This window comes from Triturus cristatus, chromosome 10, assembly GCF_964204655.1.
Source record: "Triturus cristatus chromosome 10, aTriCri1.1, whole genome shotgun sequence".
NCBI classification, from domain to species: Eukaryota; Metazoa; Chordata; class Amphibia; order Caudata; family Salamandridae; genus Triturus; species Triturus cristatus.
Window position 1 is genome coordinate 823,482,592 of NC_140593.1, and position 72,089 is coordinate 823,554,680.

Sequence of the window (72,089 nt, forward strand, 5' to 3'; positions counted from 1 at the left end):
CGGAAGTTACGGAAGTGGTAGACGCCCTCGGGGTAGTTACTCGTCCCAGAGTGGAGGCGCGTTTCCAGGAACAATGGGTGTATACCCCCTCTAAACGAAGTGAGGTGTTGTCACTAAAAAGTCAGTTACCAGATCCCAGGAAGAATCCTACCGCGTATTACAAAGAGCTTACTGAAGCGGCTTCCTCCGCAGTAATGACGTTGGCGGACATTGAACTATTCTTTGCTTTATTAGTACCGGTGGACATTTGGCACCAGGTACACGATCAGGACCATGCAACCGAATTTGGGGGAACTTGGGAACAGCTACGGGAATGGGATAGAGATCGTAAACCAGGGAATAAGCCCCGGGCGGAAATATTGGCCCTTCCTGATAGGATAATAATTTATATGCATTCGCTGATCCCTCCCCGGAAGGTGGATTGGGATAAGTTGACGGCCTGCAAGCAGAAGAAGGATGAGAGTGTGTCAGATTTCTTTACGAGATTTGAGGGAGTTTTCATTGATTTCAGTGGACAGGACCTGGCCACTGAAGGAGGGGTACGTTTGTTCGTGAATCGATTCGTGACCAATCTACTGCCGGAGGTATCGGCTCGATTGTAGGCTGCTGAAAGCACCTGGACAACTACTACCCCTTCGACGATATTGAGTATGGCTCAATATTATGAACATCGTGAGAATGAAAGCAAGGACAGGACAGAGAAGAAGTTGAAGGACTTGAAGACTCGAGTATTGTTACAGCAAGTAGAGAGAGGACGGGGGAGAGAGCGAGGATCGCAGAATTTTGCTCCAAGAGGGGCGGGTCCAGCACAGACGACAGGACGGACAGACTTGGGCATAAATCAATGTGCCTTCTGCAAGCAGGAGGGGCATTGGCGAGCCCAGTGTCCGTTATTATATGAACAGAACCGTGTTCCGAGAGGTTGAGGAAGGGGACGGTCTGGTGGACAGCGAGGGGGATCTACGAGACAAGAGCATTCGGCTCACGGTGAGACTGGTCAGAATTGCTTTGATCACAGTCAGGGGAAGCAGTATTACAATGATGGTTATATGACAGGCGAGGGATCAGGTTATTCTCAAGAATAGGACAGCCAAAGACAGAGTGAGGGGCAGGTTTCGATTCCAATTGATCAAGCTGGACCTTATGTCCATGCACGATTATTGAACGCATCAGGTAAGTTCCTAGTTGACACAGGGGCCATGAACAGTTCTGTTTCACGTGCCCTAGTCCCGGGGGCTGCTCTGTCTGGGCAGAATAATGTGTCCGTGGGGTTTTCTGGAACTCCGGTGGTAAGCCCCATCTCTCAACCGCTTCCCCTTACCCTGGGGCCGGTATCAATAGATTCACCTTTCCTTTTGACCTCCCAGTGTGGAGAAAACCTTTTAGGCATGGACATATTGAAAAGATTACATGCTCGTATCTATTGATCCCCGGATGGGGTTTACTTGACCATCAAGGATCCTTCACCCCTCTCCGCGCAATGCTTGTCTAAGACGGATCCTTTACCACCAGAACTGGCGTGCATCCCGAAAAATCTCTGGGCGACTGGAGACACCGATGTGGGCCATTTACAAATTCCCCCAGTATCGATCACCTTAAAACAGAATGCCCAGTTGCCGAAAATTCCCCAGTATAAAATTGCCCCAGCCGGGGAACGAGCTCTATGATTTGATTAGAACCGGAGTAGTGGAAGAAACAGCCTCCAACATGTGTAATAGTCCTATTCTTCCGATTCTTAAACGAGCCCCAGTACAACAGACTCCTGATTATGCTTATACCTATCGATTTGTGATTGACCTACGAGAGATCAATAAGATTGTGGTACCCCAGTACCCTGTGGTACCTGATATTAATTCTATTTTGACGATGATTCCTCCAACGGCACAATTTTTCTCGGTGATAGATTTAAAGAATGCTTTCTTTAGTATCCCTATTCATCCAGACAGCCGTTATCTTTTCGGCTTCTCATGGGGGGGCCGCAGCTTCAGATTCTGTCACGCCCCTCAGGGGTATACGGAAAGCCCCAGTATTTATAGTCAGGCACTGAAAAAGATACTAGACACGTTATGCTTGCCACCAGGTAATGTATTGCTCCAGTATGTTGATGATCTCCTGGTGGCCTCTGATACCGAGGAGGGCTGCCGGACGGCGACGGTGGATTTGCTGCAGCATCTGGCGAAACATGGTAACAAGGTGTCACTGTCAAAATTCCAATATTGTCGACCGGAGGTGACCTACCTTGGTCATCTACTGTCGAAGGAGGGACGACGGTTGACCTCAGAGCGTATTGCATTCATTACTAACATGTCTGTTCCTCACACGCAACGTGATGTCCGTGCTTTGCTTGGTATAACCTCTTACTGTCGCCAATGGATAAACCCTTCCTGCATCTAACCACTAAGAATGTGCATGAACCTCTACCCTGGACTGATGATGAGTGTCAAATGGCTTTTATTTCCTTAAAGACTGCTTTATGTTCTGCTCCTGTGCTTGGCATCCCAGACTACCGGAAGCCTTTTGTGCTCTACGTGCATGAGGTGGACGGTTGTTCGCTTTCAGTGTTAACACAGGACTTTGGTGGTAAGCAAAGACCCTGTGCATATTTTTCGGCGGTTTTGGACAATGTCGCCAGAGCGCTTCCCAGCTGCCTGAGAGCCACGGCCGCTGTAGCAGTGGCGATCAGGCAATCGGAAGGGCTGGTCCTAAATACGGATCTCACAGTGATGGTGCCACATGCTGTGTACGTATTATTAAACAGGACACAGACGCAGCACTTAACCAGTGCGCGTCTTACGGGGTACGAATTGACCCTGTTCGCACCTCACATAACGATCAAGAGATGTGTCACTTTGAATCCTGCCACGCTGCTACCCCTCCCCTCCGGGGAGAGTGGCCAGGACATACATGATTGCATATTTCGGACTGAAGAAGAAACAAAGGGCCGGATAGATCTAACAGACATCCCTTTATCTGAACCCCAAGGGGAACTGTATGTTGACGGTTCATGTTTTAGATTGCCCAATGGTACTACGGTTGCGGCTTATGCAATCACCACCTTGCAGACCGTGGTTGAAACGGCCAAAGTACCATATCATTCAGCCCAGGCTGCTGAATTGATTGCACTACTGAGGGCGTGTGAATTAGGTGAGGGATTGAGGTTAAACGTCTACACCGATAGCCAATACGCTTTCGGTGTAGCCCATAGTTTTGGGAGGTTGTGGGCAGAGCGAGGGTTTTTTACATCCCATGGCGAAAAGATAAAAAATGGACAGTTGGTTGAGCGATTGCTGGCTGCATTGACTTTGCCAAAAACCCTTGCCATTGTAAAATGTAGTGCACATAAAGCTGTAACTGATGATGTAGGAAGGGGAAATGCCTTGGCAGATAGAATTGCCAAAGAAACTGCCCAGTCCGACACCCCCTCCATGTTTGTGGTTAGCCAGTGTGGAAGGATGGTAGAGGCAGACATTTTTCGTAACACCATAGATAGTGTGAGAGAATTGCAGCAGAAGGTCACCCCGGAGGAACTGAAGTATTGGCAGGAGCAGGTTGGGCGGTTAGACGAGAATGGGTGTTGGACGGATCTGTCAGAGAAATGCAGATGGCTACTGCCGAATGCATTTGTGAATGCGGTAGTAGCCATGGCACATGGTCCCGCCCATGTAGGGATTCAAGGCATTTGCGCGATATTGGACCCTGTATGGTACAATACCAATATCCACAAAACAGCCAAGAATCTGGTCCAACATTGTATGGTCTGCCTACAACATAACCCAGGGGGTAGTATTCCTGTTTTGTCAGGTAGCTTTGCCCCACCCACCTTGCCTTTCGAGGTACTCCAAATGGACTATATACAGCTGGAACGGGTTAACAACCTCAAATATGTTTTGGTGGTGGTCTGCACCTTCAGTAAATGGGTGGAAGCGTACCCCACTAGAGAAAACACAGCCATAGCAACTGCGAGGGCTTTAATAAAGGAGTTCTCTCCCCGATATAGGTTACCACGAGTAATCTGGAGTGATAATGGGACACATTTTAATGCTAATTTAGTTCAACATGTATGTAAGGGTTTGTCCATACGACAGAAATTACACGCCGCACGACACCCTCAATCGGCAGGCCTAGTTGAAAAGTATAATGGGATCCTGAAGTTAAAATTAGCCAAACTGCAGGACACGACCGGCTTAAAATGGCCCGATCTTCTACCATTGGCCCTGTTGTCTGTAAGAACAACCCCTCAATCTCGGAGTGGGATTTCCCCTTATGAGGTAGTTTTCGGAAGGCCTGCCAATGTATGGGGAGTGCCCCGGCCCAAATCATTCAGGGACATTGAATATCCTATGTTAGCCGACTACCTTTATGCGTTGACTAAAGATCTCCGTTCTATCCACCAACAGATTTCAGCAGTACTGCAGCCTCTGCCGGAGGGTCCTGGACACAGCATTGAGCCGGGCCAGTGGGTCCTAATCCAGAACTATCAGCGGAAATCAAGCTTGGACCCATGCTGGACCCGGCCGCATCAAATGCTTCTGGCTACAAGGACGGCGGTAAAGGTCGAAGGGAAACAGCATTGGATTCATGTTTCACATCTGAAGCGTGTTCCTCTTCCCTTGCTTGAGGATTATCAGGACCAGGAGGAAAGCGTACGGCACAGAGGCGAGCACGATACCGAAGAGTCACCCTCTCCCGAAGCCCACAGAGAAGTTGAAGGGCAGGGGGAGAGTGCCACAAGTTCGGAGTCAGCTGTGGTGAATGAGGCCCTTCCTGGGGACCAAACACGTGACCAGGAGGGCCGCGCGCCCTGTTCCTTATCTGATCCCACTGTGCCAATCTTGTTTGTGAATCCTGAGACCCCTGGTCACATTCGATACCACTTGCAGCCCCGAAAAAGGAATGAGATCCCAAGTTCAGCCTAGAATGAAAAACGAGGTCTGAGTTAAGGAACCTGGGGATCATATAAACACTGGTCTGAACTCGTGGAGGGCTCGGAACTTTGAGTGATAGCCCTGTTCAGAAAGAAGGTAGAGACATTGATCGATAAAAAGGGCCCAGGTGACTTTCCCTTTCGGCAAGAGTTGCGTCAAGTGCAGCTCCAACGCGAGAAGTTTTTGTACCCTTAATTTTTCATTTTTTGTTTGAAACACTAGGAGTCTAGGAGTCTGCCTGTGAGGCTCTGACACGGACACAGGAAAGAAGCACCCTCCGGCAGGTTGGACTGCTTATAAGCCCCCCTTTGTTTTTCTCCAAGCTTAGGTCTGGACTTTTAGTGAGAATGTATCCCATTGCTCGTTTTGTCCCTGAAGAAGAACATCCCATAATCCCTCGCCCTAGGTATCCATATTTACCAATGTTTTCGACATGGAGTTTGCGTGTTAAGATTGTGTTAATTTCTATAATAGCTGTGTCATTTATATTATGCTTAGGATTGTTCATTTATCTAGAGTTTCGCCACCCAGTCCATACCCTAGTGATGTCTACCCCCGCTCCTAAGGAGCACCACTTTCAGACCTCTGCCCCTCATAAAGAGAGACATCGCCAGACTTATGTAAATAATGCTTTCATAGAAATGTTGCATCAAACCCACAGTTCCACGAATGTTACCGATTGTTGGGTATGTGGCCTCCTCCCTTCAGTAATGCACAAGCATGATTTGTTTATTTCAATGCCTTTATCACATTTAGGGAGCTGTGAAGCTTGGTTTAAACTGTTGTCTATGATATATGAGCATTTCACTGTAGACGCACACAGATTTTCGGAGAAAGATTATGACCTAATATTGGCCTATATAGCGAGGCATCAGGGGTTCACTCCCTTTTTTTATTTATTTTATTTTTTTGAGTTTACAGATGTTATACAAAGGAAATCCACAAAACAGTAAAAAAAAACGTATTTGTCCCTCACATGCCTTAAAGAACCTTTACAGAAAGGAGAGAAAATAGAAAAAGAAAGAGAGAAATAATCCAATATTTTGCTGCTAGAGATCTCTCCAGCTAGTTACTGGAGCCCAAATAGCTCTCCCCTCATCCCTTACTTTGATGCTTTTTGATTCAAACAAACATGATTCTATATTGTGTATCCCAAGCAACCGTGCCAGCCACATTTGGAATGTGGGGGGAGAAGGCTCCTTCCAGCCTGCGGATATAATGATGCGAAGCACAGCTGTACAAATAAAAACCAAAGCTTCCGCGGTGCTACCTAATTTCATGTTCCTATCCACTCCCATTAACATCAGTGTAGGAGAGAAATCAATTCTGCATTTTAAGAGCCCCTCCAAAAAGACTGAAATTTCTTTCAAAATAATAGACAGCTTTTCACACTGATAAAACATGTGTATTAGATCCGCTGGGCTTTTATCACATCTAGGACAATTATCCTTCGACACCAAACCCCAAGCCGCAAGCTTTGCCGGCGTAAAATATAGATTAAAAAGGGTTTTATAATGCTGGGCCCTCAGATTAGATGAGCGGAGTAATTTCTTATTTAACAATAAAGCAAGATCTAAGTCCACATCAGGATCAACTGTTTTAACTGCTAATGAAGACTCTACTTTCTCCAAATCATCCTGTATTCCCTCCAGCAGATGACTATATATAATTTTTATTTTCGTACCCCCATTCCCTACATAATCTATCACAGGAAGCCTTGTAGATAACCGAATTCTCGGTCTAAATGCCTTCAAAGTCTCTACTACCTGTCCATACAAAAACCAATAATTGGTAGAAATCCCAAATTTAGACTGGAATGCTCCAAAACTTAAAAATTCCTCCCCCTCAAAAAAATCGCCTACAGACCTAATTCCAATTTCACTCCACAGAGGATTAATCATATTCTTGCCCAAAAACGGAAATAGGCTAGAGTTCCAAAGAAGGAGGTACATGTTATACTTGGGGATTTCCAATAGCTTTTGGACTGCTTTCCAAGTCCCCCATATCCCATTCAGTATCTTCAGTCTAGGCTTCCTGTAAAATCTCCTATCAACCTCCCTTAGGAGCAGCCCTATAGCATTTTTCCCAAGAAGAAGCTCAAAAATGGAGGGAGGGGCCTGCATACTTCCCTGAATCATTACCAGGCTGGAATCGCGATGGAAGAGAATTGACATATGTGCTAATAAACAAGAAAAATGATATAGCCGGAGATTTGGGAGAGCCATACCACCCATGTCATACGGGAGTGACATAAGATTCAAAGATCATCTGGTTTTCCCGTATTGCCATATGAACCTGTTAAAAAGACTTTCCAGATTTTGTAAAAAATTTTCCTCCAGTAATTAAGGGATAGCTCGAAACAAATAAAGAATCTTGGGAAAAAATGTCATCTTAAGTACGTTTATCCTTCCGACCAGGGAGAGGTGTAGAACATCCAGCCTTTTTAACTCTGCTTCCATCGCCACCATAAGGGGGCTGTAATTTTCCATAATAAGACTATAAGGGACTTGCATTGGCTCAAGATTCGAAACAGGATCAAGTTTAAAGCGCTGTGCATACTCTATAAAGCATTGCACAACTGTGGTCCACATTTCCTGAAATCCCATCTCAGATACCAGTCCTCCATAAGATCGCTCCGATCTAACAACCTTAAAATCCTTCAAATACCACGAACAAAAACAGTTAACTGGGGCGATAGACGCTTCCTTGTGGCAGCTCCCAGGTTATGGAACTCCCTGCCAGCATCCATCAAAGACAGCCCATCCCTGATGCATTTCCGTAGAAATATAAAGACCTGGCTGTTTGATCAAGAATAGTTACCGGCTTAACCTCGGGAATACATTAAAGTTTCTAGCGCCGAGACGCCTACGGGCAATTGTTTGCGCTGTATAAATCTCAAAAATAAATAAATAAATAAATCTTTCATGGGGATGTGTGAATTTTATTCCCATTTTATTCCTGATTATGCTTCTCACATTTTACAGTTAATTACACTTTTGAAGAAAGATACCCAGATAGTTGGGATAGTTCATGCCAAGAATAGTTTGAATGGATAAAGAAACAATTGCCAAGTTCTAAACATTTTAAACTTTTTGATCCCAACCTAGCATGTTGCATTACTATAGATGCTTCTAATTATGGTTTGGGTGCCATTTTGATCCAGGAGAATGGGTAAGTAGATAACACCATTAATTATGCATCCCGGTTGTTGAGGGGGCAGAAACTCATTATTCAACCATAGAAAAGGATTTGCTGGCTTGTTCAATTCAAACCATATGTCTAGATTATTAAATTTACTGTAAAAACAGATCATAAACCCATGGTTGCTATTTTCTCTAGGGAGGAAATTGAAGAACAAACACCCAGAATGTCAAGACTGTTGTCCAAACTGTTACAATTTCACTTTGATATTGTGCATATCAAGGGGGCAAGAATGGGCAGACAGATTTTTTGTCTCAGTTTGCTATTCAGGAAGATGGTGTGGAACATGTAGAGGCAATGGAGGAAAGTTGTTTTATTGCTTTATTGGATCTGGAGGGAATGTGTGCAGTTAAAGAGCATGAATAGTAGAAGGGATGGCTTCGGATGAAGTGATGGAAGTTGTGTTTGGGTGTGTTGCTAGGGGGTGGCCTAGTAAAAGGTTGCTTTCTAATTCGTGTCAGCCGTTATGGAAAGCTACTGATGAACTTTCTGTGGATGATGGCTTCCTTCTAGGAGATGATAAGTTGGTACCGTCTATGGGGTTAAGGTTGAGGTTCATTAAGATTGCTCATGAAGGACACTTGGGAGCCACATTCACACAAAAAAGGTGAGGCCCCCTTTATGATGGACTTCTATAGCTAGAAAGGTTGAGTCATTGGTGGGCGAACGTGCAGTATGTCTTTCTTTAGAGAATGGGTTGAATATGAGGAAACATCCCCTGCAGCCAATTGAATTTTCTGCGAGAGCCTGGGAAAAATTTGCTGTTGACTTGGTTGGTCTGTTTATTAAGTTACCAGGGCAGAATCATTTTGCACTGGTTGTGGTTGATTTATTTTTGAAGTGGCCAGAGGTTAGGTTTGTGCCTGAACCCAATGTCAGTGCTGTCATTGACTTCCTCAGTAAAATTTTTCACAGGGAAGGTTATCCTCGGTTCTTGATTTCAGACAATGGGGTTCAAGTTGTTAATGAGGAGGTTGAGAGGATTCTCAAGGCTGGTGATGTCAATCATTTGAGGATGTCTTTATATCATCCTCAAATCAATGGCCAGGTAGACCGCATAAACCAAGTATTAGTCCATTGTGTTCAGTGGGCAGTTGACAACAGGTGTGTAGTGGTTAATGCAGTTAGGTCGAAGTTGTGGTTTTACCAGACCACTCCTCATTCTACTACCCAAGTAGCACCTTTTGAAATTCTGAGTGGCAGGAAGCCTGCTACCAAGGTATGCCTGAGTTGGATGAGCAAGTGCGTAAAGTTTGGCCTGGATGTTGGTGTTTGGGACGCAAGGACAAGGACGAAGATGGAAGAAGCTAAGTTAAGACAAAAAGAGAATTTTTACTGTCACAATTGGGTCAAAATGGTCAAGGTGTGTATTGGTGATAGCAAACCCATTAAGGAGGTTATGTAACGAAGGTTGGCATGAAGTTTGATGGGACTTTTGTGGATGATAAGGTTTGTGGGGGTGCGGTGAGAATTTCTAGTACCAATTGGTGTGAAGGGATCAAATCAATATATATGATTAGCATAGCGTATCTAAGGTTAGCCTATTCAATTCACTCCCGTAATAAGCCCGCTTTTCGGCAACTTAGTCTGATGCGACGGAAAGGGCCGAAAAGCAGGACCGCGGCCATCTTGGATTCTGACTCTCTCTCTCTCTGTAGGAACTATGATCACGTGGTTCCCTGAGCCCACCATTTCTTTCTTTAGCACACACCAGTTTAGAAGACAGGCCGAATTGTATTTACGACCAAAAAGCAAGGTCACATCTGCTAAAGGGAGTATCAAGCAAATTCCTGTAGAACCTGGGGCGAGAAGGGAGTCACCCCGTCGACCTTCTCTCCTTAAAGATAGTAACCCTTTTTGTATCACTGAAACTAGATATAGGCTATGAGCTCATTAGGAGCGCCTGAACTGGCTGGTAATTTTCCACTTGTAAGGCTTTGTATGTTGCGCTGATAATGTATAAAAGTGTGATTTTGTCAAGGAGCCAGCAGTCTTCCTCGGCGCACCTCATGGGTGAGGATCGATGAGGCTCCTCTATGTAGAGTGTTGTTCGTGGTCAATAAACGCTTGAACCTTCTACGTTGCCAACTGCTCATTATTTGACTTACATTGCGGGCCACCGGTAAGTGTGGCCCTTGGGACACGATTTTGATTACTCAGGTGGAATGTGGTATGTGCGGCCAAATTCCCACATGGTTTGGGTTTGGAGAATTTAAAGGAGAAGCAAAAGGTTACCGAGGCACCTGAGGAACGTGAGTTGGAGGAGGCAGTAGTAGAACCTGGTGTGTGTAGAAGCAACCATTCAATATTCATTCCTTTGAGGTTCAGGAAATAAACCTGGGATCATGATCTGCTTCTTATTGATTTTGCAAGTATGTAACTGCCTTTGTTTTTTCCTGGTAATTAGGTGGAAGAAGAAATGTGCATTATTTTAGGTGTTTACGTTTTTAATGTTTTTTTTGTATTATTGTAATTACTTCTTTTGTTTGTGTTTTTAGTAGAATTTTGTTAGATGGTTTTATGTATTGGGGAACATTTTGGACTGTCTAAAGCTTTCTGTTACCTTTAAGGAGAAAAGTAAAATGTAGTGTCCTAGACAATTGTTTCTGATTATGGCAAAAAACATTTGCCAGGACCAGAGTTTGTAGGAATGTAGAGCTTTGTGTGCTATTCTATGTCTGAGGGTCTGATGTCAGTTGCTGAAGACGCGGTGATTGTGTGTCAGGTGTCGCGGGCAGCTCTGTATGAAATAAAACTTCCCATTGGATACTCACCTGCTGTGAATGGATTTCTTGCAGAACGCTACAATCTTGTACTACTGCAAGATTATCTCATGATGATTTCAGGATTAGGCTGGAACACTCTATGGTGAGCCTATGAGTATGGCAGGATGGGGCTGTATTATTGCAGAATAATCTTGTGATTAATTCCAGAATGAGGCTGCATTATTCAAGGATGACCCCAAGATAACTTTAGAATGGGACTTTATTAAGAAGCAAGCTGCTTTTTGGTGGTTCATGAAAGTCAAAACAATAAATAAAGATGCCTTTAAATTCAGTGTTCAACTTGTAATATTTGCCAGTGAATCTTTACTTTTGTTCCTCTAACTGCAAAGTGAGAAGGTTTTTTTAAAAGTGAATTATGTGACAATGTTGGAGGTTAATTTTTACAATTCACAATAAAATGTGAATAACTGAAAGCAAACAATATGCATCCAGCAGTTAGGAAACCAAAAATAAATATAACTATGCAATCCTGGTCTTCTGTCCCCACCCTTTCTTCTTGAATCACCAACAGTGTCTGTTTGTCCTCATCTACAGCATCCAGGAGCTGAACATTATACTTTGGTGATATTAACAAGGTAGTATTTATGTCCGTGGCAAGGGCCTTATCTGTCCCAATAGCCATCTCAGCATGGCTGTCCTGTAAACACCATGGGAGTGTGCCCTGATTATTCTCAAAATCGAACTCCCCAGTATTTAAAACAGCTTTCATTACCTGGGGTGCAGTTTCACTTTTCCTCTCACTTTCACCGTTGTTTTTGCTGTCATTTACAGCTATGTCAGCAACAATGCTGCCAATTTCCTTTTTCTTTATGTTAAGTGTGGCTTCAAGCAGGGTGCATATACTGCTTCTGCCAGCCGGAACACAAGAATTGCCTCTCTTCCTGTTATGTTGTTGCAGAATGCTCTGTTTTCAGTCTCATTCACCTGCATGCTGGCTCTCTGCTTCTTATGTGCACCAGCAACTACAGCTGTGGCTGCCATAGTTGTAGCATTCCTGGAGGGCTTGTGATTGCCTATCAGTAATGTGCCTGAACAGTCAGAGATGGCTCCTGACCTACTGACACCTCCCCTCAACTTCCAACTGGTCTTCGCCCTTCACTGGACCTGGTTGCAGTGTGTCCACGGCCATTCAACATAAGACCATGGCTGTAGTGGCTGCTATAACAGATGCTATGGCAACAAATAAAAAGGCACACAGATGTAGAAGCAATTGAGAGGTCTACCACATCAAGTTTATCTGTGCTGTAGGTGCCCACTGTCACTATCATACTGATACAAGTGATGTAAAAAAAACTAAGGGCTCCCTGCAATGTACATCGAGGCCACCCCCCCACCAAGATAGGAGCTCTCAGGCAAGGGGACAACTACCTGTCCACAGTGCTGGAGGGGGCCCTCTTGAGCTTGGATGCACCCTGCACTGCAGGGGCTGAGCGGGCTAATGTTACCCCACTGACTGTACTGAATATAACCAATTTGGATCAACCGGTAATAATTTCATCGGTCCCTGCTTCCACTCTTAACAGCTATCATCTTTACCCAAACTCCGAGAGCGTTCTTAGTTCAAAACAAATTTTTCAAAACAAACAAATGATCATGAAGCAAACATTTTAGGTTTCACCTGTGAAGCGCTTGAAATATCTATTATATTGAATATATCTTTAATGGGGCTTTGATCCCACCTTTTTTCTTAGTTGTCGTGTGCTTGTCAGTTTACTTTTCCTCCATTTCTATTGGTTGTAGCATTCTCCCTTGTGTGTTTCTCTTATAAGTATTCCATGGACAAGTACTCATTCTCGTCCGCTTTGGTGGGTGGAACTTCTTTTTACTATGTTAAGGCAGCACAGCATTGAGCTGCTTAACTTTCTTTATCTTCCCGGGCTGCACGTGCTTCAATATCTTGCTGCAGGCATTTACAGCATGCTTTTAAATGTAATCTTGTCCTGTCCGCACCCTTTTTAGGTCTCACCTGACCCAGCGCATGCGCTGGTCTGGCGAGACTTTTTGTGAGGGCTCAAAAAATGCTACTATGGCCAACCTAGAGCTACAGTGCATGTGCGTGGGCGCGCGCTTAGGAGCAGAGGCTGGCAAACCTCATCATGCTCACTAAGCACCCGCAATCACTATCACTTTCGCCCGCGATCACTTTTGCGGCGCCCCTTTGATGTTCTCGTTCAAAGAACATCAAACATCAAAGAACATGTTGTTGTGTTAATGCTTTTCTGCGCCCGTTTGACTTACAATGTGCTTTCTCTTTCCACAAACTCGATGTTTGTGTTCCTTTATTTTGAGATTCTTTTAGTATTACTGTTTTGTGACTTAACATTAAGGAAATGTAACTGTGAAACTGGACAACGTTCACAGTGTTTATTTCTGATCGCAGTGGCTGCTTCATGTCCGTTGCACCATTCAGGGAGTCCTTTTGTTGGCGCTTTCATGAGGACATGATGAGGAAGCTGGAAACTTTTGGCTCATTCTCTTTAAAAGCACAGCATGTTGGCGACTTGTTAATCGATTAGACCTATATAACACTTTAGATCTCAAAGCGCTATGGTGAGGGCAGCAGTTACAACTCATGAAATATAGGGTGCAACTCACAAGGAGGGGGCAGGTTTGAGTGCACATTCGCAGCAATCGACCTCTTAAGATGATGGGCTGTGTGTATCCATCATCAGCACTCACTCTTCGCTAAGTGATCTTGTTTGTTTTGTTGGTGTGTTAATGCTTTGCTGCGCCCGTTGGACTTACAACGTGCTTTCTCTTTCCACAAACTCGATGGTCGTGTTCCTTTATTTTGAGATGCTTTTAGTATTACTGTTTTGTGACTTAAAGAACATTAAGGAAATGTAACTGTGAAACTGTACAACGTTCACAGTGTTTATTTCTGATCGCAGTGGCTGCTTCATGTCCGTTGCACCATTCAGGGATTCCTTTTGTTGGTGCTTTCATGAGGACATGATGAGGAAGCTGGAAACTTTTGGCACATTCTCTTTAAAAGCACAGCATGTTGGCGACTTGTTAATCGATTAGACCTATGTAACGCTTTAGATCTCAAAGCGCTATGGTGAGTGCAGCAGTTACAACTCATGAAATATGGGGTGCAACTCACAAGGAGGGGGCAGGTTGGAGTGGACATTGGCAGCAATCGAACTCTTAAGATGATGGGCTGTGTGTATCCATCATCAGCACTCACTCTTCGCTAAGTGATCTTGTTTGTTTTGTTGGTGTGTTAATGCTTTGCTGCACCCGTTGGACTTACAACGTGCTTTCTCTTTCCACAAACTAGATGTTTGTGTTCATTTATTTTGAGATGCTTTTAGTATTACTGTCACACACACAACCACAGACACAACCACACACACAACCACAACCACACACACAACCACAACCACACGCACAACCACACAACCACAAACACACACACACAACCACACATATACAACCACACACACAACCACAACCACACACTCAACCACACACAACTACATGCATAACCATACAACCACACCCACACAACCACACCCAACCACCGAACCACACCCAACAACACAACCACACACACAACCTCACACACACAACCACACACACACAACCACACACACACAACCACACATGCAACCACACACACAACCACACACAACCATCCACAACCACATACAAACACACACAACCACACACACAACCACACCCACAACCACACAAACAACCACACCCACACACCCACACACACACCACCACAGACACATAACCACAACCACACACACAACCACACACACACAACCACACACACACAACCACACACAACCACACACTCAACCGCACCCAACCAGACCCAACCACACATCCACACACACACACCCACAAACCACACCCACAACTGTACCCACATACAACCACAACCACACACACAACCACACACACAACTACACACACACAACCACTCACAACTGCACACACACAACCACACACAACCACATACACACACAACCACACACACAACCACACACAACCACACACACAACCACACACACACAACCACACACACACACACAACCACATACACACAACCACACACAACCACACACAACTACACACACAACCACACACAACCACACACACACAACCACACACACACACACAACCACACACACAACCACACCAAGCATTGGCATAGCCAATAGGTCTTGCCTTTGGGACCTTATAAGTGTTTAGCCACGCAACAGTTGATGTGGTTGCACCAAGGATATTGTGCTGCATAACTAAATACTTAGAAGGTCCCAAAAGCGAGACCTATTGGCTATGCCAATGCCTGTTTTACTATTGCTGTAAGCTGTCTGTTTTTTTGTTCTTTTGGCTCCAACGTCTTTGAACAAATTGTCTCCTGCCACCAAGACTCAAACCCTGTTCCGCCAGCTTCAAAGACAAACGCTCCAGCTTTTACAATCCTTTACCCCTTGTCCCCATGCTCCTTACCAGTGCATGTGTTTAAACTCAGTCGACAGTTTACTATCTCTGCCTAAAGCAAACTTGGTACAGCGTATTTCCCCCTTGTTACCACAGCAGCCCCCACCTCCATCTACTCTGGCCAGGTCTGGTGGCTCAGTGGATTAATGTTCCACTGCAGGAGCTTGTGTCTAACCTCATGGTCACAGGTTCAAACCCCGGCAGGGTCTGCTTGCCTTTTATCCTTATGAGGTCGATAAAATGAATACCGTTGGGTAACAACAGACACCTCTTATTCAGTGCTAAGATACCTTCTGGGTGAACGCGAGCTTTATAAATACATTTTATGTTCTCTAGCCTCTGGTATGGTTTTAATGCAGAGGCTGTGCTAGGGCACGTTTACTGTTCCTACTTTTGTTTTGTAATCAGCATGATTTAAATATAAAATCATAACAACAATAGATCGCTGCCTGATTTAAAAATGTTTTTACTTTTTCATAAAGATCATTTTACTCAATAAACATGACCTCTGATTCTTTTTTCACATGCCTGCGTAACTTTTCAAGCTTTATTATCATTTCAAAGAAGAGAGTGATACCTACTATCAATTTTTGGATCACAGGAAGCGTCTACGCTCTATAAGGCCCTATAAAGTCCTCCTGGGTGTAGTTTACTATGAGTTAAATGTCTGAGTGAGGAAACCCTTTCATTTTATATTTGGCCACATTCTTTTGTTAGGGATTCTTATTTGTAAATTAATCACGCAGGTTGCATATTATAAGGTGTTATCGTTCTATTTGCAATACATCATAAGGTCTTACTGTTATAAACAGTATATTGATGATTGTTATCTGCCTGACATTTTAGGTTTTGCCTGCACAGTGCTTGCACTGTGCTAGTTTGGTTTGTTCTCCGCCTTTACCTAATATCCCTACGGCTGCGCACATTTCAAACGTGCTTGTCGGCTGTATGTTTTCTTTTGTCCTCCACCCTTTACCTAATATCCCCATTTTATATTACCACCAGTTTAATTTTTACCATCCTAGTCATTTGTCAGGCAGTGAGAGTTACAGTCGTAAATGTGACTAGATTTGATGTCATTAAGAGGTCATTGCAACTCACTCATATATCAGAATACTTGGTGACACTTCTTTTAATAGTATGGCTTGACAGCGCAGCTAATGCCAAACAATTATGTGAGAATCACTAGGATAGGGTTTTGGCTCCCTCCACATGTTAGGAGCCAGGAGTACGTGTTTTAATTGGGCAGAAATTGTGTGCTTCAACAAAAAAGTTCTTGCCTTTCACAAATCTATGATCATTTTGTTTATTTATCAAGCTACCTGAGGTTGAATCTTTAGGAACACTCAACATTGTAATGCTAATAAAGTGTCTTAGACAATTAGATAACTAATAGTGTTTTTCTCTGGCTACACAACAGCCGGAAGGAGGATAGGCATTACCCTTTGTCATTCTTTTAAAGCCAGACCTATTGCATTGCCAATGCTTGTTGATAACACGTGGTCTAAACAATTTTCTTTGTTCCAGTTAGAGAGATGGACAAAGACATAACCTGAGAGTTAATGTTTCATGCTTAAAACCACAAATACAGTAGGGAGCATTTGAAACAATGTTTTTATGCTGGCTTTAAATGTCTAAATGCCATTAAAGGACTACACAAAAAAAGAATATAGACAAATGATGTCCTTGTTCCTTTTAACAAAGGGTATGAGAGGTAGTTTGACAATTTCTTTTTAGAAAAGCTCCCCACAATGTTTTCTGAGTGGTTTTTAGTATTCAATGTGTCATTACCCCTTATAAAAAACATAGCTTGGGTCTGTTTTTAGCTACAAGTTTGAAGTGCCACTGAGAAGTTAAAGGGTTCCATAAAGCTTGTAGCTGTAATGTGTACATTGTATTCTTTACATAAATACTATTTACATAATTGGTACAGGGAAACCTAAAGTGGCTTTTTGAAAAGTTCTTGCCCAACAGTTTAGCTAATGGGGTTATCATTGGTAAAATGCATTGCATAGTACCTGACCAAAAAAAGAGCATTCATATTAGTGAGGTTTGCTGCAAATTCAAGTCTTGTCTAATTTCCAGGTGGGCGGAAGAATTCAGGAGATGGAAGATTTGCCTAAATAAATTACACTATGTTCTAGAAAGAACACAGTGTAATTTATTGAGGCCACATTTTCCCTGGGAAGGCAGCCAAGCCACAATAAACAAGTGGAAGTACTTTAGCATTTATTACTGATGTAGAGGTTTTATTGAACCGGATTCCCGATTTTTATAGAGGTGACAGATGGCGTAAAACAGAAAAACAGATTTCATTTTTAATGTTCATTCAGAGATTCTTAATTATTCGATAAACCTTGATCATCCATCTATATTCTTAAATTACAGAATTTCTTATGTTTCTCTACTCCAGCATCTCCACCAAACCATTTGTTCATTTTGCACACTTAATTACTAAACATCAAGACTACAGAATACTTCATGTTGAATATTATTGTATTATTGATGTAATGATTATTATGGGCAGCTATGGGTTTCTACAGGGCCTATGCTCTATTTTCTAAAATAATTTTGTCAGTTGAATAATGCAGGGATTAGAGACAAAGAGTGTCTAATTTTGATGAGTGAGAATCCTGCACTTTGATGACACCGGGAAGGTCTGCTATTCACAGATTGAAAAGCAGCAGACCCAGCACACAGCCTTTCTTTAACGCTCTGTTGATTATTATTTTTCTTGAAAAGTCACTGTTTTGTACTAATTTAATCTGAACCCAAGTGTTACAATACAGTGACTGGATGCCCTACAGTAAAGGGGGAGGAATTCCCCATCTAGGCATCTTTCACCATACCATGAAACAATTTACTCAATTGAAGGCCATCGGGTGATCAACAAGCAAACTAAACTTTTGGACTTTCACTAACTCATGGATTAGCATAGACAGAGCAAGTATATTGGAAATATGTTGCTGCTTCCTCTGAAGAATGTGTCAAAGGAATTACATACTTTGATTGAGCTCAAAATTCCAGGTTCTTTAGTCAAATTTGGCATATTGCTTGGCTTCCACATAAAGCAATGCAATCATTCAGTAATCTGATGCTTGGATAGTATCAACTTTTTTAGGTCTCAGCTAGACAGCGCATGGACTGTCTTGAAGAGACGTGTAGTTTTCAATCCGTGGGCTTTCCATTTGCTTGCTCCATCATCACATTCTTTTTGTCCCCATTTGTCCATGCCATAAATATGTCAATAACCAAACAAGAGCCCATCCAAGGAGTGTCGGAGGTGGGGTTGGAAACAAAATCTAGGAGGCCGGACTATGGGCTCAATTGTGGCTGTTTATCTGAATATTTATAAGAAAAGAAAACAACTTATAGTAGGAGCAGTCCTTCCTCACTCTATAGTCCTTCTTTCTTTCCTCTTTTTGTGGTGCTTGGTGATGTCTTCCGAGCGGTCGCCTGTTCCTGATTAATGTCCTGTGGTTGTGTGTGTTTCTTTTTTCGTATTGAGGCCATTTTCACAGAGCTTCTTTTTCTTCTCTTTCTTCAGGTTTTGGGGCTGGTGATGGACGCACCCCAGGATACTCGCAGAGGAAAAACAGAAGAGAAAGCGGTGAGTATATGGTTGTTCATTTTTTCTTTATAGAGAAGACCACCACCACACCGAGGTCAGGGGTGTTGCGTGTAGAGCGTAATGAGGTTCCGTGTGGGACGGAACAACACTTATGAGTGGTGACGAATATGGATGAGTTGGGTATCTATGAACCGCAAATGATGAGTATAGTGGGTGTACGCAGTTTCGCTACGCAACCACGTATGGTTCGTCTTATTTTTGGGTTTGTTCATCTGAACCCTCGGGTTCCATTTTAGATACGGCATCCTTTTTGTTTCTTGCCCTCAAGTAGCCAGCGAACGGACTTTGTCCGCTTCGTGACCCTGGGACTCCCAAGCTTACACGAGGGACACGTGTTCCTTTGAGTATGACTTTTATGACGAGGGAAATGACACGACGAAGGCAGATGGCCCCGCTCAAGGCTCATCTTGCCGTGCCGGTCTATTGTTTCAGTCATGCATACATTAGACACGGGGTCTCTGATCCCGTTATCAAGTTTCCTTTACTACTCCTAACACTCTTCTCTAATCTGTTGTGCATCCTTGTCCTTTCTTTGCATCTGTTTTTGTCCCTTCTCCTAATGTGTTTACGGTCAGGATGGAATGTGTTTTATTGCAGAGAAGATATGTTTTTACAGTTGGGAACTGGCAATACTGTTGTAATTATGTTCCCGCCTCCTGAAACATGAACGCGACTCTTTTGAAGTTTATTGTGGGAACTGAGTTGTAATCTTTGTTCACCATACTGTTCTATGGGAAAAACGTGTATAAAAGGAGCGATCCACTTTTGCAATTCGAAGCAGTCTCCGAGAACCTACACGTTGTGTACTTCTTGTGACCTCTGTATCCCTGCAGTAAATAAACGCTGATCTCTGACGTCGCTGGAAGTGTCCCGTGTCTCTGTGTTTGGTACGCCAGAACAGGTAACCCACGAAGGTTTCAGGTGTTGTTCCCTGGCACCGCTGGGTCTTAGAATAACCCAGTCCTTCAGTTGGCGCCCAACGTGGGGCTCGACATCAACGGTACCGGTCCAAAGCCCGACGATCGTGAGGAACTTCGTGTGAAATCTCCGAGGGAAGGTGCACCCCGCTTCATCGATCCAGTTGTCGAAATAAGTGGCCCGACGTCTTTTCCCGCGAAGATCCCCGCCTCCTGACGGCTGTGACGGACTGATGCCCTGACTGTCGACCTGTTTTGGCGCCTGGCGTAGTCCTTTGTACGGCGAGACGATAGACGGGCCTTCCTGGTGACGCCATTGTTCTCTCAGTTAAGTATTTGTGGGTCGCTCCCAGTGTTCCTTTGTTGTTTGCATGGTACCATAGCATTCGTGGTTCTTAGTTGTTGGGTTTTATTTGACGATTGCAATTGCCAAAAACCGAGGGTCTCGCATTTTTTTGCGAGGATATCATAAATTCTATAGCCCTTGAAGTTTGTAAACTCGGTTAGTGTGCGCGATGCCTAGCCGTAGTACTTTGTTTGGGTTTCTCAAATGTTGCAGAATGGATTCCCGGCTGGAGGATTCATGTCCGATACCTCCGGTTGGAACTCCAATTTACGAGCTCTATAGTCGCCATGGTGTGGGTCCTATCGTGTATAATGAATATTGGGTCCGCTACACTAAAAATGATGGTGTTCTTAGTTGGCCATCTCATGGTAGTTTCGAAACTGCCGTTTTAGATAATTTGGAAGCTAAACTGTTTAAAAAGAAGGCTAGGCCGGCCATGTTTGATTCCTTCCGGTTATGGCGGAAAGAGGCCAAGCAGAAAGAAATCAAACAGAGTAAGAAAAATAAAAGAGAAGGCGTTATTACGGTGATGCGAAATGCTGAACAGTATCAGCGAGACAAAGATGAGAAAGAGCAGGAAGTTAGTGCTCGACTTCATCATATGGCGGTGGATAAATGTTATCCGGTGCTACCGTCTAATGTCGATAAGTCGGGAGAAGAAGCGATAGAGGATTCGCTATTGTCTTATCTGTTGAAATCACCACCTCCCTATGCTCCCGATGCTGTGGGCCCTGTGATTCTACCTCTTCCTCCACCTGCTGTTTTGACGGCTGCTGGTCAGCCCGCCGTTCCTCCCGCTCTCCTGAATCCCCTTGTGCCGCAGATCGTTCATCCTCTTTTACCGGCTTCTCTTCCTACTGCGCCTTTTCAAGTCCCTCCTCAGTCTGTCGTTCCCGCTACTCCTGGTGCCGCGTCTACTTCTACTGCCTCCACCCCTACTGTTGCTGCGCCTGCATCTTCTTCCTCTTCTCCTTCTGTTCGTAGCCGTCTCCTGACTGCTGTTGCTACTCTTTATTCTCCGCTTTTTGGGCCAATACTCGGCTCGACTCTTTCAGATGTCGCTCAGAGGCGCAGCCAGCTTCCTGATGGTAGGGAACGTGAATCGCTGGTAAAAATGGCACGTAAATGGATTCGTAATCCTGTTAAATACACTTCGCGTGTAGTGTTTGAAACATTTTCTCAGTTTAATGCGCCCACTCAACGATTCGTGTTTGAGGAATTGTGTAAATCGTTGAAGGAGGAGTGGGATCATGATGTGGTAGATAATGTACCGTCTGAGGTTTCTGAGCTCCAGCATCAGTTCACAACTGGTGTGATCGTAGGTGACAAGGTTCGAGAAGCTCTAGAACGTTTGTTATCATTTCGATGTACAGTGCAACCTCGAGCATTGTTTAAGGAAGAGACTGCAGAACGGATGGCAAAACCTGGTCAATATCCGATGCGGGAAGTTCCCCCAGTATGGATGCCAGGTGATCCTAATGCTAACCCTGCTGTCCCAGGCCATTTTCAGAGAGTGTGGATACACCTCCCTTGGAAACGATCGGAAGTCTTACAGGTGAAGCAAACTTTGCCTGATCCCCGTAAAAATCCAGCAGGTTATTATAAGGAGCTGTCCCAATTGGTGGATGCTACTGTTATGAACCTTGCTGATATTGACATGTTGTTTGGCAATGTAGTGTCTCAGCCGATTTGGGCGAAAATTCGTCACGAGAATCACGCGGCCGAGTTAGGCGGTGACTGGGCTGCCCTTACGGCGGCAGACGCTCAGCAAGTGGGTAGGGCTAAGCCTGAGCAGCTTATTGTGGATTTGCCCCAGAGGATAATTACCCTTATGAAAACGCTTATGCCGGCGATGCGCGTCAATTGGGACAAGTTGTCCGCGTGCAAGCAAAAGAGGGATGAAAGCGTTTCCGATTTCTTTACGAGATTCGAGGAAGCATTTGTTGATCATAGTGGCCAGGACATGGGTTCAGAGGGTGGTCAGCGGCTGTTCGTTGATAAGTTTGTATCGAACTTGTTGCCCGAACTTAGCAATAAGTTGAAAAATTCTGAGAGTTCGTGGGCTGTTTCTACCACTGCTCAAATATTGGCTACGGCCCAATATTACGAAAATAGGGAAAAGGAGGAAAGTGAACGTGCAGATAAGAAAACAAAGGATCTTAAAACTAAGGTCTTATTGCAGCAAGCGTATCCTCCGCGCTCGAATTTCAGTGATTCGCAACAGCCAAATGGATCGCAATCACAGTTCTCCAGATCGCAGACGCGAAATGACTCTCCCGCACCTTGTTTTGTGTTGGGATATAATCAATGTGCGTATTGTCGAGGGGAGGGCCATTTGAAGTTTAATTGTCCGGTTCTCCGTGATAGGAATAATGGTGTGTCAGCTCGAGGAGGTCGTGGTGGTCCTCAACAAGCTTCACGTGGTAGAGGTCGTGGAGTTACTCAGAATCAGGCCGAGCATTTTGCCACTTCCTCAGACTCGCAGAATTGTTTCGATCGACGCGAACCATCGTCCGGTAGATCTGCACAGTATCATGTGGATGAATGTTACGTCGAGCGTGATGTTGATACGGATGGTATCTACTAGGACAGCCATAGACAAAGGAAGGGAGAAGTATCAGTTCCGGTTGATCAGAGAGGGCCTTATGTTGCAGTAGCCACATTGGGCGTCGTTGAGCCTTTTCTGTTGGACACTGGTGCAGCAAAAAGTTCCATTATGCATTCGAAACTCCCTGGCGCGCCTTTGTCTGGCTTAACGAATGTTTCCGTTGGATTCTCTGGCGCCCCCGTTAGCAATCCAGTTTCTAGCCCCTTGCCCCTTATGATTGGGTCTCATGAGTTAGAAGCTCCTTTGATTTTGACTACTGGTTGTGGTGAGAATCTTTTGGGCTTGGATTTGTTGAAGAGGTTACATGCGACTTTGTACTGCTCTCCTACGGGCGTGGAGCTTACATTGGGTGAGAATGTGATTTCCCCTATGTATCTATCGATCGATAAGCTCCCACCGGAATTGAGTTCTCTTCCGGTTTCTTTGTGGGCGACAGGTCCCAATGATGTGGGCCTGCTGGATATCCCACCTTATGTTGTTCAATTGAAAGTTGATGCGCGCTTACCACGCATACCCCAGTATCGTATTTCCCTTGATGGTGAACGGGCACTATTAGCGATCATTTATGATCTGATCGGTAAAGATGTTATCGAGGAGACACGAGGTAACGTGTGTAATAGTCCCGTGTTGCCTATTCTGAAACGAACTGATCCGTCCAAGCCTCCCGTGTACCGTCTAGTTATTGACTTACGGGAAGTAAATAAAATTGTTGTCCCGCAGTTTCCTGTGGTTCCAGACATTACAGCTTTACTGACTCTGATTCCAGCCTCTGCATCATGGTTCTCGGTAATCGATCTGAAGAATGCGTTCTTTAGCATTCCGATTGCTGAGGAAAGCCGTGATTTGTTCGGATTTTCGTTAGGAGGTCGCAGTTTCCGGTTCAAACGCGCACCTCAAGGCTACTGTGAGAGCCCATCGATATACAGCCAAGCTCTTAAGAGTCAACTAGATGTATTTGTGCTGCCGACTGGTGCGGCTTTGATTCAGTACGTCGACGATCTGTTGGTAGCTGCAGATACTGAACAAGTTTGCAAGACTGCTACTGTGTCACTGTTACAGCATCTCTGTGACTTACACCACAAAGTGTCACCTTCTAAATTGCAATATTGTTGTCAAGAAGTTACCTACTTAGGTCACTTATTGTCAAAGGAGGGAAGAAGGTTGACCCCTGAAAGAATCGCAGCAATTGCTCGAATGACTGTGCCGATGACCCAGAGAGATGTGCGTGCCTTTTTAGGTATCACGTCATACTGCAGACAGTAGATTCCGAATTTTTCACTGTTAGCGAAGCCATTGATAGCTCTCACGTGCAAGGACGTTTCGACTCCTTTGCCATGGACGGAGGAATGTCAGAAAAGTTTTTCTGAACTACGTGATGCACTGTGTTCGGCTCCTGTGTTAGGTACGCCTGATTACAGCAAGCCATTCACATTATACGTTCACGAGAGGGAAGGTTGTGCGTTGAGTGTTTTAACGCAACAATTTGGTGGCAAGCAGCGCCCGTGTGCATATTTTTCCTCGACCTTAGACCCGGTAGCTAGAGCGTTGCCAAGTTGCTTGAGGGCGACAGCGGCAGCAGCGGCGTCTATTCGGCAGTCCGCAGGTCTTGTCATGGATAATATGCTCATGGTGATGGTTCCGCATGCAGTTGATACTCTTTTGAATCGGATAAAGACTCAACATCTGACGAGTGCAAGGTTGTCTGGGTACGAGCTGACCCTTTTGGCAAGTCATATACAGATCAAACGTTGTAATGTACTGAATCCGGCGACATTGTTGCCGATTAATATGGAATCAGATGATGTGCCACCACATGATTGTTATTTACGAACTGAGGAAGAAACAAAAGGTCGTGTGGACCTGAAAAACACTCCCTTGACAGATCCCGATGGTACTTTGTATGTGGATGGCTCGTGCTTTAAATTGCCGAATGGCGATGTGACGACTGCGTATGCTGTAGTGACGTTGAGCACGGTTGTGGAAACTGCGAGATTGAATCAGAATTCAGCACAAGCTGCAGAGTTGATTGCATTGACAAGAGCGTGTGTTTTGTCTAAAGGAAAGCGAGTGAATGTGTTTACCGACAGTCAGTACGCATTCGGTGTTGCGCATAACTTTGGAAGACTGTGGAGAGAAAGAGGATTTATGACATCGCATGGTACGAAGATTCAGCATGGGCAGCTCGTGAATGACCTTTTGGATGCACTTACATTGCCTAAACAAGTGGCGATTGTTAAATGTAGTGCACATCGGAAAGTGACGGATGATGTTGGTCGTGGTAATGCGTTTGCGGATGAGATTGCTAAGGAAACGGCTAAGGATCTTGCGACCCGAATGTATGTCACGAGTTCAGTGAGGTGGCCGACGGAGACTGGTATGTGTGAAAATACTATTGAGAGTGTGAAAGCAATTCAGAACGAAGCTACTAAAGCTGAAAAGACTAAGTGGAAAGAAAGTACGGGAAAGTTGGACATGCATGGATGTTGGGTTGACCTGACGGAATGTCAGAGGTGGATGTTACCAGATGCGTACGTATTAGCTGTTGTGACGATGGCTCATGGGTTGTCACATATCAGTGCGAAAGGAATATGTAGGTTCTTGTCCCCTGTATGGAGGAATGAGGGTATTGCTAAATGTGCCGAGAGAGTGGTTAAGAATTGTATTGTGTGTTTGATGCACAATCCTGGCAAGGGCACCCCCACTCCACCTGGTCATTTTGCTCCTCCTGTTTGTCCCTTTGAGGTTATCCAGCTGGACTTTATCCATATGGAGAGATGCAATAACCTGAAGTATGTTTTGGTTGTGGTTTGTGCGTTCTCCAGATGGATTGAGGCCTATCCTCTTAAGGATAACACTGCCCTGTCCACAGCAAAAATCCTGCTGAAGGAATACTTTCCTCGGTACGGAATGCCACGGATCGTGTGGTCGGATAATGGAAGCGAGTTTGTGGGAAGTGTAATGCAGAGTGTGTGTAAGGGCCTTGGAATTCGTCAAAAATTCCATAGTGCTAATCATCCTCAGGCAGCGGGTTTGGTTGAAGGGTACAATGGTACCCTAAAACTAAAACTCGCCAAGATTCAAGCTACGACTGGTCTATCATGGCCTGATGCCTTGCCTCTGGCTCTCCTATCGACCAGAGCGACCGTACACTCTCGAGTAGGGCTTAGCCCATATGAGATTGTGTTCGGCCGCCCTGCGAATATTTGGGGGGTCCCGAGGCCAAGGGCTTTTGATAGTCTTGAGTATCCAATGTTAATTGATTACCTGCATGATTTGACCACTAAACTACGGTTAATCCATCAACAGGTCTTTGAAGCTCTACCGGCGCAGACAGAGGGTCCTGGACACCAGCTCCGGCCAGGCGACTGGGTCGTTACCCGAAATTTCGGTCGGAAACGTAACTTGGAGCCAAGATTTGTAGGACCCTTTCAAGTCTTGTTGACAACGAGGACTGCGGTTCGACTGGAGGGCCGGAAGAACTGGGAACACGCCAGCCACACGAAAAAGGTACCGATCCCCTTACCAACGGATGGTTGGGTGAGGACTGGGATTTCGGCAACAGAAACTGAGACTCCTTTGCACTTTGTGCCGTTTAGCGACGCTCAACCTGTGGGGAATGATTTGTCACTGCCAAACCCACATGTGGAGTCATCGGTAGCAGAGAGCCCGAGGTCTGACTCGTTGTCCACTTCATCGAATACTGTTGCGCCAGCTGAACAATTGTTTGTAGAGCAAACTCGACCTGGAAGAAGTCGATACTTTCTTCGTTCAAGGACTAATAAAAATTAGTCGTATATTTGCTTTTTGATGCTATGAACATTATGGACAATTATATTCTTTCTTTTTGAGTTTTTATGTGCTGTCCCACGGCTAAGAGATTTGTAATAACACTGAACGTTTCGAGGAAACCTCTCCATCCGGGTCACCGTAGGGCCGTGCGGGTACTCCTTTCTGTTTAGCAGGTTTCTGACGCTAGGTCGGTTACTTTTGTCGATTCCTGGGAACTCCTGGGGATTGATAATCGCTACTCAGAACGAAGTGTGTCAAGTACGTCACGGACGGTTTGTAGAGGATGGCATTCTCTAAGCTGTTGGAAGTAGAAAGGATGTCGGCGCAGAGATCAGAATTAAGAAGAGTTGTACGTACAAAATGTTTTTTGTTTCAGGTGTTCCTACTGTTCCTGACCGTATCTATGTTATTGGTGGGTGGAGTGTATTTTGGAGTACAGTTGTTATTACCTTCTGTTTCACCTACCTTTTCTCCTAAACTAAGCTCCCTCACCACTGTTTCCCCACATTCTTGTCATCCTCTGCCTCAACATGAACAGGTTAGGCGTGCGGAATTTATGAATAACTCCTTCGTTCAACTTCTACATCAGCATCAGTTGGTGATGAATACTACCAATTGTTGGGTGTGTGGGTTAATGCCACATACCATGGATAGGGGTATTCCATATTTGGTCCTTCCTTACAGCTCCCAGGGTTCGGCTCGAGCATTCCAAACTATGTTCCGTAGTGCACTAGATTCCTACCCCAGTCGAGAGCCACGTTCTGCCAATTTTGGTCCTGGGCCGTATCACAAACCTTTGGCGATAGCGATAGCGGATTTAGATAGAGATGTTTTTGATGCATCGCTTATCCCAAATGAAGAGGTGCAGGCTTATAAGGATCTGAGCGAGGCTGAGTATAGTACGTCAGTGGGTGATAGACAGCTTAAGAGCTCGTCCCCAATATGGATTGTACCACACCTCGGTAATTTCTGCTTGAAAGGTTTGGGTCGAAATCCGAGAGCACAACTTGGGAACAGTGCTTGCACTGACACGTATGTTCTGCCGATGCTCTCTTCCCCTGTTTTTCTGACCGCTAAGGGCACTTATTTTGTATGTTATGAACGCGCATATACATGGTTACCCCGTGATTTTTCGGGTACCTGTTATATTGCGAATCTTTTACCACCGACTTTCACAGTCGCCTCAGATTATCACAAAACTAGAGTTGTGAGAGGCGTTATTAGCAAAGAGGATACTGCCGGTCAAGAAGCAGGAGACTTCTTTAAGGGTTTCTTGCCGTTTTGGGGACCTATGGTTAATAGTAGGAACCTAAGACAGTTGACACGTGTAGTTGAGTCGACTGCTAATATTACTGCAAGTGCCCTTGGTAATTTAACAGCTGAACATCAGGCGGATAGACTCATGACGTTGCAGAACCGTATGGTTCTAGATGTTGTTCTCGCAGATAGAGGTGGTGTGTGTAAAGTTATCCATTCGAGTTGTTGCATTTTTATTCCTGACAATGCTCCAACTGTCTACCAAGCCATCTCGAAGTTGCACAAGATTTCCGAGTCCATACACGTGGACGAAGGTAATTGGACGCTTCTAGGATGGTTTTGGGGCCTGATGTCAACTTGGGGTTGGAAGATTCTGATGATCGTAGGGGTTGTTGTAACGTTTCTGTTCACGTGTTGTCTTTGTGTACAGTGTGGTCCTGCCTTATGTGGCCTATGTGCTACAACGTGTATAAGACGGCCATCTGTTACCAAGGAGACGTTGATGAATAGAATGATGTTCCAGCAGCAACTGAACGATCTGATGAATATTGAAATAGATTCCGATCTTGACTAATGCTTGCCTACATGAGGGCAAAAGGAGCGTCTGAGGTTCCGTGTGGGACGGAACAACACTTTTGAGTGGTGACGAATATGGATGAGTTGGGTATCTATGAACCGCAAATGACGAGTATAGTGGGTGTACGCAGTTTCGCTACGCAACCACGTATGGTTCGTCTTATTTTTGGGTTTGTTCATCTGAACCCTCGGGTTCCATTTTAGATACGGCATCCATTTTGTTTCTTGCCCTCAAGTAGCCAGCGAACGGACTTTGTCCGCTTCGTGACCCTGGGACTCCCAAGCTTACACGAGGGACACGTGTTCCTTTGAGTATGACTTTTATGACGAGGGAAATGACACGACGAAGGCAGATGGCCCCGCTCAAGGCTCATCTTGCCGTGCCGGTCTATTGTTTCAGTCATGCATACATTAGACACGGGGTCTCTGATCCCGTTATCAAGTTTCCTTTACTACTCCTAACACTCTTCTCTAATCTGTTGTGCATCCTTGTCCTTTCTTTGCATCTGTTTTTTTGTCCCTTCTCCTAATGTGTTTACGGTCAGGATGGAATGTGTTTTATTGCAGAGAAGATATGTTTTTACAGTTGGGAACTGGAAATACTGTTGTAATTATGTTCCGGCCTCCTGAAACATGAACGCGACTCTTTTGAAGTTTATTGTGGGAACTGAGTTGTAATCTTTGTTCACCATACTGTTCTATGGGAAAAACGTGTATAAAAGGAGCGATCCACTTTTGCAATTCGAAGCAGTCTCCGAGAACCTACACGTTGTGTACTTCTTGTGACCTCTGTATCCCTGCAGTAAATAAACGCTGATCTCTGACGTCGCTGGAAGTGTCCCGTGTCTCTGTGTTTGGTACGCCAGAACAGGTAACCCACGAAGGTTTCAGGTGTTGTTCCCTGGCACCGCTGGGTCTTAGAATAACCCAGTCCTTCAGTAAGAATCACACATGAAGGGTGAAAAGGGGGGAAAGGCACGAAGTTGCTAGTGATCACGTCTCTGTTTTAGCATGGTCTCTAGTTGGTTGTCATTCATACAGCGTTAGCAAGGGGGTAGGAAAGAGGGGGAAAAAAAGGAGAAAAAACCAAGCAGAGAGACGATACACCTTCCAAAAACGCAACTTGTCCTGTTTATCACACTGAAAAGAGTACAGCACGTTGCCTACAAACCATGAACCCAGAAAAAAAGGAAAATAACATGAAATGAAATGGCTGCCCTTTCCACTGGCGCGTGCTAGTTTGCTCCCGGTTACAGTCCTGTTCCGGGACCCCACTGCCTCTCGGATCAGGAGGATCAACAACACTCTCAATGAATAAAAAAAAACAAGTCAATTACTTCTCTCTCTCCTCCCCCGCCTTTTTCCCGTTTCCCCTGTTTAGGCACTCACCGCAGAGGCCGCGGCTCTCCAGAGTCGTCGAAGCGGATTATCGGCTCTCCTGGGGGGGTGTCCACCACTCCTCGGACCATCTCTCTGGGACGACGTCTTCGGGATCTTCTCGGTTTCCCGGTTGCAGAAGGCGGCATGTGGGTTCCTCGTCTTCTGTCTTGGCCGGCTGTAACACTGACTCTCCTCTTCATCAAGGCCACATCTGCTTCCCCATTTGTTCTCCAGGGAGGCGGTCTCCGCGCTGAACTGCACGGGGCGTGTTGAAGGATAACCCTCTGTGTCTCTCGTCTTGATGCAGCAACCCCCAGTGTCGTCAAAACCCCCGAGGATACGGTGTCAGGTAAGGGGTGGGGCTCCAGACATACCTCTCCCTCACAAGGAGACAAAAGAAAAATGAAAAAGCAATGACACCAACCTCGTCGTGGAAGGGAAAACGTTTTCCATTTAAGTAACCCTCACCCATCAGGGTTACCCCTTGGTGGAATCCTTCATCATAGGGTTCATCCCTAACCTGCTATGGAAAGGGAGGTGCTATGACCAGCGGATACGCGGAAGCACACATTTTGTGATGTTCCTATACACCTATACTGGTTGGGAGGGTATTGGAGTGGTTTCTTTAATGTATAAAAGGATAAAAATGCCTAACTAGTGGGAAAAGGTTGAATTTATTAACTTCCCTAGCTGATATGATAAAAAAAAATGGGGATGATGGGAAACTACTAGGGTATATGACCCACCATTTCCCTGGTCAATAGTTTCAAGCCCTACCCCAAGGCTTTTCTTCAGTACTGAAAGGGGTTGCTGCCCCTACTCCTATAGTCAACTGATCTCTAAGTAAATAGCAAATAAAGAAGAGAAAGAAATGAAGCACTATATTAGTCTGTTCTCAGGTTTCCTAAATCACTGCAAAGGTTGGGGAAGACAAAAAGTGATTCATTAAAAAAATGCACGACCCATGAGCCTTATACAAGATTTGTTCTTTATGCATTCTAATAGTGAGTAGTGAAATATTTCTCAAAAACACATGAGCACACTGTGAAATGTGATAATGAAAAAGAAAGAACATGGATGTACAGTATATAAAACACAAAACACGCACTCATATCATACTAGATCCAAAATGGAAACCGTACACTAGGAGACATTACATACATGAAGGCGACCATATTAAGGTCTCATGAGTCCATGAGTCATGTTGTTAGAAGTCGACCAGATTTTGTGTGCTGGACCTCGCACCAGGCGGTGGGTATACACCACTTTGTACAGGCACACAAAGTAGTCATTGTCCCAAATGGGATACTACCACAATAGTGCACCGTCCAACTATTGTTAAGGGTGCTGGATGGGGAAGTCTAAATAAAAGTTTATGGAGAAGCACTAGAGTGGATTGTAGGGTGTGCGGTGTAGTTAGGGGGACTCATCCAATACTAGTGGATGCTTCTCATTAAGAACACGAGATACAGGAGCATGGTAGAAGAAGCCCTGGTCCATGACTGGATGTCCAGCAAAGTAAGTAACTTCTTAACCAGAAAACGTCCAGTTACCCATTATTTTTACACCATTCCCAAAATACACAAGAGTCTGCACCAACCACTGGGACTCCTCATTGTCTCTGGCATAGGGTTAATCCATAAACCTCTCTTGAGGTTTGCAGAGGCTTTTCTGAGTCCCATATTTCAGGGCACCAACACATACCTTAAAGATACAAAGAATGTCCTTCAAACCCTACAGGACATGCCCTTCGATCCTAAGAAACAACTACTTATAGGCCTGAACATAGAAACACCAGGATTCCACACACAGAGACACTAGATATTCTAGAAGAAGTCCTTTTTATAACAGAGTGGAAGTATCAGACACCACACAACCTAGTGATGGAGTGTGCAAAATAGCACTGACTGAGAGTTTTTTCAGTTATGAGGACACCCTATATTTACAGAAGTATGGTACTAGCACGGGAAGTACTTTTGTTCCTAGTGTGGCTGGGCTTTATGTACACCACCTTGAAGAACATAAAATCCTAAAGATTCAAAACCTCTACATCATCAACCTCAGAGTTTGAAAAGATATATAGACAACATCGTAGTCATATGGAATGGGGATGAAAGCACAGTTAACGATTTTTTGCAGTGGCTGAATAGGCAGAATGAGTTCCTCATATTTACTCACAGCTTCTCCAGGATAGATCTGAACATCTATCCTCACGAGGGGCACCTAAAAAGTACTACCCATTTCAAACCCAAAGCAAAAATCTGTCTACTCTGCTTTAACAGTTCCTTCCCAGGCACCTGAGAGTAAACTTACCTTTCAGACAATTTTCAACACGTAGGGGTCAATTCAGATCCTGTAAGGAAGGCCTTCCCAGAGCCATCCGGAGCTGTAGCCTCGTTCTGGAAGTAACGTCTTTCAAACGATGAAGTACGATGCTCAAAATCCCATACTTACCGAACCACTCTGTCACTGTGAATCCGTCTCCATTTTCCCATCAAGAAGCCTCAGTAAATGCTGAATGGAGTCAATGCCAACTATGATGCATACTTCCCATGTGCCGAATCCGTCGCCACTACCCACACGTCAGAGCATTTGGGAGAAGAGTATGTCAGCTTCGAAGCGCACCACAACATGAACCATGTGAACGAGATGGTGCAGCCATGTATCCTATCGCTCATGTCATACCCATACTCTACAACTACGGCCAATACTACAACCCCAACCGATGCGTTTGTTACAGATGGTAAGTCAGACACCTATCACACACAAAAACACCACTGCTCTGTGAAAGGAAACATTACACACAGCTTGTGAGAAAGAACAGTCACCATTGTGGTGGGGGTAATACTTGCAGCATTGTCTACCCTATAGGGGGGTATATGGCTAACACTACCAACGATCTAATGTCCATTGGGTGGTGGATGGCTAGCACTAAAAGCAATCTAATGCCCGTGGGGGGATGTCTAACACTAACAGCATTCTCTACCCTATAGGGAGGTGGATGGCTAACACTACCAGCAATCTAATGCCTATAGGTGGTGAGTGGCTAACACTACCAGCATTGTCTACCCCATATGGGGTGAGTGGCTAACACTACCAGCATTGTCTATCCCATAGGGGGATGGATGGCTAACACTACCAGCAATCTAATGACGATAGGAGTTGGATGGCTAACACTACCAGCAATGTGGAGACAATATGGGGTTTGGGGGGCTATTCCCCCAGCAATGTGGAGACAATGTGGGTTTTGGAGGGGCTAACCCCCCCCCCAGCAATAAGAAGACAATATGGTGTTTGGGAGGCTAACCCCCCCCCCCCACCAAACTGGAGCCAATATGGGATTTGGGGAGCAAGCCCCCAGCAATGTGGAGACAATATGGTGTTTGGAGGGCTGACCTCCCAGCATTGTGGAGACAATATGGTGTTTGTGTGAGTAATCCCTCTGCAATGTAGAGTCAAATCTGGGGGTTGTGCGGGTCATATACCCCCAGCAGGGCATAATCATAAGGGCTGTGGGGGGCAAACACCCACACACAAGTTAGACATTATTTGTGTGTTGGGGACCAAATACCCAAGGCAACGTACAGGCAAGCATTGTTGGGGGTTATATACACACAGCTATGTGTAGCCAATCTGGTGTTTCGGGGGTTAACACTCCCAGCAATTTGTAATTGAACAATGTATCAGTTTACCATCAAAAATGCATCAATACACACATTTGGAGTACAAGCTGGTGCAAAAACAAAATATTGTAACCCAATTCTTACTTTTAATGAAACACAGTCCTACACTGTGGCATTATTGTTGACTGGTATGCTTATAGAATGGTCAGAGTGGAGATGTTGAAGGCCCAGGGCCAGGAGAAAAAAAGAGCAAAGATCAACATCAACTCAATGCCCCTCAAATGCAGGTGATATACACGGGTGCTGATGCACAAAGGCAACTGGCCAGCAACACACATAAGATCAATTTCAACATGTGTGTGTGCAACCTGTGTCAGTCTGGCATGACACACACGACGGGTGCTGAACTTAACTGAGCCATATGTGTGTTGAGTCCAATCAGGAAGTGGCCTGGATAGGCCTTGGAGTGACAATGCAAGCAATCAGGCATTTGTCGATAAGCGGGTGCACCGGGGTTAGCTGTGGCCCAAGCTGTGGGTGGCATCCAACAACCACAACAAGCGACTGACTCACTTCCCAAGTCCCCACCAGGCCACAGCCCTGTGGTGACAGTATCTGGTCGGCTGAGCTGCTGTGCTGCAAATTGATGATGTGGGCCAGACTTCAGAGCAGATACTCTGTTGCGCCCTGTGTCACGTGCTTTACAAGCAGCAGTGTCTTCTCATACAGCCAAACATGACTTTCAGGGCATGGCAGGTGCAGGGAGGCTGTATTGGAGGTAGGGGGCCCTGCAGGGAGCAAAGTCAGTATTGCACAGTCTGTCCCCCCTCTTGATCACCAACATTGTACCTCATTGGACACAATATCAACAGGTGACATCGCAGAGGCCACCATGACAGCGAAGATCAGGGAATTTATGGCAAGAACTTCATGAGTGCCTAGGCATCATTGTGACTCACATCTGACCATGGGTCCATAGCATGTTGAGTACGATCAATGAGGGAATGTCAGCATCAGGTAGGCACACCCAGCACACTATATACTGGGAGAAACACACATTTGACGGTGGTTCAGGAAGTGCCAGACCTACACATTTGTATGTGACACATAGTCCAAGCATCCGTCTAACACAACACACACTCAAACATTGAAGGGCAATAGGAGTACACATACTCACAGAAGGATGACATTGTGATGAGTCTCTGTACACTGAAGCACAGAGGATACTAGACCAAACAGCACAAAAGTAAACAAACTATCAAAAATAATTTATGAACCTACCACTACAACAAACCAGAAGTATTTGTGTCACAGTTGTCAGAGCCACATCTGTAGACTACATTCCTACTTGAAATTGGGAAAATCATAGGACCAACAACAATGTTGGAGACAGTCACCATGGCCATCCTAGTGGTGCTGCGCACAACTCTAATTCAGAACATGTGCAGTGTCAACTTTGTCGCATGTCATTCACAGCAAGTCTGCACAAAACTACAAAAGCTGAATTATGTGCAGCTAATGACTAATGCCATTCGATAATGCAGATTGTGTACTGCAGAAAACTTGGATGACTAATGAGTCACCGGAAAAGGGATGCACCAATAGGCTTTGGAGGCTCAAATGCACAACCGAATGTGACAGCCCTGGTGACGATGCCGGGGGAGGGGCATCTGTGGTTCACATACACAATCCACATAGCTATCTGCAAGATAGTTTAAATTCCTACATCTTGTGAGGATGGTGTACATGTGCAGAATGAAATCTGTCTCGGCCACATTTATCAATGTATCTAAATCCATTAATCCATAAAGGAGACCCACAACAAAGACATATGTTCCTCAAGCGCCAGGGCCGGGTACAAAGTTCTGATTGGGAGCCCTCATGTACACCTACAAGGCCCACCCTTGCCATACCAGATTATAGCTACAAAGAAATTGACAATGGCAACACCTATGAAAATGTGTGAATTGTTCCAGTGTCACTTGTGAGTTTGCTCACAGTGTAGAATGTTGTCCTCAGCACAACCGAAGATGTCATTACCATGAGTCCACTCCCCTGGTGCCCCAATATCTTGGCCATTCAAAGTCAGAATGCCATGAATATCCATGCGTGTGTAGTCTACTGGCAAGTGTGGGGATGCCTTTCTGGACTAGTCTGAGCACAGGTTGAATAACAACACACATCCCTGCACATTCACTTGAGGTGCAAATAACACCCTAAGCAATGGAATGCCAGCCAATGTTCCAGCATCATGACTTAACAACAGAAGCAAGCACAACCTCTATCCCAGGGCATAATACAAGGGCATTGTTGACCAATCAGCGACCCCTACTGACTACAAAGGGTAACTTGTCACTCATGCCCACACACAACTCACACAAGCCAAGGCTAGGCAGAGGCTACTCCTCCTGTGATGCCAATCATAATAGCACACACCAGTGTCATCAAAGAGACCATCACAACAATCATTCATGTACATACATTGTCAGATAGCACGCTTCAGCAAACACGTAACACATCTAGAGATTCGCTCTGGCTACTGTTTATGCACACTCACACACACATAATCAAATCATATGCACATGCCAACTTCAACACAAGGCCTGCATCAACTCAACATATGCAGGTATGACCCCTCCAACATCCAGGTCACAGTACATGCTAAACTCTCATTTCTATCAGACACACAATCATGTCACAAGCACCCTCTGTTTAATCTAAACGTAAAAGCATGTCTGACACTCAAGCTCAGGCCTGCTACACAAACCATTACAATCAGAGTTGTCCTCACTCACATGTGCGCTGCTCTCATCTCATCCACACATACACTGGCAGCACCACTATCCATCAGCATGTGCACAACATCTCTCAAATGCATGACATGCACACAATGTACAGAACAAATCCTCTCCTCAGCAGACGTAAAACGTAACATGCCAGATGGCCAACTCCCATCACCAGTAGCACACTCAGGTGCACTCATGCCACAACGTGCAGCATCACTGCACATGCTGACATGCACACTCCACATATCACCACATCTCACAATAAGACACATACATAGCTCAATGGATGTGTACTCATTCATTTGCATATCACCACATACCCACTCATATCTGCACAAGTCCAATCACTGGTCACTTGAGTAAAAGATGCATCTGCGTAATCAAACACAACATACCACAACTCTACAACACCTCACATTTCACCATCCAGCACACATAATCACACTACAGTGTACATACCTTCACAAACACTTACCAACTCTGTCACATATGACTATTTAAACCTTGTCTCGATGTGGCCCAGTCACATCCACATTAGACTTCCTTGAGCAAAAAACACCATGGACTCATGCACAATGTCAACAAACCTCACTCATCAAAAATGCACAGTCACTGCCCAAATTGCACAATAGTGCCACAGACCACAGCACTCATCACCTGCAAAAATCAAACCTTGTCCAGCTGGATATTCCCCTATACATCTACACATTCCTACCATACCTAACGCAGTATGGTATCAGAAAATCGAGCTTGCATACTTGGAATCACACACCTGCATGTCAAGAACTCACATAGGGACAATGTGGACTAACCCTGAGCAGGTAACTCCACTTCGCCAACCAAGTTTGCGGAGATTTGCCTACTCCGCACTCCGTGGCGAACGCGGAGTAGGCAAAAACTATACCTCCGTGGCCGAGCGGAGTTAGCTGCTCCCTCCCCCCTGCCAAAGTCCTTTTAAAATGATTTAAAAAGGCACTTACCTGTTGTTTGCTGCCTCCCCTGCCTTCGTACTCCCCATCCTGCTCCTCGCATTTTCAATAATAGAAAAAAACTACGTTGTATATCTGACGGGCATGCGCACACGTGAGTCAGATGTACAACGTAGTTTTTTTTCTATTATTGAAGACGCAATGGGCAGGACGGGGAGCGTGAAGGCAGAGTAAGTGGCAAACAACAGGTAAGTGCCTTTTTAAATCGTTTCTAAAGGACTTTGGGAGGTAGGAGGAGGCGTAGTAGAGTGTGGCGTATTTCCACAGAGTTTCTTTTTAACTCCGTGGAAATACGCGTAGAGGCACTACGCCTGCTACGCCCACCCTTAATGTGGACACACCATGTCACCAACACAAGATCTGCCAATGTATTTTAGTCACAACTCACACCCTCTGACACTCTCCAAAATTGTACTTTTGCCATCACATAGGAGTCTACACTACAAGAAAAGTAACATTACACCAGTTTTCATCACCTCTACCCCTGTGTGCCAGCTCACCACATGCAATATTAACTTTGCTAAACACACCTTCAGTTAGGTTCCACAAACACATTTCAACATACTCCCCTGTGTGGCTTTGCAGAGCATAGATGTAACACAGGCTCAAGTGGCATCTGCATGGCAGACGGATACACTACTCATATGGGCACATGCAGTCCACTCATCTGAACACATGCTGCACAGGGTCAAGCAACATACATCACAGCACTCCTTGTCCAGATAGTGTGACGAGGCACAGCATCAAGCGCAGCTCAAAAGGACCACATTAGTGGTCTAACACAAACTACAACCTACACACAATTCTCATGCTCAATTACAAATGGTGTGTGGGTGAATACATGATGTTAAAGCTTCCACAAACAAAAAATAGCATCAACATGAAGTATCCAGACAAAAGCAGGATGGCACCACACACATTTGGATAAGAAAGCACTGGATTGGTAAGACCATGGAAACCTTGCCAAACATGAACATCTTCTTAAACTTCAGTATTTGTAGGCAACAGGGTCTGAAGACAGTCAGATGCCTGATCACCTCACATACACCATGGGCTCAGGATATGTCACAGATGGTCACACTGTCATGAGGGAAATTCCCTAGTGGAAGGCCACCTGTTCCAAGCTCGTCATTGTCAGGGGTGTACCAGATCAAAAGGAGACCCAGATATGGCTCCAACACTATGAAGTCACATGATAGCTATTGGACCAATTCCTTGTGTGCGTTTTTGTGTCTAAAGTCACCACCGTGTATACACAATCCAGATGTACCCAGATGTACTGATGAGACAGGCGACTTACTGCACATCACAAACATATTCTGCATGGCCATCATAAACTGTTGCACTTTGCAACACGTGCACTATGTTAACATATGGCAGCATTACCTATGTACAAAAGTGAAATGAAACCACAGGGATCCTCAACCCCAGGTATGGATCGTTTTAACGCCCTACCCTCCCACCTAGAGAATGCCCACCGGCCAATCTAGTAGAAACACCGGACCCTATCTCTGCCCCGCCCCCAAACAAGATGCGCATAGTGTTTAACTATTTAAACACTCGCTCGCTGGTAAAGCACCAATTAGAAATTTTTCATTTACTTATTTCTAACAAATCCGATATACTCCTCTTCTTACAAGCATACGAGTAAGCCCTAACTGCATGTAAGAGCGCTCTATAAATATTTTTAACATAACATAACCAGGGAAGCTTGGTAGATTCATGTCAACTTCATGGGCCAAAATGATATGGATGATGATATCCTGCAAAGTAAAACTATGCGGACTTGTAGCATACTGTAATAGGTGACATACTCCATGGACCACATGCAGCCCATGACATAACAACCTCAAAGTATATCCACCACAAGAATTGTACATGAGGGACAGTTGACTTATAAGCAAGTTGTGGGACACAGAAATCAACAGTGAGAAACTTCAAACATGCTTTATTCAGCATGAAAGTGTAAACATTTGAAACTCAAACATAAGGCCAATGGCCAGTCCATAATTGTAAAGTCTCTGAGGGGGTCAGGAGTAATCCCCCTCCAGCACGTGCCTGCACTGTATGTGCAAGGGGACACCTGCCCTGGAAGGGGCTTCTTGGGGCATGCCAGGCACCAATGGGACCGAACTATGGAAGACTGTGTTGGTTTGAGGGAGGGATGGGATCCCGAGGGGTGTGTGGGTCCACTGCAGTGAATGGGCCAGATTAAGGGGTTTGTGGGTTCACTGCAGTGGATGGGCCAGATTGATGGGGTGAGGGTCCACTGCAGTGGATGGGCCAGATTGAGGGGGTGAGGGTCCACTGCAGTGGATGGGCCAGATTGTGGAGGGGGGTCCACTGCAGGGGCAGTTTCAGACTGAGGGGGAGACAGTTGGGGGGGGAATGTTCATGGGAGAGAGGAAGGGGCTGGGCCGGGCATTTTTTGGGATTGTGTATTTGTGGAGGGGGAAACTTGTGATGGGGATGGACTCTGGATCTTTGGAAGGGGGCCTTGGATTGGGATGACCTTTTTATGGTGGGGGAAGTATGGGTCGATGGTGGGGTTTTTGATTAGGGACTCCATGGTGATTTTCAGGTGGGGGATTTGGGCTATTCCTCGTTGGTGGGGGGGTATTAGGGCCAGGTTTGGATGTCAGGTCAGAGGGGTTCATCTTCCCTTTGGCAGGAGGACAGATGGGTCTTTGTGGAAGAGACCAAGGTCACAGAGGAATCGCTTCTGGGCCGAGTGGGGATGCAGGAGAGTCAAGGGTAGGGGTTGTGGAGGCAGAGGGATCTAAGGTATGCGGAGTGCCTGTGGATGCATGTTTGTATTTTTTTCTGCCTCTCCCAGGTGTGCTCTCGATCAGTCTCCTGAGTGAGTGTGCATGTGTATTTGGAGTCATGTGTGTGGGATTGTTTGCTGCATGTGGATGTTGATGTGTGTGCACGTGCATGTTTGCATGTGCTTTGGTCAGGTAGGGTAGCTAGGACTGTGGATGGGGAAGAGGAAGGAGGGGTGAGGGACTGCTGGACCAGGGACACTGCTGCCAACAGTGTGGAGGCCAGTGCCTGGTTTGACCTCTGTAGAGCAGACATGTCTGAGTGGATGCCCTCCATGTATGACACAACGTGTGTCAAAAGATTGGTATGCACATGGAGGACATTTAGCATGGATATCTTCCCCACATGGATCTGCTTCAGCAGATCCACGGCCTTCATAATCAGGGCAAGAGGTGAGACTGGTGCAGGGGGTGTGGTGCCTGGCCCAAAGGAGACATGCTCCCCTACATGGGAGCAGACACAGACACTGGGCATGGGGGCATCCGGGAGGATGGAGATGGTGGTGATGACAGACTCAGATGTAGTTTGTACCAATCCTGGCTCAACCACCATCACAAGGGAGTCATCACTGGAGGTGTAATCTTTAGCTTCTCCTTCTGATGGTGATGTGGAGCAGCCCTCAGTGTGGCTCCCCGTAACCCCCATGCCACCAGGTCACTCCTCCTATTCCTCTGCACTTGGACCCAGCCTGGCAAGCTGCTTCCCCTTGGTCCGTGGCACTGCCTCCTCCAGTATCCAGTGCCGATGCTGTGAACAAAAATTCCAAAGAGATTTACATGAGTCATCCGCATGTACTTGACACATGGGTATCATCACAAATCATTACAGAGCAAGCATATACATAATTTTGACTGCAGCTTTCTACTCATTACACATTTGTGTATATGGCACTTGCAAGTGGGCTAGTTAACTATGGTTCACAGACAAATGATGTCATGTGCAGCATTGGTTAGATCAATGTCAAAGCCCACAACCACACTCTCAACTCCTACACTACGTAGCATGTGGTCTGATTTGTAATGCACCTGATGGTCTTGTGTCATGACATACCTGCCTCATCTCCTGCAAAGGAGTCTTGAACTGACACTGTAAATGGGATGCACATTTGAAATGTGACATGGTAAACATTCTTCCATCCTCAGTCATCAGATTTTGAAGCCATGGCTATGGCCTAACTGGGAAAATTATGCAATACAGCAGGCTTCCATAGTCAGTGAATGTAGGAAAGTAGAATCTGCTTCTTACGGTTACCTCCACTTTTTGCTTTTTGCTCCCACTGTTTTGACTTGTCTGGCTGGGATCCTGCTATTTAGGACCCCAGGCTATCTGCTTTCTCCTCTAAATTGATATGTATGTACTTTGGTACAACTCCAGATTGGATACTGGGGTGCCCTTATCAGTCCCTAGTATATGGAACCCATGTAGCCAGGGCATAGGTACCAGAGAGGCCTCCCATGGGCTGAAGCATGTATTATGCCACCCATTAGAGGCCATGCAAAATGGATCCTCAGGTCTGCTACTGCAGCCTGTGTAAGCTGGTGCTGGCACCACTTACGAGAGAAATAGGTTTACATTATCTATGTATATCACTACACTTAAAACCTTATGTCACCCCTATGGCAGGCCTTAACAATCCTGGAGGCAGGGTGCTGGGTTTTACGTGGGAGGGTGCTCCTGCATTAGCAGGTCCCCTCTGCTGTCTTCGGAGACCATTCTCCCGGGCTGTACGTGATACTGCCAAACATATAGGTAGAGGTGCATTATGACCTTGCTGTAAATGCTATCTCGAAAACGACTGCAACGAAGTATGTCGTGTTTGGTGTTAAACACCTTGGAATCGTACCTCCACACCAGTAACTGGTATGGGAGGTATGATTCCTCCCCTCAGAACCAAGATTCTGGGGGTACCTAAGTCTACCAGTACCAACTTTCCCGAGCCTTACAGCACAAAATGGATGCTGCCAGCCACAGACACAAGTCTGCCCTCCTGCTGCTGAGCCAATCTCGCGTAGAGGAAGGTCAGACAATAGGTATCCTGTCACAGGGAGGTTTGACCACCTCCCACACAGGATTTAGTGTATTGGAGCTGGGTGGGTGCACGGTCACCGTGCCAGAAAGTCTGCACGAGGGGCACATTTGGTGTCCCTGTGCATAGTCCATCTCAAACCAGTTCTGGGAGTCATTTGCTTCTGCTCCGGCACGAACCTGGACAAAGGACATGGGTGTAGCCACCCCTCTTTCCTCTCCCTCCCCTAGGAGGGTCCCTAGAATCTGCCCAACCCTTTCCTGTGGGTATAAAATGGTTTACCTGGCTACAGGACATTAGATTTTACATGAACAAGATTCTGCAAGAAGATACCACAACACTTCAACTGTCTGGACACGCTGGACTTCGCTGGACCTCCCTTGCGCTCGTCTTCGTATTCCCTGGCTGTCCCCAGTCTCGCCACTGTCTGTGATCCATACAGGCTCCGTGCTGGACCCTGTGGACCTCCAAGACAACAGAAGAATCTCCCTTGGGGTGAAGGAGTCACTCCCCTGCAAACGCAGGCACCGTTACGCATCTGACCGGTTTGCTGCTCTAGAGCTCCTGCAGACTCTGAAATCTCCAGCAACACAGGAGGTACGTTTCTGAAGGTCTCCAAGGTTGAGCTGCCCTCTCACTCAGTTTGAGGTTGATATCCCTCGTGGGGACCGTATACCCAAACCCCTGTTCATTTGCAGCTGCACATGCTTGTTGCCATGCACCAATTCCGTGCATTGGGCCATTTGTAGCCCTGATGCCTGCGCATCTTTTCTGCGAAGGTCTCTGGCATCCTCACACTTTGTGCCCTGCTAGCTGGTATCCTGTGAAACCGTCTGTGATCCCCTTGTGACTACTGTGCCTTCGGCCTGTGGTCCACTTTAGGTTGCTCCTGGCCTGCCCTGACTCCTCTTACTGTGGTGAGTCTCCTGGTCCTTGCTGGGCCAGATTGACACCGAATTTGACCATCTACGTTGTTTGCCTCTGCCAAGGCTTGTTGGTGTTCCCGCCAGGCACTGACCCCTCAGCACTCGACATTCTTTTTGGGACAGCTCGCTTCTGGCTCCTGGTCATCCTAGATGTCTCCGGGTCCTCGCAGCTAAAGAGTCAAGATCACCGTCAAAACACCTGAAGCACCCGACATCGGTGGGCATTCATCTACCGAGCTCCTGGTCACTCCAAAGTGACCCAGACTCTGTCCCCTCTGCTTTCAGGTTCTTCTCATCTAGAACCCAAGTTTGGATTCCACCGAACACTTTTCATACTTCCAGCAGCCGCATTACTTTGTCGACATCCATAGAAAACGACGAGGGTTTCCGACGCCACTTCGTACCTATGCGCCCGGCACCTCTAGGACAGGTAACTCTGGTACAAAGGTATCCACGGGTGGGGTGGCTCTTCAAACTCTTAAATTCCAAGGGTTGTCTTCGTAATCTGCTGGTAACGGTCCTTAATCTCTGATTTTCCAACCACAACTTTCCTATTGAAGCGTACGGAGCACGCAGTCGTGTTCTCACTCTGCACCCGTCCTCTGTGGGGTCTCAATTCACTCACCTTGGGTGCTTCCTTGGGGTCCCAGCAATTCTACACCTCCTAGACTAAGTCTAGTCCCGAGTCGTGGTTCTTATACCACTTATATAGTATATGGCTTGGTGTCCCCCTGGAGCCCACTGTGTATTGTGCTACTTACGTTTGATTCTTTGCAACTGTATTATTTGATTTGTGTTCTATCCATGTGTAGAGGATACTAGAGAGTGTTATAGATAATAAATACATATTTTTATAACTACTGTGTTTTTTCCTTTTCATTTAACCAATACTAAATGGTTGCATTCTGGTAAAACAAGGTGCGTAACATTCCTTCAAGACTTAGCCTGAAGGCTGCTCTCCATAGCTACCACTAGGATAGCTTTCAATAATGGTTATCTTTGACCTAATGGCCATAAGGATTATTTGGACTGGTACAGGGTGCCCACTTTAACTAGCGGACAGCATATACCAGGCCAACTTCTCACATTAGTGGCAGCGTTGGGATTCAAGCCTGCATTGTTTTACCAGAAAATCTTTTGTATTGATTAACTGAAAAACCCCTAGTATCTAGGAACATATACTACTAGCTTAAGATAGTGAGTTCTACTGAACTTGGGGTTGGGTAAGTCGAAGGTCTTGCACACCCTTTCTCCAATCTAAGATAGTTTAGTTCCCAGTAGGTTACGTAGATGCCTACACCACACGTCACTTAGAATGTCTTCTACTAGGAATGCCACTGGTGTCATCCTGCCTACTAAATATGATAGCTTTGCATTTACTGAATTAAAAGCAATGTGTGTATCTAGGAAGATGAACACAGGGAGAAATGCCAACACTCAAAGCATCATAGATGCATCACTGCTAGATGACATTATGAAGACTCCTGGGTCATATGAGCAGGATAGAGTGGGTGGTACAGGGAAGGAGGATAGGTCAGGAGGGGACACCTTCTATGACCTAGAGTCCAACCCTGGACAGGAGGATCAAAATGATCCACCCCTGAACAACTCAGATCCCCCAGAGGAGGAAGAAGAAGAAGAGGGTCAAGGGGACCGTCCCTTTATTGCTCCAGGGACAGTGCAGAGTTAAGCAAGGAGATCTAGATCTCCCTCTGCTGAGTCAGATCATTCTAGACATTTTGTACGAACCTCTGCTTCTAGTAAGAGGGATAATTCTTATGACAGGGAATGCCAACTCCTAGAGCTTGAGAGAGCTAAGTTTAAGCTCAGGCAACAGCAGTTGGTCCTGGATAAAGCGTCCCTAGAGGTTCAGAAGACCAGAAAGAAATTGGGACTAGATTCCCCTAGTGGCAGCTATAGTGGCCCTAGGGTTAGGGAACACACCTTTGATCATAGGAACCTGAGCAAGATTGTTCCTCCCTTCCATGTAGGGGATGACCTCCAGAAATGGATAACTGCATTAGAGAGGGCCTGTAAAGTACAGAAGGTCCCTCAAGAGAAGTGGACAGCTATCTTGTGGCTTTCCTTTGCTGACAAGGGTAGAGATAAGCTCCTCACTGATAGAGAAGAGGATGCTGAAGAGTGCTCTCATTGAAGGGTTTGGCTTAACCACTGAATAGTACAGAATTCACAGACTCAGGACTGGGTAGACTTTGTTGATTGTGCCATTATGGGTCTGGAAGACTGGTTATCTGGTAGCAAGGTGATTGATTTTAAAGGATTGTACAACTTGATTATGAGGGAGCAGATCCTTAATAACTGCCCAAACCATTTGTTGCATCAGTACCTGGTGGACTCTGATCTGACTTCTGCCCAAGAATTGGGAAAGAAGGCAGATAAATGGGTCAGAACCAGAGTGAAGCAGAAAACTCAGACCAATGGTGGTGACCAAAAGAAACCAGACTCTGAGAACACAAATAAGGTTGGGGACAAAAATCAAGATCAAAAGTCTTCATCAGGGCCCCAAAAACCTGGATCTGGGGGGAGTCACAATCTAACAAGGGAAACGGCAAAAGGAAACCTTGGTTTCATATCTGTAAAGAGAAGATCCATTGGACAAAAGATGCCAATTGTCCAAGGGCCAAGGAATCTACCTCTACCACCACTGCCCCTTAGGCAACTGCTCCACCTAGCATAGTTTCAAGTGGTGGTACCCAGAACAAGTGAATCGTGGGGTTAACCTTGGGCTCTGAGATGGGTTCTGGCCTAGTCATAACTCTAGCTCACGCTGCTCTAGTCTGTGATGGAGGCATGGATATTGCCTCTGTATTTGTTAGTCACAGTAATCTGGGCAAATACAGACAACAGCCTTTAATAAATGGTAAGGAGGCCATGGCATACAGGACACGGGTGCAAGTGTCAAAATGGTGACAAAAGATCTTGTGGACCCTGACCAGATCCTACTTGGTAAGAGGTACCAAGTGACCAATGCTAGAAATGTCAGGACAGACCATTCCTTGGCAGTTGTTAATTTCACCTGGGGAGGGGTAACTGGCCCTAAGAAGGTTGTGGTAAGATCAGACCTTCCTGTAGAATGCTTGTTGGGCAATGATTTGGAAACTTCAGCCTGGGCTGAAGTGGAACTCAGGACTCATGCAGCAATGTTGGGCATCACTACAGATGTGTTTGCTGTGAATAGGTCACAGGCCAAACAGAGAGCCACTGAACGGGCCCTGGATACTGAAATGATAGACCAGATGCCTTCCAAGAAGAGGAGCGGGAGGGGTAAGGCTGTGTCTTCTCCCAGGCTCAGAGTGAGGGTCAGTCTTTTGAGGAAGATTACTCCAGTCCTGTGGAAGGAACTGTTTCAAATGAACTTGAACCTGACCAGGTTGAGTTTTTGGGGACCGTCTTCCTGGTTTCGGTGGGGATCCACCGGAAGATCTTACGTAGCATGCGTAGGATGTTGAAGCATGATGCGGAGACGGCGTTGACTTGTCTGGTCATGGAAAGGGAGGAGTCCAGGACGAAGCCCAGGTTGCGTGCGTGGTCTGTTGGTTTGGGTGCGCTGCCAAGGGCAGGGGGCCACCAGGAGTCGTCCCAGGCGGAGGGTGATGATCCCAGGATGAGGACTTCCGTCTTATCTGAGTTCAGTTTCAGGCGGCTGTTCATCATCCACTCGGCTACGTCTTTCATCCCTTCGTGTAGGTTGGTTTTGGCGGTGGCGGGGTCATTGGTGAGGGAGAGGATCAGCTGGGTGTCGTCGGCGTAGGAGATGATGTTGAGGTTGTGTTGGCGTGCGATGGCTGCGAGGGGGCTCATGTAGACGTTGAAGAGGGTGGGGCTGAGTGATGATCCTTGTGGTACGACGCAGATGACTTCGGTGGCCTCGGATCTGAACGGGGGAGGCGGACTCTCTGTGTTCTTCCGGCGAGGAAGGAGATGATCCATTCCAGTGCCTTCTCCTGGATACCGATGTTGTTGAGGCGCTGCACTAGGGTGCGGTGGCAGACCGTGTCGAACGCCACGGAGAGGTCCAGGAGGATGAGGGCTGTTGTTTCCCCGTTGTCGAGCAAAGCTCGGATGTCGTCGGTGGCTGCGATGAGGGCGGTCTCGGTGCTGTGGTTGGCCCGGAAGCCTGACTGCGAGTGGTCGAGGGATCCGTTCGTCTCGAGGAAGGCAGCCAGTTGTCTGTTGACAGTCTTCTCGATGACTTTGGCCGGAAAGGGAAGGAGCGAGATGGGGCGGTAGTTTTTGAGGTCGGTGGGGTCCGCTGATGGTTTCTTCAGTAGGTCGCTGAGTTCGGCGTGCTTCCAGCTCTCTGGGAAGGTGGCGGTGTCGAAGGAGGCGTTGATGATGTCCCACAGGTGGGGTGCGATGACGGAGTCGGCCTTCTTGAAGACGTGGTGAGGGCAGGGGTCGGTTGGAGATCCTGAGTGGATGGAGTTCATCGTGCGGATGGTGTCTTCGGTGTTGACCGGGGTCCAGGCGCGGAGGGTGGTGGTGGGGGGCGTTGTTCCGGTCGTAGGGTGCGTCGGCTGTGTGCTGAAACTGTTGTGTATGTCTGCGATCTTGCTGTGGAAGAACAAGGCGAGCGAGTTGCAGAGGTCTTGCGAGGGCGTGATGTCGTTGTTTCCGGCGCTAGGGTTCGAGAGCTCTTTGACGATGTTGAAGAGTTCCTTGCTGTTGCGGGCGTTGTTGTCCAGTCGTTCCTTGAATGCGGATTTCTTGGTGACGTGGATCAGCTGGTGGTGTCTTCGAGTGGCGAGCTTGAGGGTGGTCATGTTGTCTGTAGTTGGGTCTCTGCGCCAGGCTTTCTCGAGGGCCCGGCAGTACTTCTTGGAGCTCTTGAGTTCGTTGGTAAACCAAGATGCTTTCTTGGTGCCGGGTCTGGCGGGGGGGGGGGTCTTCAGTGGAGCAAGGTCGTCTGCGCAGTTGCTGATCCATCTCGTGAGGTTGTTGGCGGCTTAGTTGGGGTTCGCTGATCTGGCGGGGGGGGTTTTGGCTCAGGGATGTGGTGAGCTGGTCGGCAGTGATCTTGTTCCAGCTTCTGAGGGGGACCAGTTGCCGGTGGTGGTGACTCGTGGTCCTTCTGAAGCAGAAGTGGACGCAGCTGTGGTCTGTCCAGTGGAGTCCGGTGGCGTGGCTGAAGGCGATGTCCTTGCTGGAGGAGAAGACGGGGTCAAGCGTGTGGCCGGCGTAGTGGGTGGGGGTGGTCACCAGTTGCTTGAGTCCGAGGTTGGCGAGGTTGTCCAGCAGGGTGGTGGTGTTGCGGTCATTGTTGTTCTCCAGGTGGAAGTTGAGGTCCCCGAGGAGGATGTAGTCAGCGGAGGGGAGGGCGTGCGGGCTGATGAAGTCGGCGATGTCTTCGCTGAATTGTGTGCGATGTCCCGGGGGTCTGTAGATGAGGGTGCCTCTGAGGGTGGTCTTGGGGTCGGTGTGGATCTGGAAGTGCAGGTGTTCGGCGGCTGTCAGGGTGTCTTCGGAGTTGGTCGCGATGCGGATGGTGTTCTTGTGGACGATGGCGATGCCTCCTCCATTCTGGTTGGCGCGGTCCCTCCGGGTGATCTTGTATCCGTCCGGGATGGCAATGGCGATGTCGGGTGCTGAGGAGGCGTTCATCCAGGTTTCCGTGAGGAAGGCAACGTCTGGGGATGTGGCGTCGAGCAGGTTCCAGAGTTCCACGGCGTGTCTGTGGATGGAGCGGGTGTTGAGCAGGATGCACTTCAGGTGGTTGCTGCTGGTTCTCGGCTTGGCGGGTACGGTGCCGGTCCGGATGCAGGTGAACTTGCAGGATTGGCAGGTGAAGGGTCCGTGGGTGCATCTTGGGGTGGCTCTGCAGCAGCCAGGGATCCGGCCGGTGTTGAGTGCGATGAGAGTGGCGGCGTTGTAGGCCTGGCGGGTGGGCTGGCCTCTGCGGGGGACAGGGGGTCCGGCGCTGCCTTCGGCGCGCCAGCGGCGTGCCCGCTGCGCGTGGCCGCTGTGCGGCCGCTGCGCAGCCTCCATATGAGTGGGAGAGGGAGGGAGGAGCAGCTGGGAGGTGGGAGTGGGGCGGCCAATGGGGTGAGAGTGGGCGGAGCTACGGGACGCGGCAGCGGGAAGCGGGCAGCGAGGGATGGGAACGGACGAAGGGAGCACCACTGGGCAAAAATACAGGTACAAGCGGGGGCACAAAGGAGGCAAAAACAAGTCACAAATGAAGGGCACAAGGAGGCACAAGGAGGCAAAAGAGTCACAAATGAAGGCAGGCAGGCAGGCACTCACACGGGAACAAAATAGAAGGGGGACACTGGCACTCGGCAGGCAGTCAGGTCTTGGGCAGCGGCAAGCGTCACACAGGGGGCTGCGTGGCGGTGAGGGGAGCGACCTGCCTGGTGAACAGGGTCAAAGGTCGCCTTGGTTGAGACCCCAAGCCTGGTACCACTAGGAGGTTGGTTATACCTCTGAAGCACATGATATTCCCCTAGCAGGACACGTATTCCAAAGTAAGACTTTGGACAGGTTTGTCCCTCACTTTCACTAGCCTCATATGTCAGAAGACACATAGGAGTTTTGTCACTCCTGTATCACTTGCCAAGCCAGTGGTAAGGCAGATGGTACTACAATGGCCCCCCTCATACCACTACCTGTGGTGGGGGTTCCCTTTGACATAATTGGTCCCATGAACCCTCCAACAGCATCTGGACATTCTTACATTATGGTGGTGGTGGACCATGCTACCAGGTATCCAGAAGCTATTCCCCTTGGGACCACCACAGCACCTGTGGTGGCCAGGGCCCTCCTGGGGGTTTTCTCCAGGATGGGTTTTCCTAAGGAGGTCTTAACAGACAGAGGTACAAACTTTATGTCTAGTTAAATAACAGCATTTGGAAAGAGTGTGGAGTTAGCTACAAGTTTACCACACCCTATCATCCTCAATGCAATGGGTTAGTTGAAAGGTTCAACAGAACCCTAAAGGGCATGATAATGGGGCTCCCAGAAAAGCTCAGGCAGAAATGGGATGTTCTGTTGCCCTGCCTTCTTTTTGCCTACAGAGAGGGGCCACAGAAGGGGGTTGGCTACAGCCCTTTTGAACTTTTGATTGGTCACCCAGTCAGGGGTCCACTGTGTTTGGTGAAGGAGGGATGGGAGTTTCCTCTCAAACCTCCCGAACAAGATATTGTGGAATATGTACTTGGTCTCTGCTCCAGGATGGCTGAGTATATGAAGAAGGCATCCAAAAACATTGAGGCTAGCCAGGAATTGCAAAAGGCCAGGCATGACCAAACGGCTGTTTTGACTTGTTGCCAGCCAGGCCAGAAGGTGTGAGTGTTGGAGCCCGAGGCCCCAGCAGCTCTCCAAGACAGATGGAGTGGACCCCACACCATACTTGAGAAAGGGGAGAGGTCACTTACTTGGTGGACCTTGGAACTCCCAGGAACCCCCAGAGGATGTTCCATGTGAACAGGCTCAAGCCTTATGTTGACCTGGGCAGACATGGGCTTGCTCATGGCTACTGATGAGGGACAGGTGGAAGAGAGTGACCCACTCCCTGACCTCCTCTCACAGAACCCTGATGATGGCTCAGAAGATGGTGTAGCTTTGGCAAGCAGCCTCACTGAGCAGCAACAATCTGATTGCAGGAAGGTCCTCAATCAATGTAGGCACATGTTCTCACTGACTCCAAGTCAGATCACCTTCTATACCCATGAAGTGGAAACAGGTGAAAACCTACCTGTGAAGAACAACAGTTAAAGGCAACCTGACTATGTCAGGGACTGCATCAGGACTGAGGTCCAAAAGATGTTGGAATTGGGAGTCATTAAGCCCTCAACTATTCCTTGGGCTAGGCCAGTGGTCTTGGTAAATAAACCTCACACCAAATATGGAAATGAGGTTTTGTGTTGATTACAGAGGACTCAATGCAGTCACTAGGACTGATGCCCACCCTATTCCAAGGGCAGATTAACTTATAGATACTTTGGCCTCAGCCAAATATCTGAGTACTGTTGACCTTACAGCTGGCTACTGGAAAATCAGATTAGCTGGGGATGCCAAACCAAAGACAGCATTTTCGACCCCTAATGGGCATTACCAATTTGTGGTGATGCCTTCTGGCTTGAAGAATGCACCTGCCACATTTTAAGAGGTTGGTGAACAAAGGTCTCACAGGCCTGGAAGACTATAGTGCAGCTTATCTAGATGATACAGCTGGCTTTAGCTCCACCTGGGAGGATCACCTGGTCCACCTGATAAATGTTTTGGAGGCCTTGCAAAAGGCAGGCCTCACTATCAAGGCTACTAAGTGCCAGATAGGGCAGAGTCAGGTTGTATACCTGGGCCACCTTGTGGGTGGAGGCCAGGTTCAACCATTGCAGAGCAAAAACCAGACCATCATGTAATGGGTTGCTCCAACTACCCAGACTCAGGTCAGAGCTTTCTTGAGCCTGACTGGGTACTACAGAAGATTTGCAAAGGATTATGGGTCCATAGTCACTCCCTTGAATGATCTTACATCAATAAGAATGCCCAAGAAAGTTCAGTGGAGAGTAAGCTGTCAAAATGCATTTGATGACCTCAAGCAGGTCATGTGCACTGCTCACATTCTGCAAAGTCCTGACTATTCCAAACAATTCATTGTTCAAATTAATGCATCTAAATTGGGGGATAGGGGATGTGTTGTCACAATTGAATGCAGCAGATCAGGAACAGCCAGTAGCTTTTATTAGCAGAAGGATGACCACCGGAGAGAAACGTTGGTCAGCTAATGAGAGGGAAGCCTTTGCTGTGGTTTGGGCTTTGAAGAAGTTGAGGTCATACTTGTTTGGAACTAACTTCATTGTTCAGACTGACCACAAGCCCCTCTTGTGGCTAAAACAGATGAAGGGTGAAAACCCCAAACTTTTGAGGTGGTCCATTTCCCTACAGGGGATGGACTATACAGTTGAACATAAACCTGTGAGTAACCATGCCAACGCAGATGGACTCTCAAGATATTTCCACTTAGAACATGAAGACTCAATTGGGCAAGGTTAGTCTCATCTCCTTTCGTTTCGGGGGGTGAGTAGGAAAGTAGGATCTGCTTCTTATGGTTACCCCCACCTTTTGCTTTTTGCTTCCACAGTTTAAACTAGTTTAGCTGGGATCCTGCTATCCAGGACCCCAGCCTATCTGATTTCTCCTCTAAATTGATATGTATGTACTTTGGTACAACTCTAGATTGGATACTGAGGTGCTCTTATCAGTCCCTAGTATATAGTACCCATGGCATAGTTACCCCAGAGGCCTCCCATGGCTGAAGCATGTATTATGCCACCCATGAGAGGCCATGCAAAATGGAACCTCCAGTCTGCTACTGCAGCCTGTGTAAGCTGGTGCTTGCACCACTTATGAGAAATATAGGTTCCCTATATCTATCTATATCACTAAACCTAACACCTTATAAGTCACCTCTATAGCAAGCCTTAACAATCCTTGAGGCAGGGTGCTGGGTTTTATGAGGGAGGGTGCTCCTGCATTAGCAGGTCCCCTCTGCAGTCTCTGAGACCATTCTCCCGGGCTGTACGTGATACTACCAGACATATAGGTAGAGGTGCATTATAACCTCACGGTAAATGCTATCTCGAAAATGACTGCAACGAAGTATGACGTGTTTGGTGTCAAACACCTTGGAATCATACCTCTACACCAGTAACTGGTGTGGGAGGTATGATTCCTCCCCTCAGAATTGATGCTCTGGGGGTACCAATGTCTACCAGTACCAACTTTCTCGAGCATTACAGCACAATTTGGATGCTGCCAGCCACAGACATGAGTCTGCCCTCCTGCTGCTGATCCAAGCTCGATTAGAGGAAGGTTGGACAATAGGTATCCTGTCACAGGGAGGTGTGACCACATGATTTAGTGTATTGGAGCCGGGTGGGTGAACGGTCTCCGTGCCAGAAAGTCTGCACCAGGGACACATTTGGTGTCCCTGTGCATAGTCCAGCTCAAACCAGTTCTGGGAGCCATTTGCTCCTGTTTTGGGGTGAAACTGAACAAAGTACATGGGTGTAGCCACCCCTCTGTCCTGTCCCTGCCCTAGGAGGGTCCCTAGAATCTGTCCGACCCTTTTTCCGTGGTTATAAAATGGGTTACCTGGCTACAGAACATTAGATTTTACATGGACAAGATTCTGCAAGAGGATACCACTACACTTCGACCGTCTGGACACGCTGGATTTTGCTGGACCCCCCCTTGGGCTCAACTTCGTCTTCCCTGGCCGTCCCCAGTCTCGCCACTGTCCGTGATCCATACAGGCTCCGTGCTGGACCCTCTGGACCTCCAAGACAATAGAAGAATCCCACTTGTGGTGAAGGAGCCACTCCCCTGCAAACGCAATTACTGTAATGCATCTGACAAGTTTGCTACTCCAGAGCTCCTGCAGACTCTTAAGTCTCCAGCAACACAGGAGGTAGGTTTCTGAAGGTCTCCGAGGCTGAGCTGCCTTCTCACTGAGTTTGAGGTAGGACTCCCTAATGGGAACAGTATACCCGAACCCTTGTGCACTGCATTCATTTGCAGCTGCACATGCTTGTTGTCGTGTAACAGTTCTGTGCATTGGGCCATTCGTAGCCCTGACCCCAGCAAATCTTTTCTGAGAAGGTCTCCGGCATCCCCACGCTCTGTGCCCTGCTAGCTGGTATCCTGTGAAACTGCTAAGGTCCCCTCGCGACTCCTGTGGCTTCGGCCTGTGGGTCCACTTGAGGGTCAACTTTGCATTATTTTGGTTCTCCTGGTTGCGCCAGGCCTGCCCTGACTCCCCTTGCTGTGGTGAGTCCCCTGGTCCTTGCTGGGCCAGATTGGCATCGAATTTGACCATCTACGTTTTTTGCCGCTGCCAAGGCTTGTTGGTACTCCCGCCGGACACTGACCCCTCAGCACCAGATTTTGGTCTTTATTTAGACGGCTTTAAATCCTTAAATATAATAATATACCTGATGGGATACAGCTCACTAGCAGGGAATCCTATGACCTTTCAGCTCATGGATGTGCTTGACTCTACCAACATTTAGTGCCCTGAAGAAGTCCTGCACTAGGACAAAACGCGTTGGCTGTATTGTGTGTTGAGTCACTAGAACTGGACTCTGTGTTCTATCTACGTGAAACGAAAATGGAATAGCAAGAAGAAAAAAAAAAACTGAAGAACTCTCTTTTCTGGACATGGTCTTTATAATTGATCTTATTGATTAAGTTCCGTTGTGTGGTGCACCTGTGCTTTTGTTTTGAATCTTTTGTGGGACAGCTCACCTCTGGCTCCTGGTCATTCTAGACATCTCCGGGTCCTCGAAGCTAAAGAGTCAAGATCACAGTCAACACACCTGAAGCACCCAACATTGGTGGGCATTCGAGTACCGAGCCCCTGGTCACTCCAAATTGACCCAGACTCTGTCCCCTCTGCTTTCAGGTTCTTCTCATCTAGAATCCACATTTGGATTCCACCAGACACTTTTCGTACTTCTAGCAACAGCATTACTTTGTCGACATCCACAGAAAAGGGATTCCGACGCCACTTTGTGCCTATGCACCCGGCTCCTCAGGGATAGGTAACTCTGGTACAAAAGTATCCACGGGTGGAGTGGCTCTTCAAACTCTTAAGTTCCAAGGGTTGTCTTCGTAGTCTGCTGGGAAGGGTCCTTAATCTCTGATTTTCCAACCGCGACTTTCCCATTGAATTGTACGGAGCACGTTGTCGTGTTCTCACTCTGCACCCGTCCTCCGTGGGGTCCTGATTCACCCACCTTGGGTGGTTCCTTGGGGTCCCAGCAATTCTAGACCTCCTAGACTAAGTCTAGTCCCGAGTCATGGTTCTTATACCACTTATTCAGTATATGGTTTGGTCTCCCCCTGGAGCCCACTGTGTATTGTGCTACTTAGGTTTGATTTGTTACAACTGTATTATTTGATTTGTGTTCTATCCTCGTGTAGAGGATACTAGAGAGTGTTATAGATAATAAATACATATTGTTATAACTACTGTGTGGTTTCCCTTTCATTTAAGCAATACTATAAGGTTGCATTCTGGTAAAACAAGGTGCTTAACATTCCTTCAAGACTTAGCCTGAAGGCTGCTCTCTATAGCTACCACTAGGATAGCTTTCAATAAAGGTTATCTTTGACCTAATCACCATAAGGGTTGTTTGGACTGGTACAGGGTGTCCACTTTAACTAGTGGACAGATTATACCAGGCCAATTTCTCATAGTGAATGACTCATTTCACACAGATAACAGTGATAATGGTCATTTGACCACTGTCTTAGGTCCTCTGCTGTCAAGTCACACATTTGATTCTCATTTTGTAAACCACAAGGTGTTAGGCCTAGCTAGGGTGGGAGGCACTTGGCCCACTGTCTTATGTCAACCATGGACAGTTTTGGTGGGATTCTCCAGGATGTTATGCACATTGTATACAGTCCAACAGTTACATATTTGTACAATGTCAAACACAAATTGAAGACCAATGACTGCATCATTAAAATGCTTCATGTGGTACACTATGCCACAGGCCTGTCTGGGTGCACCATCTGTGTGTACGGGTAGTACAGAACCTCAAAATCACATGATTCTTGTCACCACTATGTACCAATCCTGTCCAGACTACTTCAGTCCACATCTGTGGCTGCCACGTTTGCATGCCCCGTACGTAACGTGGTAGACACAATTTGCACATTTTGACAAGCTGACATTTCTCTTGTTCACCATCAGGGTTTGTGAACTCACAAATTAAATTGGATGCACAGTAGGCATCTATCATGATGAAAGTATTGCAGCATGAACATGGTTGACCAAGTCACAAGTCTGTATAGTCAAGAGATTTTACACATATATAAACAGCTGTGTATGCAAAACATAAACAATGAATTTGAAGTGTAGCCTTGTTTCCAACAGTGACCACCTGTGTCTTTCAAAGATTGTCAGGTGTAGTCACTGTAACAGAGTCTGACACATGGTTTTTCTCATTTAAATGTGGAAAAAGGAATAACACATACTATCAAGTGATCGGCCAGTGTCACAGTTGCCCGGAATTGGCATACCTCCCCTTGGCCCATGGGACACATGTGATTACGCTGAGCACTATAGCTGGGACAGAAATTTGCCAGAATAAGCAAGATAAACTCAACGAGGCATCCACATTAGTGTCACCTGCAGCCAGGATGTATAGCATCGGCATAACACACATGTGTGCTCCACTTGCAACATACTGCATATATATATTTGAGCAAATCTAAGTACAGGTGATATATTAGTCACTGTGCTGACACATGTCAGACAATTGCATCACTCCAGAAAATCATTTCTATGCACATGTTGTAGATTATGCAGATCACATAAACAAAGGACAACAATCACTACCCTGGACATAAGTGACACACATGTCACAAATGGAAATGGGCACAACAGGGAATTTAGCAGGCATGGTGCATATGTATCTCTTGAGACAGAACTCTGTGTTTGGATGACTTACGAACTGTAATAGGGGCAGCAATTTGAGAGACTGCAACATGCATGTTGAACATAGATGTGTGACATGGCACATACTCAACCCCTCCTTGCTGCTGTCTGGCCTTTAACTGCTCATCAATATCAGGGAAGACCACCGCCAGAATCCTGAGCATGTGGGCGATGGTCTGCCACATCTTGACTTTCTAATGGGAGTTGACCTGTGAGGATGATATAACATGGTGACAGTCCCTTAAGTCACATGCATATGTTTCAGGGTCACACAGTTGTACACATTTTTCGGGATTAGATTGCAAATAATGTCTAAGGGGTGAACAAGTGGCATTATGAGCAGGTGTCCTGTGAGCAATAATCCCTCCATCCCATGTGAAGTGATGAGAAGTCAACACCATCCAGTAGACACCGTCCTACAGCAGAGTACCTGCCCAGAACACAATTCTACACCCGACAAAACTTACAGAAAATCGGCATGCTTCCACTTGAGATTCCCAATGCTAGCAGTGCACATTTTTGCACATGTCCAATGAAAAGGCAGTGGAATCATCACTCACCTGCTCCTCTGGTTTGCCGTACAGCTGGCTGTACAGTGGAAGGAGGCTGTCCAGCAGGGCCTGGTTTTCTTCTTCAGTGAATGCTGGGGCTCTGTCCACTGTATGTGCCATGGTAGCTCCCAGAGGATATGGAGACAGCAGCAGAGAGATGGGAAGATGCAGGTAATATGCAGGTAGTGCAGGCAAGTGAGGTCTATAGGGAACAGACATACTTTTATCTGTGCAACAGAGGCAGTCTCTTTTCCATGCGGACAAAGGGATAGGTTTAACTCGGTCGCATTGTCCAAATCTGTCCAATCCATAACATTGCTAGCATACGACACGCCTACCGCGATGTTCAAAATACCCGCATCTTCCCACTATTGACTTAGATACATTGGTGACGGAAGGTTACCGATTTTTTTGCATGTGAATCGGACCCGAAATGAAACACACGTCTGTCACCATGACAACCAACGGCAAATGGGTGCGACGGACTCGGTTCAGATGTGTCTACCGCTTCCTTTGAATACTCACCCATATTGTTCACCATAACGACTAACAGCAAATGGATGCAACAGACTCGGTTTGGATGCCTCTAACGCGTCCTTTAAATACTCACCCGAATTGTTCACCATGAAGATCAACAGCAAATAGATGTGACAGACTCGGTTCGGATGCCTCTAACGCATCCTTTGGGTACTCACCCACGTCGTTCACCATGACATCCAACAGCAAATGGGTGTGACGGACTTAGTTTGGATGCGGCTATTGCGTCCTTCCACTAAGCGGTCAGCAGGGCACACACTAGTGCAAATGATGATGTTCTTGTGCATTACACATGTGGAGACAGTGTTTTTGTGATATATTGTATATTTGAATTGATAGCTCACACTCCAATGAGCAGCATACCTTGAGGGGCAGACAACACAATGCCTGTGAGTCCCGTTACAACATTGAGATTAAACATCTCAGATTACTCTCCTAGGCTTGGTCACAGTCGCAGGGAATAATTTCTAAAAACATGTTTTGGCTAAACATATTCACTGCTTTTGTAGACTGTGTGACCCACTGTGTATTGTGGGAAGTTTCTGACTGTGAATCTCCTGTGTCACTTTTGACTTTTTGTACCGGGACATTTAGCTGCCATTCAAGTTGTGAATGGTGTGTGATTTGCTGCTGTGTGTTTGTGTCCCAGGCTTACGTGGATGATTACAAACTTAATACCACCCCTACATTGTAGATGTTCAGTGTATGTGATTGTACATGTTTGTCAGACATGACATCATGACAGTGTCCAGCCCGTGACAGTGGTGTGCAGGTTTCTCTTGGTGCACCACTGTATGTATGCTGTCTAACATATATGTGACATTGCATAATTTCATTGTGTGTACCTTTCATCCATCTGATGGCTGTCACAAACCCATTTCTTGTATAATGTGTTTGGCGTGTTAACTATGTGATGGTTGCTCAGATGTACAGTGACATACACTAGTGACTTTACAGTACAGCACTGACATAGCTGTGTAACCATTGTTTGTTGACATGTCTAGAAAGGGAACTAATGCTATGCTTTGTATCTAGGCTCAACAATTATCCTATCAATGTTCATTTCCAATGTCCTGGTACTTCATTTTGTCCAGATATCATGTTACATGTGTTGCAATGCATGTAGCTTTGTAAGTTGTAAACTGACATCAACTGTGCTTACACTCTACACATAGGTATCGCCGAAGACCTCCAGCCTACAGGCCCTTCCCCAACCTCCATCCATGGAAGAATGTGATTGCATACGTAGATACCGCTTTATCAGGCCACTTTATGTCGAGCTGGCTGACCAATTGGCACCGCATTTGCAGCCTGGACGCCCATATCCCACTGCGGTGATGGCAGCACTACATTTCTTCACCACGGTTTCAATTTAGTATACCCTGGCAACATCGGGTGGCATATCACAGACTATATTCAGCTGTGTGCTTCGTGATGTTTTGGAGGCATTGCTAAATTTCCTGTAACAACACATAAAGTTCCCAACACCTACACAGTTGACAGACATCAAGTGGGAGTTCTATGCATTGGGCTGCATGCCACATGTCATTGGCTCAATGGATGGGACACATGTAGCTTTGATCCCACCTTAAGCCCATGAACAGACCTACAGGAATCGCAAACACTACCACTCAATCAATATCCTGGCAGGATATGTCTGGCGGACATGGTGATCTCCCATGTGTGTGCACGTTTCCCTGGATCAGCATATGACGCGTACATCCTAAGGAGGAGTTCCATTAACCAGTTGATGTCTCAGCTGTAACCTGAGCGTGTCTGTCTTGTTGGTAGGTTATGTTGTATGTTTATGCTGTGTGTGGCTTTTACGTCAGATTGTGCTCTGTTTTTAGACAACTGAAGTATTTTCTGTGTTCAATGGAGGAGACTGGGAATACCCCAAAATGCCTTGGTTGATGACACCACTCCGGAACCCTGTCTCCCCGGCTGAGATTCATTACAATGAGGCACATGGGAGGACAAGGAGAGTGATTGAGCATACATTTGGGCTGCTGAAGACAAGGTTCCAGTGCCTGGAGTGGACAGTGGGTGCTCTACAACATGGCCTCCTGAAGGTCTGCAAGATTATCACAGCAGCATGCATTCTCCACAACCTTTCAATCAGGAAGGAAATACCACTTATACTGGAAAACAGAGACCATCAGCCACCTGCAAGGGAGGAACCAGAGTTGGGACATGATGCCAGTGATGATGAGGATGATGAGTAGGGGTGGGCGGAATTTGCGGAATTAACCTCCGCAAATTATCGCGAGAATGCAGAAAATCTCCGCAAACACGCCGGAAATATCGCGAAGATGCGGAAGTTTTTTTGCCGCCTGTTCGCGGTATTTTTTGCGTGTTCGCGGGTCGCCAACTTACTCATGCAGTCGCTCACGGGCGCAGCCATCTTGTTTTCACTTGTCCCGCCCTCTGGCGTTGTTTACTTCCTGTTCCGGGTCGCGCAATGCATGTTCGCGGTCGATATTTCCTGTTCGCGATCGCTTTTACTTGATCGCGTTGCTTTTTGCTTGCTCAGGGAGAAAATATCGCGCGAACTTGCGCACGTGGTCGCAACGGGCGCGGCCATCTTGTTTTCCACTCTATTGCATGGTTCTGGGGCCTGATTTTCAATCCTCCCTAAATCTTTTCAATCCTTTGTTTATAGCCACTTTTTTTGGATCTTTATTACTTATTATTTCTCTAACTATTTTCCTGCCTCTATATTTTTGGTTTTTGTGTACTTTTTTTTTGATTTTTAGCTACTTTTTCTCTTTGTATTGCCCGCTATTTATTTCCTTTACTCCTTTATTTATTTTACCTTTTCTTTCCCGCCCCGTCCCCAGAACCATGTCCAAGGGCAGGGCTGTTCGCCGGCGCAGCCAGAGCCGCGACCGCCTTCCTTGCAGAAGGCGGCGCCCACAAGGGGTGCATGCACGGGCCTTATTTGGGGAGGCGGAGTTGGCTGCACTAATTTTCTTTGTGCAGCGCCACCTCCCCTCAACCCTGGCAGCAGGTGGCAGGCCTGGGTCCGGGTACGGCCTCCGGGAGCGTCGGCAGCGGCGGGGGAAGGTGCGCCGGGCAGTGTCGCGCATCTCTGGGGTCCGGCGCACCCAGGCACAGCTGACGCACCGGTGGTCTGACATCCTGGACCGTGAGCAGGACCTGCTGGACCTGCTAGGAGTGGAGGTCCCGGGGCTTGGTGAGTACCTATTTAATTATTACAACTTTGTGTCTGTTCTTCTGCTCTATGTTATATATTGCGAATATCTTTTTTTCCTTCCAACCAGCTAGAATGTTGCTGCTTGCAATACATTCCAGGTTAATAACGTTTAAAAGTCTTCTGTGATTATGACACAGGTGCTCTTCTGCGCTACTACTAATCTTACTTGTTTGCAGCTTTCCGTTTGCGCTTGCTTAGCGTGATTCTTTACGAGTTTATTTTAGAGAAATTAAGTTACGTAATGCTACAGTGACTCACGTCCACTCCTTACTTTGTCCTGTCACTAATAGATAGGGGCGGATTGATACATAGGTTTAGGTACTTTGTATGAGCTTCTAATTGGTTAGTGGTATGCGTGATGCCCCCCTCACTCAGTTACGTGACGTGCTGCTAGTACGCCAGTCTTTAGAACCTTTCTAGTTTGTTCAATGAGTGGAGGTAGGCTTTGCAGTTACTTAGCAGTAGCAGATCAGCATCAATCAAACCAAAATTTGGTGTATACAAAAAATGTAGTCATGTTCATGTGTCCTCCATGATTGGATCATACACATTGTTGAGGAATACAGTCGAAATGCATACTTAATGTACAATTGGCATGCCTGGAATAGGTGGGCTAGGTTGGGTGGTACGTTGTACTAATTCTTAGGCTTACTTGTAACTTAGTTTTCTGGAATCAGAATGGAAGAATGGATTACTGTTGATAAATAGTAACTTAAGTAGTCGAACTGCGAATCCCCCGATATTACATGTTGACCAGATGAGATCGGTCAATGTAGTTATTGCAATTGTTTACATAAGTGTTTTTTGACCGTTGTTGAAAAATATTGTATTTGCTTAAGTTGACACCATCCATCAATGTTTGTCTCTTTCTTATATCTTTCCTGTTCATCAGCACCCAGGGGCAGACGGGCAGGGACTGGGCAGTCGGCGGGACAGGAACACCACGAGGAGGACACCGCTGAGGGCTCCTCTGCTGGCCCCAGTAAGTCTTCTTGTTTTTAATAATATTTCTTATTCCATAACTTTTACTGCCCCATTTCTCCCGAACTATAGTGTGTTTCCAAATGCTATTCTTTTACCACCAATTATCCTTCGATCTGTACGGTTTCAAAAAGCTTATCCCTGCCTCCGCTATGATGACTGAGTACCACTACATACTATCAGTCTGTCTGTCTGTACTGTAGTAGCTAGTCTTGCCCAGTTGGCCAGTGCCACTCTTTGTGAAAGGTTGTAATATAAAACTCATATTCACCAGTAGCTCATACAATCCGTTGGGTTGTTGTCTTGTACTACTTTTTACTCTTGTTGATGTTTAGGCTTTGAAAATTCACAGCAACAGCCCTACCAGATTTCTTAATATTTTGATATGATACCCTATAGGACATACAACTGTTGTAGGGATCTTGCACATACATTTGCACCAGAAAATAGGATGTTGGTGATGGTAGGTTGGACCTTCCTTGCACACCTCAATCAGAAATTCCGCACCCACCACAATTCCACTGCTTGACTATAGTACTGTCTTGTCATACCTATTAGGTCTCGGAACCCTCCCCCCAAGATAACCAACAAGTAGACAACCCAGAACATTAACACACGCAACCTCTGTCGTGGAAGCTATTCACATGCACACCCTTACTTTAATTTGCTCAATCGTGTAAGTTAGTCCACTCCACACCAAATACCACAAAGTCTATGTAAGTTTCATATTTTTATTTCGATTTGAGAAGGTCTGTACACTGTTTTCTTAGCAGCACCAACCGGCAAATCAATAACATTAAAACAATATACATTGTTACACTTATACAGTTGGGAATTAAATCATGATAACTGAAGTGGTGGAAGGCAGCACCACCATCCCATAGCAATTTAGTTTATATACATTTATAAATGAAGATGTGAGTGAAGGGACCCCTCACCTCAGAAGAACCTAGTACTGGTAGTTGGTGCATCGTTCAGAAGCTCTGGTTCGTAGAAGCGAATCTTGCGTCTGTAATGCGAAAAAAGAAATGGTGTGCGTTAGTATATTGCAACTTGCGAGCATTTCTCAGCCGTGCCAAAAAGTGTAGCATCTATGGATAAGCAATATGGACTAACAGTAACAGTAGTACACCAGTTCTTCCTAAAAAAGTGGCTTGTTAATGTTTGTTGACCGCCTGTACGCAGCGCGTAGACTAGACAGTAGCAGTGTGAGGCAGGTCATGTGGGCTCAAAGGTGTCTTAAGAAGCTGCAAGGTAAAGGTAACGTCACATGTGCATGGCTAGGGCTAATCAAGCAAATGCTACAATGATCATATAACTTAGTGTCTACTCTACTACTACCTGATTTGTACTAGTGATTTATGTTAGTATTAACTCATTTTTCAACCTTGCTACTGATCAATAGGGGGGAGGTGTATATGTTGCCTAATAAATGTGTAATGTTTTCTAGGCGCACTACCGACCACCATTGCTGGGGCCAGCGAAGGCGACGCAGAGGGCGAGGATGCGGCAGTTGCAGATAGCAACGGAGGGGGAGTGGCAGCACCAGTGGCAGGCGGTGGTAAGTTAGATTCATAATCTTTAACTATTGTTGAACTTGACAGCACACTCACTGCAAAGGTGTACTGTATGTATATGTATACTGTAAAGTTGTGAATTAGGGCCCCATTAGGATGGTGGGCGTATTGCCCCCGCCGGGCTGGCTGGAATTCACTGCCGTCACAGCAGGGGTAAACCTCCCGCCATCCCTGTAGAAAATATTCAGACATGTCTAGGCGGAAAAGGGTTCAATATGGCGGTGGTGTCTCTCTCACCACACCGGCAGCCATATAATCTGCATTTTGGAATGCCTTTGCGTGGCGGCATTACCGTCCGCCACGGAAAGGCATGCACACATTGCAGAGTATGCTTGGGGGCCCCCATGGAGGGTACCTACCGATGCTATGGTACCCCCCCGACTTTCAAAGCAAAACGTGACAGGCTCCGTGCGAGGCCCGTCATGTTGTGCTTGGAAAAGCAGCACAACATTTTAGCATTGCTTTCAGCAAAGCCAACCAGAATTTAAATTTAAAATAACAGGGTGCGCTCGCCACTGTGCCGGGCGCATCATCCTAATTAATTGTCCCCACGGGACCCCCACCCTTTTTTAGCAGTCGGATGGCGGGCGGACAAAGTCCGCCCGCTATCCGATGTCGTAAGTAAGTATGAGTTCTTGGGGACGTTTGAAGAGTGAACTAGAAGACTAGAATTCCCTTTAATTGGTATAGGACTAGGAGCCAGAGTATTGAGTAACCAATGGCCTCATCTATCTGATTTCAACTCCGCTTTGAAAGTTTTATGGAGAAGAGCACCTGGTGCACTGTTCAACTAAAAAGTGTAAGACAGGTGGAAGGAAGAAGGACGGGCGACATTTAAAATGTTATGTACTACTGTGCTTTATTTTATAGTGCTACTCTACCATGCCACTATGTGTGTAAATAATTACCTTGTCCTACTGTTTTATTAAGACTATATTTTACAATTGTCTTGCTTTTTCTTTTTGATACACAGCTACTCCAAAAATCAACCGGAAGGAGTTGGCCGCGCCGGAAGCTGGAGGCAATCCAGCATGAATACCGGCGGCTGGTGGTCCTAGCCGAGGAGGAGGAGGAGACTGCAGCAGCAATTCAAGCCTCCTCCAGTGCCCCGGGCCCCAGCCACCGCCCTCCAGCGGTACGGCGCCACCGTCTGGCGGCTGCCCGCCGCCACCGTGCCATCTCCGGTGCCCCCCCCCACTGTGGCTGCAACTGCCGCGGCCTTAGACGCCGCGTCGCCCATTTGGAGGACCAGATTCGTGTCCTCCTCCAGTCCCGCCCCACCAGTTAGTCCCTGTCACTGCCCCTTTTTTAATTCCTGTTCGTTCTTCACTCGTTTGGGCGTTCTCTATTTCTATGGACAGTCGTTGGGGTTAGGGAGGTGGGTGGGTTAGCTTTTGTGGGTTTAGTTTATTTGTTAGGGTCAATTAAATATATTTTTCTATGTTACATGCAATGTTGTTAATGTTTTGTAGGTGGGGTAACTGTTTTACATCACACTGTTTCTTTGCTGGTGCATGGCCGCCCATAGCGTGTGTTTGATTTCAATAATTTGCTGACTGTATAAGACACAAACAGATAGATGCGACACACCTCACTCATTGACTGGTCCTACTATGCATTCTTTGGAGTGGTGTTTGAAACTGACATCATTGACAACATGTCCATTATTGATTCTGCCTCCCCCAAACTTCTCTCTTACCGGTGCTTGATGTTTATGTCCAACTGTGGCACAGCACTGGCTGCATGGTGAAGATGGTTTCCTTTTTCATACATGCCATGATTGGGGTGGTGGTGGTAGTATAGTAGTAGTAGTATACACTGGCAGGGTGGCAGCATTTCCAAAAAAAGAAAAGGAGATAGTCAATCGCCTTTGAGAGACTGTTAGAGGAGTAGTTGAATGAAGTACATCACAGAATTTACCGAGCAACAATTATATGCTCAAATATTTGACAAAAAAACTGAATTCTGGTTATTATGAGGATAGCCTACTAGACAGAGTTACAAACTATAGTTTTGTCGACTTGGCTATGCCTACAGTCTAACAGTTAGTGCTGTATATGAGGAATGACAACAAACAAATCCAATCAATGCCGGCAATTCATGCTGAGGTATATGTTCCTTTGTTAAATAAAATAACCTGTGAAATATCCTACTCATGGGTGGGCAAGCAGAAGAAGTTCATCGCTCTGCATTGAAATTGAAGTAGTGTTGCTTTCACCACATCCGCCCCAGCAAGTGTGTGATTAAGTATTGGTGTACATTTAATTTAGTTACACCTCGACAATAAGTCACACAGCCCGGGGGAAGAGGGTTAGGGTCCGTTGATTGGATGGGAAGGGGGATTTTGGGAAAGGTTTGACATAGAAAAACAGTATGCATACATAGACAAACAAACGACAATCATTGAAGACTACCATACCATATCCATTCCATATGTTAAGGTATAAAAAAGGAAATGCATGCATGATGAGACCCGGATTACATACACTTCTATTTCTTGTTCTGTTCCGGCCTTAATACTTTAACAGATAGCAAATAGAAATTTAAAATATTGGTAGTGAAGAATCGTAAACACAGAGCAAACGTAATGATGATTGATAACAACAACTCCAAGAACACACTGTTGTAAAGAATGTATACAAGATATTAATCAAATTATTTAAAAGAAGTGAAAAGTGGATACTGTTACTGTCTTATCCTGGTCAAAAATGTGGACTGGTTTTTTGCATCTCGGCATTCCTCTTGCTCCTCTCGTCCATCAATCTTGGGTGTGTCGCCTCACCACTCGCCACTGCCCAGCTGGAATAAAAAGGTGATTGATTGGTAAGGTAATTAATATGCATTGTAATGTTTTACAAAGTTTTGGACAAGGCCCGGCCTGTAATTTTAGATTGAAAACCAAAGGGGATATTCAGAAAAAAAGTGAAAACAAATGCACAAGTGATGGTGTAGTGCAACAAGAACACTTTCCGAGGTGGCATGTATGCATATGCATCATCTCTACTGTAGTCTGTTTCCAGCATAGACCTTCAACAGTAACAGGAGAGATCAGGCCCACAGTGCTTACCATTAGCACATCCTACGTTAACACTTTAGAGTCCTTTTTTTTTTCTCTCAAAGAGTTGGACAAACGCAAAGCACATTATCCATTCCAGACATAGCATTTTACAGTTAAAGTTAGTAAAATCAATGCACTGCAGTCATCCCACCGCTACACTCTATTCAACTTCTACACAGACATTTGGGTGTGCTGTGGTTGTGGTTCACGTGTTTACCTTTAGGCATTTCCGTTTTATGCCACTCATGAAACATCCTCCTGACTTCATCATCAGCTCTGATACTTCTACTGACTGAAGATCGGCCTGCAGTACAAGTGTAATTTTTATAACACAACAAGAGTAGAAATATAAATATTACTGACTTGAGTCATTCTTTATTGTGTACAGAAAGATAGATTAACACTAGTACACTTTGACATCACTTTGTGCACAACAAACAACGCAAACACAAAGACCAATAGCTCAGAGTCAGGTGTCCAATGCATGCCATTAATTACCATCATGTATTACCTGTTACTTCTCATCTTAAGTTAACGGGCCGTCTCTTTCGCCATCATCATGACGGACGGTGCTGTTAAGTCACAGTCATTTGCATTGCGCAGATTGAGTGAGTCCCCTTCCTGTATTGAATTAAAAGCAATGTATCACCAAGATGCAGGAGAAGTACACATTTCTTGTTTGCCAGAAGAGGAAAATTAGTAATTACTAGTGTGTTCTGTAGAAAGTTGATTAGTGGCAGTGCACAATTACATCAATTCATGCGCAACACACCACAAAATCTACATCATTCAGTCTGCTATTCTGCGGCCAATGCATGGCATCAATCATTACCTGTTGCATCTCATCTCGTTAACGCTGCAGGCTGTCTCTTTCGCCATCATCATGATGGACGGTGCTGTTAAGTCACAGTCATTTGCATTGCGCAGATTGAGTGAGTCCCCTTCCTGTATTGAATTAAAAGCAATGTATCACCAAGATGCAGGAGAGAAGTACACATTTCTTGTTTGCCAGAAGGGGAAAATTAGTAATTACTAGTGTGTTCTGTAGAAAGTTGATTAGTGGCAGTGCACAATTACATCAATTCATGCGCAACACACCACAAAATCTACATCATTCAGTCTGCTATTCTGCGGCCAATGCATGGCATCAATCATTACCTGTTGCATCTCATCTCGTTAACGCTGCAGGCCGTCTCTTTCGCCATCATCATGATGGACGGTGCTGTTAAGTCACAGTCATTTGCATTGCGTAGATTGAGTGAGTCCCCTTCCTGTATTGAATTAAAAGCAATGTATCACCAAGATGCAGGAGAGAAGTACACATTTCTTGTTTGCCAGAAGGGGAAAATTAGTAATTACTAGTGTGTTCTGTAGAAAGTTGATTAGTGGCAGTGCACAATTACATCAATTCATGCGCAACACACCACAAAATCTACATCATTCAGTCTGCTATTCTGCGGCCAATGCATGGCATCAATCATTACCTGTTGCATCTCATCTCGTTAACGCTGCAGGCCGTCTCTTTCGCCATCATCATGATGGACGGTGCTGTTAAGTCACAGTCATTTGCATTGCGCAGATTGAGTGAGTCCCCTTCCTGTATTGAATTAAAAGCAATGTATCACCAAGATGCAGGAGAGAAGTACACATTTCTTGTTTGCAAGAAGGGGAAAATTAGTGTGTTCTGTAGAAAGTTGATTAGTGGCAGTGCACAATTACATAAATTCATGCGCAACACACACAACAAAATCTACATCACTCAGTCTGCTTTTCTGCGGACAATGCATGGCATAAATCATTACCTGTTGCATCTTATTTTCAGTTAATGGCCAGTCTCTCTCGGCTCTGAAGGAGGATAGCTATAGAAGTCATCAGATTCATGGTCCACTTGTTTTGGAAGGACGAGGAAAGTTTGAATTTGTTGTTACCATCATCCAATCATCATTCATGAGGGAAATGGAATTGACCAGGAGATGCAGTATGATCGAGCGGAGGAGCTGGATTCTGAGGACTGTAGTGTCAAATGGCAGACACCTGAAACTTGTATCTTAAATTAGAAGATTAGAAGACGGTGATAATGCATTGGTTGCGATTCACAAGTTTATAACCGGAACAACAGACACAAACAAAGGGGGAAAAAAGGGAGGAAGACAGTAAGTGCGAGCCTAATTGTCAGGGAAGTATAGCTCGTCCTCAAACTCTGGGGGATCTTCCAGTAGTAGGTAATCATCTGACACAATACTTCCGTCACCTGAGCCGCTGTCCTCATCTTCCTCTGTTGATTCATGCATTGTGTAATTCGGTGGTATGAAGTGCTGATTCATTTTGATCATTGTTAACCTCTCCACGTTTTTGGGAGATAGACTGGTCCTTCTCAAGGTTACAATGGAACCTGCAGCACTGAAAACACGTTCGGAAGAGACACTTGCGACAGGGCAAGCCAGATAGCTTATGGCCAGCCTGCTGAGCTGTGGCCATTCAGACCTTTTCCTATGCCAATACTGCACTGGGTTTTGATCAACGTACACCTCTGTTGGGTCGTCCAGATAGGCCTGGACCATCCGCTCAATGTTCAGGGTTGCTGCTGGTAAGCTTTTGTGCTGTTTTTTCTGTGCATCAGCACTGTGCTTAAGGCCCATCTTTACATACCAATCTGATAATGATTGTACTCAGCAGAATGATCCAGTTATTGTTTTTGTAGTCGATGGTGATGGTGAGTGTTGCGATTGTGAGCCAACCGCACTGCCCTCAGCCGACGAAGTTGCACTTGATTCTGCATGGCCTGCTTCAGTATCAGTACTTGTTGTGGGTTGATGTGGCGGGCTTTTAATTAGCAGCCCTTCGTTTTCAAACTTGATGGCTGCTCCAGCTATACAACTTTTGTAGCGGGCAACATCAGTGTCGGAAAAAGAACGGAATAGTCCTAATTTTGCACGTGGATCCAGAATTGTGGCACAAATGTAATGTTCTTGTGACAAAATTTTATTTTGTATCCTTACATTTTCTGATAAGCGCCTGGATAAGCTCTCCACCAAGTCATGGGCTTGCCTTCTGTCCTCTACACCTTTGTAGGATTCAGACACATTATTCAGCTCATGCTCTAGCATTTGCAACAATGGGATAGCTTGGCCCATTGTACAGTCCTCCTTGCTGACTTCACGTGTGAAGACCTCAAAAGGAGACAGCATCTCAGTGAGGCATTGAATTAGGGTCCATTGCTCCCTCTGAAGGGTCATGCCTTTAACACTAGCATCACTGCTTCTGTACCAGACATAATCATTGAGTGACCTGTGCTGTTCGTACAGACGATCAAGCATGTAATACGTTGAGTTCCAACGTGTTGCCACCTCCTGGATGAGTGCCTTGACTGGCACCCTACGCTCACGTTGGAGGATCCTCAGCTGCTTCCGAGCTTTAAAAGAATGGCTGAAATGAGTGCATATTCTTCGGCAGATGGACAGTAAATTGCTTACTATGGGTTCTTTTTTCAGAAAGTCTTGCACTATAATGTTTATGCAGTGTGCCAAACACGGAACCCTGAAATAGGAACCAAGTTCCATGGCCTTAAGTACATTACTGCCATTGTCTGTGGCAACAAAACCAATACCAAGCCCTCTGGGCTGCAGCCATTCCAAAACCTTGGTGCGAAACTCTTCTAAAATGTTTTCAGCCGTATGAGATTTCTCCATGGCGAACATGGCTACAGTTGCATGTTTCCGAGTACCTTCAAAAATCGCAGCTGTGTCAACAACACCTCGTGCAGATAGTTGATCTTTAACCCCCACAAAAGAGATCCAGTGTGCAGTGATACACATGTAATCTGTGGCTTGGCAACTGGTCCACATGTCTGTTGTCAGGTGGATATTGTGCACAGCACTCTTCTGCAAAGCTTGTCCAACCAATTCCAGCACATCATGATGTAGTGCCGGAACAGCAATTCTTGCGAAATAGGACCGGCTTGGAACTTTCCATTTCGGGCAGATGGCAGACACAAATTCAAGGAAACCCACCCCTTCCACAAATGAAAAAGGAAGAAGGTCCAGCGCTAACATTTTAGCCAGCTTCGCATTGTACAATCGTGCCGTTGGGTGGTTGCGTTGTAACTGCCCCTCCAACCTAAACATGCTGTCAATGGTAGGCTGGCTTACTTTCCTTAGTGGTGCCATTAACCCACTAAGGCTCAACGACACAGATTGTCTCATTGAGGTACTCGCCGGTCGCCTTGGTGTCTCACCCACACTCTGAGTATGGCTCTTACTGCGGTGCCACTCTGATGTTACTGAGGAGGATGTGGGCGTTACCACTGCAGTGACTGCACTACTGGAGACAAGGCTAGAAATGCCTCCCTGTTCTTCACCTGCCACCACAATAATATCGCTCCCTGATTCCTGACCAACTTCAAAGGGTTTAGTTTTCCTACTTTCTTTTAACTTAAGTAGGTGATCCTCCCACACAATAGTGTGGTGTATTCTGAGATGACTTGCTTGTCCTCCGGTACCATAGTTTGTACCAAGCTTACCACGCCGAACACCTTGCCGACAAATTGCGCATATAGCAACGTTCTCCTCCTTGGCGCTAACAGAAAAGAAGTCCCAAACTGGGGAGGAGAACTTTCTGGCACTGCTGGATGTGCCACTTTCAACACCAGATGAACTTGAGGGGGTGCTTGAAAATATGTGACCCTGTCCACCTACACTGTGACTTTTACTACCACTTCCTACTGAGGTGGTTGAGCTGGATGTAGGTCCCTGCCGGGCCTTGGAAAATATGGCAGCTGGAGGTAGTGGTGGTGTAACCTGTGTTGGTGAGATCCGTGCTACATCCCGCTCAGTAGCAGCCTTTCTGGATAGGGTTAGAATGTCGGTCTCCAATCCCTTTGGGGCGGGAGTAATGTGCGTGATGACTGGCTCGTCTTCATCAACATCATCACCCCCCTCTTCTACATCTACCTCCATAACTCTAAGTTTTTCTGGGACCTTCCTTTTCAGAAGCAATGTCTTGTGGCGTACTTCACTCTCAGACCGAGCTGGTGGGACCCAAGTGTCATCACGATCATCAGAAGCGGGGCTTGAAGAAGAAGATGATGGACTAAGCCTCCTTTTCCTTGCTGGTGGTCTGGAAGACAATAGATGTTCTGAAACAGTGGTTTGACTTCGCTCCGCTTTGTCTGCAGGAAGCTCGATTTCCTGAAATGCCCCTACGTCAGGAGCAACAACTACTATGGTGGGCTGTTGTGGCGGCTGCTGCTGTTCTGGTTGCGGCGGCTGCTGCTGCTGTTCTGGTTGCGGCGGCTGCTGCTGCTGTTCTGGTTGCGGCGGCTGCTGCTGCTGTTCTGGTTGCGGCGGCTGCTGTTCTGGTTGCGGCAGCTGCTGTTCTGGTTGCGGCGGCTGCTGTTCTGGTTGCGGCGGCTGCTGTTCTGGTTGCGGCGGCTGCTGCTGCTGTTCTGGTTGCGGCGGCTGCTGCTGCTGTTCTGGTTGCGGCGGCTGCTGCTGCTGTTCTGGTTGCGGCGGCTGCTGCTGCTGTTCTTGTTGCGGCGGCTGCTGCTGCTGTTCTTGTTGCGGCGGCTGCACACTGATCTGCTGAGTTTGCGCCTGCGTTGAACTTGATTGTGTACTACTTTGCGGTAATGACATTTCTTCAACAT